Source organism: Lytechinus variegatus, chromosome 16, assembly GCF_018143015.1.
Source record: "Lytechinus variegatus isolate NC3 chromosome 16, Lvar_3.0, whole genome shotgun sequence".
Lineage (NCBI taxonomy): Eukaryota > Metazoa > Echinodermata > Echinoidea > Temnopleuroida > Toxopneustidae > Lytechinus > Lytechinus variegatus.
This window is the reverse complement of record NC_054755.1, coordinates 27,920,375-27,981,322: the sequence shown is the minus strand read 5'-3', so window position 1 is coordinate 27,981,322 and position 60,948 is coordinate 27,920,375. Positions and strand designations below refer to the sequence as shown.

Below are 60,948 nucleotides of genomic sequence, written 5' to 3'. Positions count from 1 at the left end.
ACTCTGGGCGTTGTGGCGTGCTCCTGTAATCCAAGCTGTGGGGAAGTTACAAACTGATGCAGAGGTTCGAGGTTCCAGCCCTGGTCACGTCTTTCGGATGGTGACGTTAAAGGTCGGTCCAGACGTAAATAATCAGATTGATACACGTCTGACAAAACTCAAATACACACACACACTCGGAAAAAGGTGAACAATAAACACCCCCCCCCCTCTATAAATTTGTCACAAATTGACTAGTCCAAATCCAGAGACGAACTCACTCGATAGATGAGTATTCTGAAACTTATTGGTGCCAACTGTCGTATTATTTACATTGTTTTATTATGCATGATTGAAAAAAGAATAAATCAAAATATCATTTTAACAATTTTTACGTTTGTATAAGATGGGCTTGACAGAATTAGCATTTATTTTTGTTGTATGTACATCACTCTTTATCGCAACACCCCTATACAATAATGTAGGAATCAAGTTACCACAACAACAGATTTAGCGTGAACAGGTGCAACGAAGCGTAATACAATGTGCTTTGTCGACGTCTTAGGTCTGCGGTCAAAAGATGGAAATTGTTCAGCTCATTACTTTAGCTTATTTACATTGATCTGAAGGGAAAAATGTCCCCGTCCATCTGATACCCCTCTACTCCATCGTGAGAAAGGAGCAGCTCCTTGGAAGCTAAATAAGTAAATTTTTATGTTATTGCGATTTGCGAGTAAAGTTGAGGGGAGTTGCATTGGCGCTCGGTAACGTAACTTGCATGCCCGTGCATGGGTCTTCATGCTCGCCTGAACTCTGGCTGAGCTGTAACCTCGAAATGCGGTACTGTATAGCAGAGCTGCGTGAGCAGTACGCTGATGAGTGATACTTCACACTACAGTGACTAGTCTGTTAATCACTGTAATGTAATGGATTAGAAAGAGAGATAACATGTTCTAAATGATCTGCTTTGACTTTGAAAACATAGACAGCTAGCACTCTGGCAGCTAGCCGTCTGTTTCGAGGACTTTTTAAACATCTAAATTAAAAAAATATCCTCTTAGTCTTCTCACAGATGTTTCGAGATCGTGCAGCCGCCATTCAATTCAATTAAAAAATGGTATTGATAATCAAACATCTTAACAATCATACATGAAAAAACAGTAAGAGCTGGAAAATCATGCTTACAAGTTTGTTTTGGCACATTATTAAATACATAGTAAAAACCATAGTAAAATGCATTAAAAAAGGTTATTAAATACAAAGCATAAAAGGCAATGAACATGATGAATGAGTGAATGTAATATGGTAATAGCAGACTTGAAGGAGAGGAGACTGACACTTATTTAAATGACAAAAATAATTGTATAGTGGGCACTAGACAGCTGGCAGCCGTCTGTTTCGAGGAGTTTTTTAACATTTTTAAAATTTTATTTCTGCTCGTACACAGACGGCTCGCTATCGTGCAGCCACCATTAGGGGACTTGCAATGCAAATACCCTTGCGGGGCTCTTCAATTTTTGTCTTTAATGAATAAAAATTTTGAAAATTAACGCGACCAAAATGCAAATTATCTTTTGTTGAGTATGTCTACCAAAAAAGGCAATGGACTGTTTTTAAATCTTGTTCTTATTGGAAATTGTTGATAGTTGTTTGTACGACAAAGAGATATGTTCGTATGTTTTTTTCGAGGTAGCCATGTCTTACACAAAGGATGAGTTGAAAGTGATTTTGCAAATTTTTTACTCAGTGTCAGTCTTCTCTCAAGTGTTGATATATTACATACCTAACATGCATTTGTGTATGTGATGTAATTATGTCCTAAGATAATTTTACATACTCTCCGTTGTATTCTTTCAATAGTATCATTTTATTTTGCTGTGAGACTGCTGTGGAAAACTGGGGTTAACAATGCCAAATCCCCCAACGGGGCTCATCGATTTTTGTTTTCATTTCACAAAAATAAATAAAAAGAACTGGACCAAAATAAAGATTATTATTCCGTTTCGACCTGAAATGCACCAAAACGGAAAAAAAAACTAAAAAAGAGGGAAAAAAAACGTGACTTACTTCGGCTGTCGTGCAGCTCCCACTTCCCTGGTTTATCCGAACTAAATTATACATAAACATTTGCCATTTCTTGGACATTTCACGTCATAATTAAGACATGAAAACTAAATATAGATATTTTTAGTAGTTTTTGTAATAAAAAAAAGATACTTGTCTAACCTGAAAACTGGACATATATTTCTAAATATTTTTGTAACCATGAACAGGATGAGTACCTTACTACTTAGCAATAATTGATGCGAGCACAAATGGGGATTATTATTATTTTTTTTTGAGGGGGGGGGGCAAGTGACCCCTGCTTCCACTGCCCCTTATTAGCATGAAAAGAACAGTGAATCTAATTCATTGATCATGATCTAGATGAATGATTTATCAAAAACATATAAAAATAGAGAATTAAGTTGGGTTAATGGCAAATGTGATTGAGGGGGTCATGACTTGGCTATTTATATTCTTTGGCCTACCACCCCTCTTTTCATTTCATTTAATTTCATTTATTCAATACTTTCATAAAAAAACATATAAACAATGTAGATATATATACACACACATGTAAAGGAGTATAAAGAAAACATATAAAAAAACAAACAATACAAATGTACAAATGAAAGTATTAGGAGAGGCAGAAAGGCAAAGCCTTATATAAAAAAACAATCTCCTTTTCATTTACTTTGTAAACCTCATCATTAAGTTACCTCATCATTCTCTTAATATCATCCATCTAGTTTTTCATTTTTTTTTTTTGTAAAACACATCCAAGAGTTAGTCCCTGTTGTAAAACAGGGACTAATTCTACCCTAAGATACCTCATCATTCTCTTTATATCATCATAAAGTTATTAATATTAAATAATATATATGACACCTGGATAGATCCTTGTGATTTGATTGGTTGATTTTGGATCCATACGATTTTGTCCATTGCACTCGCGCACCGAGACTGCAGCTGCAGGCACCCAGCAGTGTGCATGTTGTAATGACGTAACAATCAACAGACCGAACTCACGCTGCATGAACATGTTTTGTGTGGAAATTGATAAATTTCATATGAAAAAACCCAATTTTTAGGCGTCATATAAACCAAATCAATTTTTTCATTCGTGCAATGGACAGAATACTTCATTCGGTGAAAGATGAAATAATGATCCATTCAACTCGGTTACGCCTCGTTGAATGGATTATTTCATCTTTCACCTCATGACGTATTCTGTCCATTGCACTCATAAACATTCATTATTTGTATATTGTGTTTCCTTTTAGCATCATCATCATTCTTGTGTTTCCTTTCTCTATCCTACAGATGAGTGAGCATAGCATGTGAATACCCTCACCAATCATGGTCCTGTTCATCAACATCAACGTGGGTCAAAGGGTAGAGGTCATCTATAAGGGTGAAGTTCTTGAGGGGACGGTGAAGTATAAGGGAGGTCTGACCAATACTACGGGAGACTGGGTCGGAATCGAGCTAGATGAACCGGGTAAGAATCCTGTAGAGGGCTTTTGTCATGGAAAGCAATTGAGTAATTGATGCACTCAGAGAGACAATTGAAGACGTGTAGTGTTTCAATGTCTCACTTATTGATCCATTACTTGAAATTATGCAACTGATTTCCATGGCAAAGGCCGAGAAGGCTGCATACTTATTAGTAATTGGATATTAAGATAGCTATACAGGTCATGTCCCTTTTTCAGCCCATCCCATGCTTGAGGAAGGGTTTTATATTTAATAGCAAGGAAAAATTATGCAAATATTTTGTTTTGGTGTAAAGTCAGCAATTCTATCAAATATTTTGTTAGATATTTTATATCCTTCACACCATAACCCTTCTAGGGCACACACATTTGTATAATCTAGTAATAAATTGGAATAGTGATATGCAGTTTTGGGGTAATTACCAAACTGAAGATAAACTGTAATGTTGTTCCAGCAATAGGATACTCACCTGTGCCATCAAAACGAATGAAGTCAGTAGTGTATGTAGGGTTTTTGAAAGGGGGTTGTTTTCTACTTGAATTAATATTTGACGTGCCCCCCAAAAAATTATGTCTTTTTGTAACAAAAAAATTGAGAGGGGGGGGGGAGGTTGGACCCCTGTAACCCTCTGCTCCCTGCATACGCCCCTAAATGAAGTGTCATTCCTTAAATGTCGGTAAAGTAATCTCGAGAATTTTAATGTGATTGTTTTACAGTTGGTAAACACAATGGTTTATACAAAGGGAGGCAGTACTTCAGCTGCAGAAATAAACATGGCATTTTCATTCATCCATCTAGAATCAGATTCACTTTTACTAAGAGAGGGTAAGTCATTCATTTATCATCGAAAATGAAAATAGCATCAATGAAAATAATAATTTGTAATTATCAATGCAACTGATTTGGTTCTTATTTGAGTATAATGTTATCAGATATTGTAAATAATGGTTATTATTATTGATTATTATGATGATGATGACAACGACTTATATTGTAAATATCTCTCCAAGAATTGTTTGACGATATCACCCTGCTTTCCCTGAACAATGGAATGTGGTATTTCAATGAATTTGTACTGCCTGTTCGAGGAATAGAGAAGCTCTATGGATATATGAAGCATTGGGTCAAAGTTCATTTCACCTCAGAGGATATATTATCAACTACATGTAGGTCATGTCATGCCGTGTGTATGTGTGTATTTTGAGTTTATGACAGACGTGTATCAATCAGGTATGATTATTTACGTCTGGGACAGACCACGAAAGACGTGATCAGGGCTCGAACCTCGAACCTCTGCATCAATTTGTAACTTCCCCACAGCTTGGATTACAGACGCACGCCACAATGATTAATTGTAGTCTGTAATTAGAAAGCTGACTTTTATTGAATTATGAACACAAAATTTTTTTTCACAATGAAATATAATGCAACAAATTGTTGAAAGGCCCAACAGAGATATTGAAACAAATAACAGTACCGGTATATTAATGTTTACAGACAGTATGCTTAATGAATTCTAAATTTTCTGTCACTTATAATTTACTTTCAGTCTATTTGATACTTACAAGTCAGTAAGCCCGGAATCATCAGTTGAAGACACGCTTTTTACAACACAGAGTGAGTAACATTTCTTTACCTTACACATTGGTGTACCTGAAAGGGACACAAAAGTGCATTTGCCCCAGCTCTCCTGACAGAAGTGATGACCATTTTTCATTTCCCTTGCATGATATTTTTTTTTAAACAGGAAAGTGCTTCCAAAGATGTTGGTGACCTAGCTTTGTCTTTGAGGTGTTTTTCATTTGATTTTTGCTGGTCAGAAAATGTTTGTCCGGACACAATTTGCCATTATTCCCCCACTCTCCGTTTTTCCATCTTCTCGCTATCCCTTCTCTTTTCTGAAGAATCTAGCATAATGTGTACTCAGATAAGAAAATGAATTATTTATGACTGGGGGGTATTTTCCCTTCCTTTGTTTATAAGTACCAAATTTTATTGAACCCAGAGCAGCAATTTTGGAGTATTGTTTTGTACATTCTCTGAGGGAATCACTATTTACTGCCTGTGAGCCCATTAACTACAAAAGGTTCACAAACTAAGGAAAACACTACTTACATACACATTTAATGTGATACACTCATTAATAAATACATAAGTAATGGATACACTAATTGATGTATCTACATGTATTCATTAATACACTCAGTATAATTAAATATAATTAGATATTGGTAGATCTGACTGCCGAATATCAAACTGAAATGCTTGGAATCTTGATTGAATATCATTTAAATTCTTTAATCTGCAGAGCCCAAGGTGTTGGATTACTTTGATGGGAGATCCGTGGCTGAATCCTACTTGAATACAGCAAGGAGTGGATTTGAAGGTGAGGTTTTGATTGCCGGGGAGTGTTTCCCAGTTACATCCAAATGAGAGAGTTGATGATGTCACTCACTCACTATTTCTTTTGTTTTTTATTGTTTGAATTATACAATATTTCAATTTTTACGAATTTGACGATTAGGACCTCCTTGCCTGAAGCACAAAATGTTAAAATAATGGAATTCCACGTGTTCAGGGAGGAATGAAACTTCATTTCACATGACATTGACGAGAAAATCAAAATATTTCATATTTCAAACAATAAAAAACAAAAGAAATAGTGAGTGAATTACATTATCGACTCATTTGGATGTAGCTGGCTCGTGCATATAACTGTTTTGGTCATTTTCAAACAAAAGTGGACATGGGGGTGAAAATTAAAACATGCTAGAAATCATTAGGCTTTAATATTTTTTGAAACTAGACATCTTAAAGTATATTTTTCCATTTCAGTTACATGAAATTATCAATTATGTCTTGAGATACAGTGAATTTTATGCAAGGGAAATTAAATGTTAGAAAATGTTGATTTTTGCATTAAAATTCACATAATGCCTATCACAATATGAAATTTGTATTAGAAGCGCATTTGTTGGCAAGATACAAGCTGTGTATTGTATCTAACTCCTAAATAGCAAAAAAAAATCTGTGAAGTGTTTTTCTGAAAAAATAGGGTTTCAAAGTTTTCAAAACTGGTTGTCGTGTCACTCACGTTTTAAATACAAAAAGTTTTCTAGAGCTGTGCATTCTGAAAATTAATTTATCCCAGTACAGGAGCAAATACAGTTTTCCTGTACCTTATTGTATATAAAGTAACTTGGTCCAATGTGTTAAGGTAAAGCTAAAATTAACTGTTAAAGTTGTGTCGTGTCACTCACAATGTCGTGTCACTCACGGTATTATATTGTGTATAAAAAAGGACATCCAGTAATTTTTTAAGCGTTTTACCAGGGATACAGTTAAAATGTTATTCCTGACATCATTTAGGCCTATTTTAGGCTAATAATTTCCTCCATTTTCCAAATTTCACTCCTTTTTATGGAAATATTGCATTTGACATTGAGTTCATCTATTTTCTCTCCTCTCCATGGTTCCTTTGGTTTAAAAAATCCTGACAATTTTCCATTGGTGTGAAGACTCGGATCCTAATTCATATTTTGGTGAATGTACTGTGACTATTTATAACAACATAATCAATCAACACAAAATTATGAATGTATCAAGAGAAAAACCCCTATACTTTAGCAATGGACATATTTACAATGCATAGGGTTGGTGTTGGTGATGGTTAAGTCATACAGTTATGACTTGAACATTCTCTGTCTCCATTTACAGAAATGAGCAGAAACTTCAACTTTCTTTTAAGCAATGTTTCTTTGTTATACTCATTAAGAAAGCTAGAAAAGTCAGGGATCTTATTTTGAAATTTGCAGAAATTTTACTGGTAAAGTAGTGTATGAGATATAAGAGATCTCCATTAACCCCAAACATTTTTTCAAATTCAGATAAGAAAATATTTTTCTTTTCCTTCTAATTGATTAAATCAACCTTTTCTTTTGCCATAAAGCTTGTATTCCAGGACATGAAATAAACAAATTTGCAAGAAAACATAAACATTTCAGGTGAGAATATCTGAGATTTGATAGAAAATTTTTGATATTGCTTGAAGCAGTTACATGCTAAGTTCAAAATCATTATTTGTTTGGCCAACTTTCATACCGTTAGTGATTAACTACATGTAGGGTTTGAACAGCAACCTAACGTAAGCGGGCCGATGTGTGTTCAGAGCAGATTTGCATTTACACATATTCATTACAACAAAATGATGCATGTTCATGTAGGTCCCAAAAAGTCCCAACTGAGACTGCATTTTGATTTGAGTAAGTTTCGATGGGTAGATCAGTTTTTTTTGGGGGGGGGGGTACCCTGATAAGAACAGAGCTGGACCTCAAGGAGAAAAAGCTATTGAGGTATAAAGGGAGCCTGGTTGGGATGCTGAATTGGATTTTAGGGTGACAACCAAGGGCTTAGAAAAGGAAAGGCTAATGACTTGTAGTTGTACATGTAGGTAATAGTAGCAGACTGCAAGAATCAGGTACTGACTGCGTCTTTCACCTTGTGGCTTTCCCTGGATTCCTGTATGAAAAGCTGCTTGCAAGATTCCTGCTAAAAGCACAACTCTGAATTTTGGTATAGTGCCTACTACCTTGGGAGGGTCCACATACAAGCAGTGTTCAGGAGAAAACCTATGCTTGATGAGTTGAACTTGATCCCCAAGTTTCTCAAGGATTTGCTGATAGTCCATCTGAAGTGTGCAGCAACGTGATTGTGGTTTGGTACCAAAAAAAGACATTGAAACTGCCATGTCCTATTTGGACAATGCCTAAAATATTAAAGGAGGATAATATTGTAATCCAATATTTCAAGAAAAAGGAGTCATACATGACATCATTGGCTACCAGACCATGCCAGATGATGTGACTATTGAGAATACCTTTCTTACGTACAAGGAAAAAATATTCCATCCGTTGTGGATGCTGAATTGTAAACCTGTAAACTTTCATATACAGATAGGGAGAAAGAGTTAAAGTTGTGAATGAAATCAGGCCACAAAAAGAATGTTTGAGTTGATGTCAATGCCAAGACCACATAACACCTCCTTCAAGTGCCTCCTCCTCCTCCAAAGAGGAGAGGTAGAAGCCCTAGTGTGACAATAATGTGGTATGGTATAGAGAATGTGAGTTGATGGGCAAATATGACCATAAACCAAGAATAAAACATCAGGATGACATATTATCAACTTTAAAGAAAGCAGTTATTATGTAATTAAGCTTGTTTTTTGGTTAATGGTATTTTACTCTTGTACATCATGTCAAAAATACTTTCATTGTTGAGATAAATGTTGTATTTTTGCACTTGTCGTGTCACTCACGTTTTGGATGTCGTGTCACTCACGGTACATAGGAGGGTACCATTTTCCATAGAGAAGGTATGATTGATTTTGACTATATGTATTAGATAGGTACACTATTTATGTCCATTTACTGGTACTCACAGTACTCCTTGACAACTACTTGGGCACGAATCCAACCATATGTGTTAATGGTCAGAAACCCATGTCCAAAATTTGTCGTGTCACTCACGCACCATTTTTTAATCATATCTACTAAACGAATTGTTGAATTCAAATCAAACTCGGAGTGGCCCATGCCAGTCCTATATTGTATATAATATAGTAGTCATGATTGATTCATAACCTTTAAGTTTGAAGATATGAGCCCTTAAACCTCTCCGATTGTCGTGTCACTCCGGGTAGAAAATAACTCTTTTGTGAAATGAAGCTGGTATAACTACTTTGTTTAAACTGGTCTCCAGTTGATTTTTACTGGTCCAGTTAGAAATCAACTGGTCCAGTAAACATACTGGAAACCAGTAAAAATCTTCTGGAAACCATTTATTGGACCAGTAGCGTCAGTTTGATGAAAAACAATTTAACTGGTATTACTAATTGCTTCAACTGGAATGCAGTTGTTGGAACTGGTCTCCAGTTGATTTTTACTGGACCAGTTAAAAATCAACTTGCCCAGTAAAAATATACTGGAAACTAGTAAGAATCTACTGGAAACCAGTAAAAAAAATTACTGGTCTTAATGGTTTTTCCTTCTGGGTCATGAAACAAAGTAATCAGTGATTGTTATAAGCTACTGAAATCCTTGCATATGATTGGCTCAGATCAAATTGGTCAATGAAAATCACTGTTTGCTTGATGAAACACTCCCTGGGTTGGTGGGTCATTGATCCATGTGGCTGTATTTTCATCTCATTTTCTTTCTCTTTCAATGTCTCTTTTTTAAATTTTTTTTTAGATACTTTTTGTTGATTTCATATTCTTTCCATTTCTGTCTGGCTTTGTCATTTTCTTCCTCTGTCTCATTTTCTTCTGCTAGCACTCCCCTCCTCTCTTTCCTTTTCTCACTGTCTTTGTCTCTTTCTTTGCCTGTCTGTCTTCCCACACCTACCCCCTCTCTTGCTGTCCTAATCCCTCTCTTCCAGTCTTTGCCTTTCCTGGGGGCCGTTTCATGAAGCTGATCGTAAGTTAAGAGCGACCGGTGAACCTTTCTTACACGCGTAACCAATGCCAATGAATATATCATTTACTACAAGAACGGATCTCATTCTTATTTTTGCTTTTAACAGCTTTATGAAACATCCACCAGATCTCTCTCGCTTCTCTATTATTTTATCAGGATGATTGAGGTAGAGGTTAAATTATTGTTTATATATTAGATAGCCAAGACAGATAGCCGAGCGCGATTGGTCCATTACGCGTCACGTGATATGATAAAAATCAATGTATTTTCCCAGCCGGTCCACCTTCGATGAATATATTGACCAACCGGTCCATGAATATATTTTTCTACGTGTATGGCGCCCTCTTGTGGATTAGATGTTACCATGCATTATCGGCCTGCCTTTCGTCCTGGACCTGGTCTGGGCTCGAACTTGGATTTAGATCTAGAGCTAGGCCTAAACAAAGTTGATTTGAATAGAAAAGGATTAGAATAACGTTACTTATAGATCAAGATCTAACGTTAGATCTATACCAGTTCAATCAATCACTGTGAAGGCTTTATCATAACCATGCTGCACGCATCGTTAGGCCTAACTTTATCTTCATCATTAGAGGCTATCTAATATAACAGATATTGACTGATGGGATGTGTAAAAAAAGCATTCTTTGGACCACCTAAAGGATTAATATTTTCCCTCAGCGCTGCGGACTTCGGGAAAATATAACCCCTCGGGAAAATACAAATCCGGCGGTCCAAAGAATGTTTGTATTACACACCCCATCAGTCAATATCTGTATATTGTTAAATAGTAGAATAATGAAAAAAAATCTGAAAGAATGTGAGAGTGAGCTCACAGACCAAATGTCCCTAATTGCTACTATTTTTTCCCCAATTTTTACTGAAAATTTACTGCATGGCACTTCAATTTAACTTGTGCTTAGTTGGGCCAGTATTCTTAAAATATTATTTCTTTTATTTCAATCATCATACGTGTAGCAATTCGAAATAAAAAACTATTCTCATCATTGACTTTCCTTTGCATTTTATCACATCATGTATATGCTAATCCATTATGCAATGGTGAATGATTTTATTTATGTTCCTTGATATTATTTTTTCAAACATAACATAAAATATATGTACCGGTATTATGCAAGCTGTTTCTTTTCATAATTTTTTTTTTGCACATGTATGTCTTCTATAAAGTCATGTTTTTCCCACGTTGAACATTATCCCAATAAAATTGACTGTACTTTAATTTGTTTGTAATTTTTCAGATGATTCAGATATGTGGTTTGCAGGCAAGTCTGCTAGACTCCATTCCAGGAGCTACAGCGAGTCATCCACCCCAACCTATAACCTAGGTCATCCCATCGGAGGCCGTGCGAAGCTCAGGAAAGACACCAACGATGAACGGGACGAGCGTCTAAGGATACGTCCAAAGTCCGCTCTTGGGTCGACGACGCCAAACCTATCGGCAAGAAGCCTGAATTACTCGATGCTTGGCCATACAAGGCCCATGTCCGGGAGACTGAGTGCCTCGTTTGATAAAGAGACTGGAAGGGCTTCTGTTCTTGGGAGGTCCTTCGGTGGTGAGGAGGATGTGCCTTTCATCTCGACGCCGTCCATACCCAAAACCCACATGCCGCACACGGCGCTGAGGAAGCAGGAGGTCGTCGGATGGGGTCTGACGCATAGACCAAGAGAGTGGACATTGTAGTCTGATCTAAGGCCATCTTTTTGTGATGCTGTAACTGCGATGCCCGCATGTCCAATCAGATACAAAACTATGTCCTGGGCCCATAACACTAAAAAATAGCGATTAATCGATAATTTGAAAGAAGAATTTGGATTTGTTCCTCGTCTGTCTGCTGAGCAAAATGCGCATGCAACAAGTCTAGACGGGCCATTTCATTTAGCGATTAGTCTGTAACCTTTGTGTTATGGGGCCCTTGTCGCATTAGCATCACTTCAGAAACTTGTTTACCATAAACATGGATATGCTGTAGCATACACATGAATAGGAAGGAGAGTTTTAGAGATGAACAAGTGTTTATAGGGTGACTTGACATATCTGCCAAGGAGAGGCTGGGACACGGCAGTTTCAGGATCCCCAATAGAGGGCCAAGTATACAAATCTCCAGTTGGAGTGATTATACAGTGTATCTCAGAAAAAGGAAACTGAGATAACAATTTTTTTTTTTAGCATGGAAAAATGAATTGATATACATGATTACAAAATTCAGTTTATTTTGATATATAATTTAAAACATAAAAGCACATTTGGCAAGAAAACTTGTTTAGGCAACAAAAAACTGGTGTAAGAATGGCTCATCAACATCTATTGAACATTATTGTTGTTTTGTAATTCACTAAATGATCTATGAATGAGAGTGGTTGTTCATGAGTTCCACACAGATCGTCTGACAGGCCATGATTTTTTATTGGTTATAATCTCACAATTGAATGAATCGCCATGTATTTTGTGTTTAATCAAAGAGAAGATTTTCATTCTTTTATTAGTGTCAAATTTAAAACAATATATTTCTTGCGCTCGAACTGACTTGACTTGATATTTGATAATTGTGAATGATTGCTTTCCCTTTTTCTCGGACACACTGTATAACTTTGAAATTGAGTGAATCAGACCACTTATACCAGGTGGGTGTTTCATAAAGCTGTTCGTAAGTTAAGAGCGACTTTAAGAACGACTGGTGATCCCTTCATGCGGTAAGTGGTATATTGTATTGGTGATGGTGTAGCGCGTAAGAAAGGTTCACCAGTCGTTCTTAAAGTCGCTCTTATCTTACGAACAGCTTTATGAAACGGCCCCCAGTTTGTCCAATTGCTTATGAAATTGCTTATGAAATTGTCTTTCACTTTTCTACAAAAGATCATTACATCTTCTGTGTTTTTAATATTTAATTGCATGTTGTTAACATTGTAATACTAATTAGTTGAAAATAGGCCTACAGATATTTAATGCTGTAATAGTGGTAATCTTTTAAAGCTTTAATCAAGTGTGGATTACTAATAGCTGACCCCACCTTTTTTTCCTTTGGAAAGAGATATTATTTGGTAGCTTGCTTACCGGGTATAAAGGCAAATTCCACCCCAACAGCAAGTTGATTTGAATAAGAAGAGAAATGAGACACTAAAACATTTCACCCAATTCAAATGTGAAATAGAAGGACCTTGAAAGTTTTGAGCTTTGCTGAATTTAAAGCAGTTTCATAACACATGCTGGTCAGTGTACAAATATGGATTGATGTGCATAAATCACTATTTTGTGCAAATATATTTCAAAATGTCATAAATGCATGTAGAAACTATCATATTGGACATGTACATCCTATTTTAAATTAATTTTCATTGTTGAACTGGAACAATCCCCCCTTTATTTGAATATTTTTTTTCTCAGGGTTGAACATGACTTTTAACAGGTTGGACATATCAATGAATGTGTTTGTATTGTTTACAAATGTAACAATTTTCTAGTCTTTTGTGCATGTGTCCAAGATTGTAAAATTGTTAGAAATATAGATCTATGCATCCATACCCATTCTAGTGGGAACAGAAACTGAAAGTGTGATAGAAACAGACAATCATGATATGTAAACATTTAAATGTTCATATGCATATCTGTTGGATTTGTGAATTAAGTGTAACATATTTATAAAAAACCCTAACAGTAAATTTGATCCACCAGTTAAAAGAACACCTATTTACATGAATCAAAATTATTTCCCCACAATGAAATTGAGGCTGTATTGCTGCATGCCAGCAATCCTCAGGGGAAACATGTAGATTGAAAAGAAAATGTTACAAGAAGTTCACTTTTATCCAATATAATGAAATATGAATTGGAGTGTATGCACCAAGCAACTTAAAACTCATAAAAAGCTTAGGTTTAAAAGTATGTTAGTACCGTGTATTGGACATTGTGTTTTGTCAGATTGTAGTTGAAGAGGTGTGACTTGTTGTATTTTCATTTTACCGTAGCTTTACAATCGGGCCAAATTCACAATGATGTATTTGAATACATAGATTGAAAAAAATGGTTTATGCAAATTTCATCAAATGATTATAAAGCTTTGTAAGTTAAGAGCATCCAATAAGGAATTCAGGCTTTTATCACATGCTAAATTTATAAATGTTTACAGCATTAATGAGTCCATTAATACTAACAGAGGGCCGCTTCATAAAGCCATTCGTAAGTTAAGAGTGTCTTTAAGAATGACTGGTGATCCTTTCTTGTGGTAAATGATATTCACCATTAAATGTTCATTGGTTATTATTTAGCGTGTAAGAAAGGTTCACCAGTCATTCTTAAAGTTGCTCTAAACTTACAAACAGCTTTAATAGTTCACTCACCAACCGAGTGGAAGGGATAAAATTTAGTATGCTGAGATAAAATTGCGCATTTGATGTGCTCTCGATATGCATGCCGAATAAAACATAAATCAGTGCATGAAATCTATATAAACGATTGTAGACCATGGATTCAAATCATTCAGTACTACTTTTGAGAATTTGTTCTGCTAATGTTTTGAAGTGTGTCAATGCTGTTCTACATTCCAACAGGTATAATCATAAAGAGTCTTTAATTTAGCAATAAAAATGATATAAATATTGTATCAATTATTATGTGTGTCAATTCTTAATGACTAGCTCAGTGTGTAGATTCTTTTAAAAAATTTTCTCCATTGACAAGAAATTTACTTGTGCAACATTGAGGAAAGAAGTTAAAGAAGAATGAAACTTGGAACAAGATTGTGCCGGTGAAAACAGAAACATCAAAGAATCTGATCAACGAAAATTTGAGAAAAATCAGACAAATAATGAGAGTTATGAGAATTGGAAAATTGCGATCACTTATGCTATGGAGATCCTCCCATTGGCAATGCGACAAAGATGTGTGATGTCACTTGTAAACAACTCTCCCCATTACATTTATTATATTTAACTTAAACTGCCTCTTATCACATCTATCAGTAGGTCATGTGCACTTTCTCCAGGGGGGCATGTAATACAGATTTTTAAAGAATACAACATGGATGAAGAGTTTGTATCGCCATAAGAAGCAAAAAGAGACATTTTAGGGGTTCTTTATAGTCGATCAGAGGGAAAGTTATTCACAATTGACATCACACATCCTTGTCCAATTACCAATGGGACATTGCCAATGGGAGGATCTCCATAGCATACAGTGATTGCAATATTCAAATGCTCATAACTTTATTATTTGTCTGATTTTTCTCAAACTTTCTTTGTTCTTATTCTTTTATTTTTCTGTTTTGACACAAGACAACTTGTTCCAAAGGTTTCATTTTCCTTTAAATCCATCTCTATAATTTATGAAGGAATAATTTTTGTGTGGATAGATTTCAGGGGAAGGTTTGAAGGGCTCTGAAATTAGATAATGTCCACAGATCTTATTGACGATATTCATAAGAGCCGATAAGAACTAGTAAGTCCCCATACCCAAATGTTTGCTGGTCATAAAATAGAAAGCGGGTCACTTTTCATTATTCACTATGACGGTTATTAATCATAAGGATTGCTATTCATAATCCAAATCAGGGTCCTTCAAAAATATGGAGTGTCACAAGTCGCAAAATGGAAAGTGGATCAGGGACCGATTTCATAAAGAGTTACAACTGTTGTAACTTTGTCGTTATGGCAACAGGGCTCAGCAGCCAATCAAACTCAAGGTTACTGTGGTAGTCGACATAATGGCAAAGTTACAATGTTGTAGCTCTTTATGAAACGGGGCCCCTGGTGGGTGTTTGAGAAACCTGTTCGTAAAGTTACGCACAAGTTTACTGTCGACTTGGAACATGTTCTTCGTAAGGACACGTACATGTATGTCATTTGGAACAAGAAATGGTCATCCAGTCGTTACCTAATAACAGCTTTATGAAACACGTAAACGTATTCATAATTCACTTTGAGGGTCATCAATCATTAGGACTGCTATTCATAATTCAAAATCAAAGTTCATCATGTAACTGAAGGGCAACTAATTGTAACACAAATTGAGGGTCACTAATAAGGACCATCCATATATTCATAATATGGAATGAGGGTCTCTATTCATCAGAGAAAGGGGCCACTACTCATAGAAGAGGTTTGCTAATTTGAGGAGTTATTTTTATAATAGTGACCCTCTTATTTTTTGGTCCATTATAGTGACTCTAATCATGAATATCATACACAGTGGCAGATCCAGGGGGGGGGGCACATTTGGCCTGTGCCTCCCCCCCCCCCCTATTTAGAGTCATAATCAAAATTCGGATGGAAATATGCTGTATTTACACAAGTGTGCCCCCTTTTTAAAGTCAGAACTTATATTTTAATGGGAATATGTCGTTCATACACAAGGACCTTTTTTCTGTGCCCCCCCCCCTTTGGAAAATCCTGGATCCGCCCCCATCCATACATTAAATCTGTTTCCCATAATATGAATTGAGACCCTTATTAATAACAACTCCTCTTGCAAATGATCGCTAACGACCCTTTTCTTTGATTTTGAATAGCAAGCCTCTTCTGGTGGATGGATCCCATATAATCCTTTCCTTATAAACTTTACAGCCCTTACCTCCCAACTTTATCAAAAATCAAAAGAAAATATCAAATTATACAAATTCATATTTAATTGTGGAATGGAGCAACAATTTATTGACAAAAACAAAATGAAGTAACAGTTTCTTGACAAAACAAAGAATATCAATTACAGACTACATAGAAAGAAAATTGCTTTGAATAATTGTACACATTCTGAGCAATGGAAACTCAAGTAAAAGAAGCTAACTAAAACCCATATCAATACCGACCAGAACATACATGTATCCATGGAAATTACAGAATTTGTTCCTGCATTACATTCATATCCTCAAACCATTCCAATCAAATAGCAATTTAACAGTAATTCAACAAATTAATTAATCACCAAGTATTTGTAGTTCTAGTAAAATTGGTATCTTAAAATGAAAAACCTGTATGTGCATTGTGCACACATGTACTTGAGGTGGGAACTCATTAGGCTGCTGGCTCATTTGCCCTTTTAAAAGGCAATAAAAAAAGCATATTCTGGTCTGAAATAATGATTCCAGTTGGGGGATTCTTATTCGTTAGCAGGGTGCTACATAACTTATTAGAAGCGCTTGCCTGGTCGGGCAAGTAAATTTTTAAATAGTTGGAATATACTTGCCCAAAAATCTATTTCACTTGCCCGAAAAAAACCTTTGAAAAGAAAAGTTTGACCTCTTCAAAAGAAAGTTTTGTTGTTTTATAAACCATTGTTCTTATTCGCTCTTTTGACACGAACTGATATACGTTGTTATTGCATTTCTTTTTCCAAAGTGATTTTATCTTGCCTGCCATGACCAAAATTAGGGTCAATATCATATCGACCCTAATTTTGGTCATTCTACTGTGAGAATTTTGCTTTCTACTGTGTGAATTTGGCTTGCCCAATTCGGGCAAGTAGTTTTGGTCTTTACTTCAAAACACTTACCCGACTCTAACTTTTACTTTCCCCGGGAAATCGGGCAAGTGCTAAAGTAGCACCTTAGTCGGGAAGTACACGTTATGCATAGTCTACCGTACAAATACATGTACATTTACAACGTACTATATGCTTCAGCTGACACTGCATGAACTTAATACACAACATATTGAGATCATACATCTGAAATATGTTATCTTGATTCTGTGGAAATGATGTTTGATACCAATAAATGCAATTAGTTACCAATAAATGCAATCAGTGGAAACACACAAGGCACTCTAATGGTGTGTTGCAAGAAACTTGCAACTTGATTGCAAGTCTATTTCACATCCTCAAATCAAGTGAAAGTCATGCATTCCATTGCAAGTTTACAACTGGTCTGCTTCTCACATCAACAAATATAAAGTGATTTACTTCAGTTAAAATTGATATACCATTTGTTAATCTGCATCTGAAATTTGCAATCGATTGCAAATATGTCCTTGCAACACCCCTAAGTGCTTCAGATGTACAGTATTACATATAAATAAATAGTTGAACTTGATGATACTACTGGCAAAGAAAAAATGTGAAATAAACATGATGCCAATGAGAACTATCCAGCAAATCATATTTCACTTTCAAAGAAAGCCAAAGATTGCTGACTGTAAAACAGGAATGACTCATTCTCTGAAGTAAAGGCAAATAGTGTTATTCCGATAATCAAACCTAGGTTCAACCCTAGAATAAACAAGAAGTATAGTCCATGTTTCTAAGGAATGCTAGGTTTTAACTTACTCCTTCAATAATCATGATAAAGATAAGGTAACTTTTGCAAGTAATTGCATTCTGATATTATAACATATTCGTCTCATTTCACAATGCAATTCTTTTTGGGGACTGCTTTTTGCTGTAGGCTAATAACAACTTTTACTTAATAGTGAATTGGTTGACAACTAGCACTCCATAAATCTGTAGTCAAATTTAACCTAGGATTATTAAAAAACCGTGGCTATGAGTATACCACCTAACAAATGAAATGTGGGGGGGGGGGCACTACTTGTCTTTCTTCTCCGCCAACAAACTATTGTGCAGCTTACATACATCACTTTGGAAACGGTCATGGAGAAGCAGACCACTCTCATCAAACCAGGCGCCGACCGATTTTGTGATGCTGCTCTCTCTCTTCTCCTTTGTTTTCCCGTCCTCGAACTGAAGGACGAGATTGTACTCATCGTCAAACCTGCAAGGAATACATTAAAAAAATGAGAAGAGGCTTTCAGATAATATTGACTGGAATGGGGGAGGGGTTTTCAAAAGGTGGTTCATTGAACCATGCAAAATGGTTGAGGACGCAAAGGTCACGGTTTAAAATGAATTCACACAATGTCGACTGGAACATGGGAATGGGCAGTGGGGAGGGGTCTCCAAAAGAAAGGTGCACTTGAATGTGTGACACAGATGAGGAGAAATACATGTAGTTCCTGGTTTCAACTGAATTTAGACATTGTCGAACAAAGGGGGGGGGGATGAGAAGGCATTGTTCATGGTTAAAAATGATTGCTGAAATAATTACCTTTATTCAAAAGAGAATATATTTAATAGCAGAAAATCATTGGCCTAAATTTCCAAAGTACTTGTCTTGTGTACCAAGCAATAATTCACACTTGAAGATTGCGACCAATTTTGGCATTAGATGTACCTCTTCATTGAGGAAGCACGGTACATGTATATAAGGCATTGCTGAGGTCAAAATGGCTTTGATAAAACTAAAGTACATTTAGTTATTAAAACATGGGTATGCTATCCCTTTTTAATACTAGGTATCATTAGGGTAAATGCCTTGTGGGATAATGTCATACAACTATATGAGCATGGATATACTGTACATGTAGGAATTACAGCACTGAGCATCATTGGCAACACAAGTGGTACAACATAAATACAACTACTGGTAAGTGATGATTACCTCTTCATATAGGTATTACAGCACTGGCTAATATTTGCAATACCAGTGAGACCTACTACTTGAGAACTTGTATCACTAGGGTAAATATCTCTCTCTCTTTTATAGCAATCCTCTGAATAGAGTATGATGACTGCTTGTATGATTAGTGAGTCTTGAAATGGCAGTAAAGGCCAATCCTAGATTTACATTTTCTCAGGCAGGTGGGGCAGATGAAATTATCTGTCAGGTCAATAGTATTGATCTGTTGACAGAGTTTTCTAGCTGCCCGCATATCATCAGAATGTTTCTTTCGTTGGGTTTGGAATCATTTTACACCATGAACGTACAGCTGATCTCCATTTCTTTCTGTCACTGGCACACTCTTCCCATGACTCAAGAATAAATACCTGTGGGACCATATACATACAATGTGGTAATTGAGCAGGGGTAAGTAAGTGATAATTACCTCTTCATATAGGAGTCACAACACCAGGTATCACTCGGGTCAAGACCCGCGGGGTCCTTCTGATTCGTCACCAAAAAATGGTTCTTCTCTATCATGGTCGTATACAGGGTCAACAATGACATCATGGCAAAATAAGTAAAATGTTTGTCAAGGAATAAAATTTATATAATTTGATATAAACTTAATGCAATCAAAAATCTACTTATCTTAGAATGAACCTACTTTATTTCGCTTAACCCTAAATAGACTGGGCTATTTCGAAGCCTAAGAAGATGGGGGGGGGGCTCATTCAGCCCCCCGTATGATCTTGGCCTTCGATCGCAACGAAAATTGGCACACGCATCACCCATGGCATTATCTACAAAACTATAATACAAAATTCTGCGAAAAATCTTATTGCTAATTAATTATGCTAATTTATGCGTAAAATCATAAGTTTGCTCTAATTAATAAAATAATGCCCCTAAAATGCTAACTTTTGTTTCATATACTCTATATAGGCATCTGATTAAATTCATTAAAAAAATTCAACATCACATTTATTTTCTTATGTATTCTATTGTTTTCTAAATTTCTTATGTATTTCTTTTTTTCTACTTTTTGTTTTTTATTATTTTTCCAATGGAAATTGTCGGTGGACTTTATTTTGACCATAAAAAAGACATAATTAAATTATTTTAAGCAGTGAAAGGAAAAATAATGATACATCTATGAATTTTGGCTAAAAACACTATTTGCATTGGATTTGTACACAAATTCAAGTTTTTGAGTAATTTTGGGTCTGCATGCACTTACGAAATATTGCGTAATTTCAGAGCCGCGTACCCGGGGGTCACAATTTTGGTCTCAAAAGTTGCGCGAGACTTAAAGGTAAAAAGTCAGAGAGCGACGCAGTCAAAGAATTTCAAGCGGCGGATTTATCGCAAAAAATGTTGAGGGGGGGGGGCTAAATCAGCCCCCCAGTCTTTTTAGGGTTAACCCTAAATAGACTGGGCTATTTCGACACCTAAGAAGACTGGGGGGGGGGCTGATTCAGCCCCCCCTTATGATCTCGGCCGTCGATTGCGCGATCGCGACGAAAATTGGCACATGCGTTACCCATGGCATTATCTACAAAACTATAACATCAAATTCTGCAAAAAATCTCATGTCTCATTAATTATGCTAATTTATGCGTAAAATCATAAGTTTGCTCTAATTAATAAAATAATGCCCTTGAAATGCTAATCTTTGTTTCATGTACTCTAGATAGGCATCTGATCAAATTGATTTAAATAAAAAATCAAAATCACATTTATTTTCTTATGTATTCTATTGTTTTCTAAATTTCTTATGTATTTCTTTGTTTTTCGACTTTTTGTTTTTTATTGTTTTTTCAATAGAAATTGTCGGGGACTTTATTTTGACCATAAACAAGATAAAATTAATTGATTTTAAGCAGTAAAAGGAAAAATAATGATACATTTATGAATTTTGGCTAAGAACACTATTTGCATTGGATATGTACACAAATTCACGTTTTTGAGTAATTTTGGGTTTGCATGCACTTACAAAATGTTGCGTAATTTTGGAACCGCGTACCTGGGGGTCACAATTGTGGTCTCAAAAGTTGCGCGAGACTTGAAAAAAGGCCATGAGCGACGCGGTCAAAAAATTTTGCGCGGCAGATTTATCGCGAAAAATGTCGAGGGGGGGCTGAATCAGCCCCCCCCCCCGTCTTTTTAGGGTTAAGTTCTCCTCAGATTCCTCACACCACACAACTAGATTTTTTGTTTCAAAATCTCTAAGAGATAGGAGAAAACCACTCATGAAATTAACTTGCAGTCTTATCTGTGAAAAGAATGAGAACTTAACGAATGAAATTGACTGACAGTTGAAAAATAAATACATGAATCATTATTCCCAAACTGAAATTTTTCATACCTATAAGCTTTGAGTTTGGAGTAAAAGCAATATAGTTAAAACACAGCATTATGCGCCATCTATATAGTAAACTATTCTGAGGGGCAGAGGGATTGAGGGATTACGGGAAAAAAATGTTTGCTTGTGTGGGTGTATGGTCGGATCAAATTACATTCAATATTTAACAACAGTAAGAAGGACACAGAAAGGATTCATCAGCTTCAAAAGTTTTATGAACAGCTGTGATTAAATTCGTTGAAAATTAATTCATTTTTTAAAGACAGAATTACTCTACCTCATAAAAGAATAATATTGGGAGGGGGGGGGGGGGGGGGGGGGGTGATATATCACCTATTCAGGATGTTTCAGTTGCATGTTTTTTATACTAAGAGGCGACATCCCAAGTTGACGTTAAAAGACAAGTCCACCCCAACAAAAAGTTGATTTGAATAAAAAGAGAAAAATCCAACTAGCATAATACTGAAACTTTCATCAAAATTGGATGTAAAATAAGAAAGTTATGACATTTCTAACTTTTGTTTAATTTCATATAATTATATGCACATCCTGGTCGGTATGCAAATGAGAAAACTGATGACATCACTCACTCACTCACTCACTCACTTTTTCTTTTGTATTCTATAATTTGATATATCATATGAAATATTCGAATTTTCTCCTCATTGTCCTGTGAAACAAAATTTTATTTCTCACTGAAGTGACTGAACATGTGGAGGTACCATTGCTTATTATATGGTTCAGTCAAGTTGGTCGTTATTGTAAAATCTGTAAAAATTGAAATATTGTATAATTCAAACAATAAAAGACAAAAGAAATAGTGAGGGACATCATCCATTCTCTCAAATGCATGTGACTAAATTTTGTATATAACTATTTTGTGAAAAATAAGCGAAATTTCAAAATGCCATAACTTTCTTGTTTTACATCTGATTTTGATGAAGTTTTCAGTGTTATTCATGTTTTTTTCTCTCTCCATTTAAATCAACTTTTTTTCTGGGGTGGACTTGACCTTTAATAAGAGGTTTGTAAAGGATATGCTAGCACACAGAAGGCAAGGACAGATCTTGATTCAGGAAACGGATTGAGGTAGTCGTAGATGAGAGCTACGATGGCAAACATGCAGGCTACGCTGCAGAGGACAAGACGATTATCGATCAAAGAATGGTTCTCTTCGTATTCAAACACTTTGGTGAATATCTGTGTAGAAATCAAAATATTGAAAACATATTTTAGAAAAGTGCAAAAATATATTTTATTTCAATTATAGTTTTATACATGTACTTGTGTCAAACTATGTTTAACAAAATTTATAATATGAAGTTTAAATATGAAATAACAGTATGTAAAAATTCCAACACATACACAAACAAGTGACAACTGGTGTTCAGCGTCTTGAATCAGTACTTACATGTGCAATGAAAGAAGAAGAAGAATATTTTGCAAGGAGTACTTAGAAATATTTGAGAGTGGGTAAACATCCTATAATTGTTAAATTTCAAATGAGTTATCAATAGAAAAAAAAATATCTAAAGTAAAGGAATCAAACTAATAGTAGATCAAATAGGGTTTGACTGAAGCTAATGCAAGGACTTGCAAGTTATGCAACTTTTACACTACCAATAATTAGATAACCAATCAATGGTGTTTATTAGTAGAAATGGGAGCCATACTATGGGACATTTAATTTGCTTATATCTATTAAACAAGGCAAAAGCAATTTTGTGTCTCGCCCACATATGAAAATAACCAGAAATATCATGATTTGTGAGGGCCTGCAACAGAATTGTATCAAAACTTCATTGTGAAATGACTGAGATGGACTCATAAGAGCCTTGCACGTCAACTTTAATGATGACCTGAAAATGACCTTTGACCTTACCATGTGACCTCCCACTGCAGCAAAAGATGCAGGTCGCCTAAGTACATCTATCATTCAAGTTTGGTTGAAAAGTGACTTGCGGAGTTAGGTGTCATAAGAGATTCTTGCATGTAAACTTTAACGTTGACCTGTAAATAACCTTTGACCTTACCATGTGACCTCCGACTGCAGCATAACATGCAGGTACCCCAAATCCATCAACCATCTAAGTTTGGTTGAAAAGTGACTTACGGTTGCAGAGTTAGGTGTCATAAGAGATTCTTGCATGTAAACTTTAACGTTGACCTGAAAATAACCTTTGACCTTACCATGTGACCTCCGACTGCAGCATAACATGCAGGTACCCCAAATCCATCAACCATCCAAGTTTGGTTGAAAAGTGACTTACGGTTGCAGAGTTAGGTGTCTTAAGAGAGTCTAGCATGTAAACTTTAATGTTGACCTGAAAATGACCTTTGACCTTACCATGTGACCTCTGACTGCAGCATAACATGCAGGTTCCCCAAGTCCATCTATTATCCAAGTTTGGTTGAAAAGTGACTTACGGTTGCAGAGTTAGGTGTCTTAAGAGAGTCTAGCATGTAAACTTTAATGTTGACCTGAAAATGACCTTTGACCTGAACATGTGACCTCCGCCCACACCAAAATCGATAGGCTTCTTCGCTATACCATACTCAACCTTCATGCCAAATTTGAAGACGATCGGAGAAGAAATGCAGCTGATAGAGCGCTCACAAGGAAACTTTTGTGGCGGACAACGGCGGCGCAACTATCGAGGCCAAATCCACAGTATCCTCCGAACTCTGTTCGAGGGATACAAAAATCCGCTTTTATACATCAGAACGATATGTCATACCGATTGTCTAGACAATGATGCCTGCATTTACATCATATCATTGCCTTCCAGCACAAAGGCTGTTAGCGCGCACTGCATGTCGCCTTCCCGCAAAAAAGCTGTTATCGTGCAGTGAACAATAACAGCCTTTTTGTGGGAAGGTGACATGCAGTCCACATCAGTGGCCCTTTCGCGGGAAGGCGACCGCTAACGGCTTTTGTGCGGGAAGGAGACGATATCTAGAAAACAGTTTGAATCGACATCTATGTAGTATGTAATGTTGCTGACTTTCCACTGTTGTGCTTGATTGAATCATGAGAATCTTACCCTCCGGATATCATCATCCAAGGCGTTCTTGACCGCAGTCCCGTTCCACTTATCCACTTTGCACGGCTCCTCCTCCATCTGAAAAAAAAGAGAAGAGATCAATATACAAAATAAAAATATGTCAAGGACAGTCTTCAAATTAGAATTTCGAACATTGATGAAAAAGGGCCAAAACACAGTCTTATTTTCTCAGAACTATAAATATGGTCAAAATAGGTGATCAGTGATCATTCCCGCAGAAAAACATTCAGGTGGGTGTTTCATAAAGCTGTTCGTAAAGTTACAAACAACTTTACGCACGACTGGAACATGTTCTTACATGTAGGTCATGACTCAATTATACAGGGGTATCACATAGCACAAGAAAGGATCACCAGTTGTGCGTAAAGTCATTCGTATCTTACCAACAGCTTTATGCCGTGCTGACATATACCCCCGGCATATACCACCTTTCAAAAATTTTTGTCGTCATTTGATTGCACTCTGCACTGATGAATTTTATGTGGGATGGCGCTAGGATATTTTTGATGGGGGCTAGCTGTCATTGATTTGTGTGTGTTGAGTTTTGTCAGACGTGTATCAATCAGAAATTATTATTTACATCTGGGAACGACCTTTAACGTCACCATCCAAAAGACGTGACCAGGGCTCGAACCTCTGCATCAATTTGTAACTTCCCCACAGCTGGGATTACATGTGCACGCCACAACACCAGAATAAGATGCCATTTTATCACGGCAAAAAAAATGCCATTTTATTAACTTCTCCGGGGTAATCTAGGCCCAAATAATTTTTTATTTTTTTTATTTTCTCCCTCTTATCAGTTTTTTTTCAACCAAAGTCCACCATCTAGATCTATGCCCAGGTCCTTCATCGTGTCAACACGCTCTAGATTAACATTACCCTTCTTTAGATGATACGACCTTGGAGGGCAATTTGACACCTTCTTAACACTCAATAACAGGACCGAAAGTTAAAACTTTGCACTTTTCAGGATGGAAGTTTAAGAGCCACTTATCAGCACTCCTAGTACCAATGAGGTCCAAACATTACATGCTTATCAGACCAACACTATAATACGGTACATGAAGATTGTCTTGTAACTGAGAAGAATCACGATCGCAAAAGTAATCTCACTAAGACGTAAGAATCTTAGTAACTTCTTCTGCAAAAAGGTACACATCACTAAATGATTTTTACTCTCTAGTCTCTAGTGCTAGCCTAGGTCGAGGAGCCTCCTGCGAGTCCTGGCAGAGTCTCCATGGATAAAAAATTAATGGCAAAGTTAACAATTTTTATTTCAACTTCAATTCAACTCAGTCATCATAACATTTATTAGGCCCTAGGTTTGATTGAAAATATGAAAATGAATAATTTTTACATCTTGACTTGTGTCACTGTCATGTGTGTGTCAAGAAGCTTAAGAAAAGCTAAATTTCTATTCTTACATGTCTTACCAATGTATCTCCACGTTCACTTGACATAATATGAACTCTTTTTTCCACTGTAAATCCTTTATTTTCGTAATTAAATTGCCCTAGGCAGTAGGCACGGGTAAAATTGCACCAGTTTTATTCGGTTGATAGAATTGTGTACTAAAACATATGGCCAATATCGCTCCATTCACTTTACACAGGCAGTCCGGATTACATTGAGCTAAGGACACGTCGACTAAATCCCCCATGGCCCTCCACGTAAAAACCGCTTAGAAGAGTAAAAATTGAATACTTTTTAAGCTATCCCATGATCCTCTAGGTCACTGAGCGACGAAATAGTTTGACTGACGCTCTTCTTCGCGAATAGCCGGGGCTTGAATAGGAGGGAAAAGGCAAAATATATTTAGTCTGTTTTCTCAACAAATGTAAAGAGTAAGTATTTGAAATCTCTATATTCCCAATACCAGCTTTATTTGATTTTCATGATCATCATCACTTTATTAATGTAAAAGGTACATCCTTTTTAAAGCAGGTCAATCTGGCTGGGCCTGGGGTTTGGACACCGTGCCGTGCAGCGCCGACTCAGGCTAACCCGACCGGGCCGAGCCGGCCGGCGTAACGCCGTGAATACGATATACGTAGATGTGTCGGAGCCTGCTGCCAGTGCAGTGCTGAGTTGTGGATATGGATGGCTGAGCCTGAGGCCCAGGGCCATGGTGACCAAATTTTACAAAATGAAATACTAGACAATCGACAAACATGACAAAAAAGATCACCAAAGAAGGCTACACAGTGTTACACCTGTGATTGTGAAAAATTATAAAGAATTTGAAGCAGGGATTGATCGAGGGTGAACGAAACTCGAAAGAATGAAGGAGAAAAAGAAAAGACGAAAGAAAAGAGATGAATTGAGAAGAAAGAAAGGAAAATTAAAGGGAAAATCAAGGAAAAAAAAAGAATAAAAGAAAGTTAGAATAAAAGGATGAAAGAAAGAATAACAGAGAAAAATGGCGCAAATATTCACTACTGAATGACACGCGCCGTATACTATAAGCTAAAACAGCAACAACAGTTTCCACCTTTCTTTGAATTTAATAAAAAAAGAAAGGAATGGAAGAAGAATTACATGTGTGAAAGACAAAATAAAGGAGAGAAAGAAAAAAAGTAATAAAAATGAGGAGGAAAGAAAGAATGAAGGAAAGAAAAATGTTTCCTTCATTCTTTGAAAGAAACAAAGAAAGAAGGCAAACAGTAGGGAGGAGGAAAGGAATGAAAAAATTAAGGGAGGGAGGGAGAGAAAGGGTAAGGGAAAGAATAAGAAGGAAAGAGGGAGGAAAAATGAAGTGAGCTGAGGGAGTAAAAACATAATGCATGGAAGAAGAGAAAGAATTAAAAGAAAAAGGAGAGGAAGGGAGGGGGGAGAAAAAAAAGTTTAAAGAAAGAAAGAATGAAGGAAATAAAACAAGGAAATTTGATGAAGACGGGTAATAAAAGCAGGAAAGAAAGAAAAATGAACACAGAGAAAGGATCAGGAAAGACAAAAAATAGGAAATAAAGATAGATGGAACAAAAACGGGCTAGCAGGAAGGATAGAAGAATGAAGAAAGAAGGATAGAAAAGAAAGAAAGAGGAAAAAATTTCAAACTTCAAGCAAACAAAAAAAATCCAATCATCTAACGAAAATCATATTTGGTGTTTTTCAAATATATTTTTAAAACAAAAGTAAAATGTTTGTGAAATAAATAAAATTTCAAAGTGATTTTTTTTACCAAAGAATTAGATGAAACATCGCGGCATCATATACAACAAGACTCAAAATGAAAGCTGAAACAACTAGGTCTACTTATGAAAACTCAATAACTTGTTCCTCCGATTACATCTCCAAATCAGTAATCTGAGAACCCATAATATAATTATACAAATTTCCCGCCGATTTTGTGATTATTTTGGCATGTTTGGTGGAGAGAATCTGCTCCGATCCTACATGCCTAGCTAGTACTAGCTTGCCACACAGTGGCAGGAGGCCAGTTCGTTTGCGATGTATTTATTGGGTTAGCAAGAAAATAACCGCAGAACTTGCAAAAGTTTATTTCGATTTTATTGTTGTCTCTGCTTCGTCATCTGTTGGTTATTTTGATGAAAATTCGTCACTTTTAAATACATTTTGTTCAATATTCTGAAATATGGGACAGTTAGGCGTCCCGGGAAGGGTTTGTCGGGACGCCGGGACAAAGAAGCAAAATACGGGACAATCCCAGGAAATACGGGACGTCTGGTCACCCTGCTGAGGCCTGACTGAGCTGAGGCGGAGTCTGCAGACTGACAGGCTGGGACATGGGTCAGAGAGCTGGCCGGGTGTTTTTCAATCCATTTACATGTAGGCATGATGTAATAATATTTATCTGTTCCACCATGTACTTGTCATGCTTGTTGTAGATTTCGTTTCTTTGAAATCTTAGTTCTTATAGTATACAACTTCATATCCGACTTTCTACACATTGTTTATTGAGTTCATTTTTATGTTTTTAATCAAGAATTCATTAAACAATGGAGAAAATTATCATGAAAAGATGGGGGAAACTTGCTGCGATGTTTACGTCGCCATCTTGTTTTTTTGTTTTTCTTTGTTTCGCCAAGCTACAAGTACAAGAAACGCAAATGGAGTTCCTCGATATGGAGCTCGTCACTACTTTTTTTGTTTTTAGCCATGCAAATAACATAAAATTTTATACACATTGATTCTCTACTCAACCATCTCACATTAAATGTGGGATTCCAAGTTCTTTTCCAGGGAAAAAAGGAAACAGAATCGGCATCTAGCCTGTCCAATGCGAAAATTAAATTGAAATTGAATATGGGAGAGAGTGTTGATGTATAAAGAGAGCATGCAGGCACAAGACACGAGGCAATGCTTTTTAAAATGCTGTTGAGATGGTGGAATCCCTGCGCTTCTCATTTTTTAAGCAGCCATAACATTCTAATTTCATGCCTGAAATCTTTCAAGGGTTAACTGCCCTGTTTTTATTATTTTTTTCATTTTTATACAAGTCATTGTGTAGTTCAGATTCCTCAATATATACATGTACACACTTCATGTTTTGGTCTGAGTTGTTAGGAGATTACTGTGTATGGAATAATACTTGTACCTCTTTCTGTTTCTTCCCCACCAGGAAAGCATGTGAACATTCTCTACTGGCCATTCTCCTGGAACGACAATAACCTTCAAGAGATTCAAGATGAGCACCCAGCTCAAGTATGTGGTTGAGCAACTCAACAAAGATCCTTTTCGGAGGAACTATAACCTGATCAGCTTCGATGCCTTAGAGCCCCTTCAGCTATTGCAGGTGCTCAATGATGTCTTGTCTGAAATCAACCCCCAGGTAAGATTTCACTGGACTTTTGAGTGCCAGTTTGTTCTGTTTGCGACTTTTACAAGTTTACTCGGCTACAATTCTGCAGTGGAGTTAACAAAAAGTCGCAAGTAGACAAAACAACATGGTTGTGCCCAGGCAAGGGGACTATAAGGTTATAGGCCGATAAACTTAAGTTAGAAAATTGGGAAATCTTGCTCAGTATGATTATTTTCCTTGCTCTACTGAAGGTTGGATAGTATTGTGTGAACGTGTCATATTTCTTCATTTTCTTCTCCATAATCATTGCTAACAATGTATTTTGCAAGCATAGCCTGTTATTGTGCCTGATTTTTCACTGCAAAACACAATCTTACAATCTTGAATGTGGAAGTTTGTTCACAGTTGATTCGTGCGAAGATTGCTTGCACCCATTGTGGCAAAGGAAGGTGTGTTAATTGTGACCTCAATCTATGGGAGACATTCTAAAATTTGAATTTGTAATTTGAATTTGAATTTCGATTCAAATTTGAAATGAAAATTGACCAAAAAAAAATCACTTTTCATATGAATGAATCTCTTTCCTTATCAGCACAAGTTTGATATCAAGGGGAAATACTGCACTACCAAGACAGCAATATAAGCTGAATTTGAATTTTGAAATTTAATTTAAAATTTATTTGATTTGAAATTTGGAATTGGAATGGACATTGAAAGTGGATTTAACTTTGAATTTGCTATTGGTATTGAATTACCCTTTACCCTCTCCAGCACAAGCTTGACATCAGAGAGGAAACACCAGATGCTACAGCAATGAGAATGTTGGCTGAACTCAAAGTCCTCAAATACAAGCCTTCGGTGGAGCCGTAAGTGTCGATTTCACTCTTTCCTCAGAAATATTGTGTAATCCCATTAGAAACCATATACATGTACAGCATTCTTGCCTGTAAAAGGGTGTTATGTCCGTGTTAATATGTTGGTGCTTTAGCATGAATTTTAGTGAGACTTAATTGTGAAATAACCCTCAGGCTGTAAACAAAACAAGTTGGACCATGTAGGGGTGATTAACTGTTGAATTAGACCTAGTGTTTGTAGCAGGGGTGTGAGAGTTCAGATTTTTAGCTGATTTCAGATTTTTTGTTTTGATTTTCAGCTTAATTTCAGCTTATTTTTGGCTTTCCTCTGTACAAAAACTATGGGAGCTCTTTCTATTTAAGACTCTTTCACACTCTTCACCATTTTTTCAGATCTTTTTATTTGTGTCCACTCGCACCCCAGTTTTAGACTTAAAATGATTTTGTATAATATCACTTATAAGAGGGATATCGCAATTTGTTACAGTGCAACTGTTTGTGACCATTTGATTCAAACATATTGTTAACATGATACCAGCAGTTGCAAAAATGCCGCACAACCATCTGTGAAATGCCCTTTATTGATCCAAATTATCAGTTTGTCGTTCTGGGTATTATATACCCATTTTATTATTTGTTTTATTAGGGCTACCTTTCGGCAGGGCCTTGTAGCTGGAAACAAGCCTGTGGTCTATTCAATATTGGAATGGTTATTCCAAAAGATGCCCGAGCTGAAGAAGAGGGCGTATCTAGCCAGGTTTCTTGTGAAGATTGAAGTACCTGGTGAAATTCTACAAGAGGAAGCTGTAATGGATACATACACACAGGTATAAATGGACATCACATCCAAGCTAGTCACATCTTCTAGGAGATTTTTATTTATCTAAATGTCATCTGTTATATATTTGATTGTCTGTTTGCCAAGGAAATTAATTGCAAGTAAAGAAACTCATTTATTATCATTATTGCCATTATATTTATTTCATTTGGCAAATGAAATTACAGTCAAAATCAAACAACATATCTCACTGCAACAATAGCAAGTGCATCTGGCGACGCAGCTCTTGTATGGAAAAGGTCAACTAATTAAATATGGTCAATAGACCTTGGGAAACTTGGCTTGCTCATCGACCCTGTTAAAATTTTGCTCTTCTTTCAGGGACAAAGTTCAGCAATATTCTTAATGATTTCCAATTATAATAAGAGAATTGCCTCGCTTAAATGTATATTGATATCGTTCATTTGGCTAATGACAACATGGAAAAAACATTGTTTATGTGCTGACATTTGACAAGTCTGCAGTGTTTTTGTTTTATCCAGGTGACACAACAAATATCTCCGGCTACTTTCAAATTTATGTCATCCCGTGTTGTGTTATTCCATTAATTTTCTTCATAAATATAGTGTTGAGCTTTGTTGCTGTATGCTTGAACAAGCCTCTTCCTTTGTTACCTTTCCTTCTTTTGATGCACCTACACGTAGATTCAACTAGTTTTTCTATACAAACCTTTCTAACATGCAAAGCTAATCATCAAGTACCTTTGTTTTCTTTCTAGTATGAGGCGCTGGTCGATGGCTTCATGGAGCTTCACAGGACTTCAGAAACACTGAAGACATCGGGTTTCTCTACGACGGAGATCAAGAAAGATATATCACAGATGGAAGATGAGAAAGATCAACTCACAAAGAGGATTGAAAGGCTCAAGAAAAAGGTGAGAGACAGGAGTACTGGTTGTAAAAGAAGGAGAATTGATACAAGTATGAATCATGGAATAGGTAGACTGTAGTAGCAGCAGTAGTAGAAAAAGTATATTCATTAGATTCATATTGTCAGTTTGCTAAACAGTGATATTGAGTTAGAAAGAGGCAGATGAGGAGGAGGATGATGATGATAATGTTGAGGTTGATGTTGTTGATGATGATGATGATGGTGATGATGGTGACGTCCGGTTATGGTGATGATGATGATGATGATGATGATGATGGCAGTGATAATGAAATTAACTATTTTGTAAACAAGGAGAACATATCATAAAGATAATGATCATGATGACCATGAAAATATATGATTCTTAACATATCCTTGCAAAAAACATATATATGATTGATTCATCAATATTCATTATTAATATCTAAGGTGGGCTCATCAATCAACCAGCTGGCTGATATTTTAAAGTAACTGATAAATCATTTCTTGGAGCGTAATCTTTAATTTCAGTTTGGCAATCTTTGTTTTATAGGTGGAGACAGTTCCTAATTATGAGCATATGATGTCTATAGCAAGGAATTTCAGGAAGGAGCAAGAGAGAGAAGCCTCACTGGCACAGCAAAGGCAAGAGCAGAAGAACCAGGTAAGCATCAAGTCAATAAAAGAAAATACCAATCATCAAGTAGTCTAACTATTGGGCAATTCCATTAAAATAGGTTTGTCTGATCCCCTCTATGTGGGACCTCTATGAAATTTTCAGTCTCTGATTTCTTGTCCGTATCACAGTCTGTAATGCTCTCAAAGGACCATGACTTGGGCAGTTTATGAAGTGAAGTTAAACTTGAGAAAATGGGGGTCGGATGTACAAAAAGGTTGATTATTTTTGGGGAATTGCCCTATTTAGTAGAATGCCTAAATGTTGTAGTTTCTACCTAAAATCTTGCACTTTGTGAAATAAATATATATTTTGGATCATGAACAGTTAAATATGATCATGTAAACTGTAAAGTTGTGTTAGTCCAAAAGTAAATATGAGATTAAAATATTGTCCTCCTGGAAATTTGACCAAATGGCATATGGACTAAATAGCAATTAGACCAAATGGCTAGTAGGCAAACTAGTTTTTGACCAACTAATTGTAGACTATCAAGGATTGGACCATGTGGGATGATACCAAATCTCTTTCATTGAAAAAAAGAAGAAGTTCTCACCTGTGTATAAACGACACGTTCCCATCGAAAACATAAGCTGTGACTTTCAAAAGGGGAGGGGGCACACTTGGGCAGGAACGGCATGTTTACATTGCAAATTTTTTATTATGGCTCTCAAAATGGGGAGGTGGCACGGGCCGGATGTGCCCCCACCCTTGAATCAGGCTGGACCGTATGAATAGAATAGTCAAAGACATATTTTCTCGTTTTCACAGCTTCACCATGCCGAGCAGAGACTGCAGCGCATGAAGCAACAGCTCAAAGATTTAAAGCAGTCTACAGTAGGAGTTTCCGCTGAGGGTATTTATGTTTTTTCTTCTTCATTCAGGACATAACCTTACTGTTACATGGAACATGTTGAATAATATGTAATATATGATCAGGCAGTGTGTGATATTGTTGTTTCGCTTATGCATATATTGCTGTGTCGTGCATATAACTGTTTTGTAAAAAATAAGCAAAACTTTAAAGTGCCATAACTTCCCCTGTGATTTTGATGAAATTTTCAGCATTATTTTTGTTTTACTTTCCTCTCATTATTCCTATCAACTGTTTGATAGGGTGGACTTTCCTTTAAGGAAGGAGCAATTGTAAAAAGAAAAAAAGATGACAGTCACTGAATCTGTGCAGGGTGCCACATAACTTTTTAGAAGCTTTTTCTCGGTTGGGCAAGTAAATTTTTAAATAGTTAGAATGTACTTGCCCAAAAATCTGTTTTACTTGCCCCAAAAAATTCTTGAAAAAAAGTTTTACCCTTTCAAAGAAAGTATCGTGGTTTGAACTTCTTTTCTCTCTTTTGACATGACCTGATTTACCTTGTTATTGCATGTCTTTTTCCAAAGTGATTTTATCTTGCCGCCATGACCAAAATTAGGGTCGATATCATATAAAAAATATCGACCCTAATTTTGGTCATTCCACTGTGAGAATTTGCTTGCCCAATTTGGGCAAGTAATTTTGGTCTTTACTTCAAAGCACTTGTCCGACTCTAACTTTTACTTGCCCCGGGCAATGGGGCAAGTGCTTATGTAACACCCTTCTGTGGCATCATCAGCTTACTCATCTACATCTTCATACTATCGCTAATACCATGCATGTACATCTTTTCAATAGACCTGGTGAAGAAACTTGACGAGGAGAACAAGGTGAATGCTTACATGTGTGAGGAGAAGCTTCCCAAGGACCTGGAGAACTTGAGGAAAGCCTGTCAAGACCTGGAGAGGGTCGTCAACGAGCCGGCCATGGGACAAGGAGACCTTGAAGAGATCCAGAATCAGGTAGGATTGACATGTGGCATATGCGGGGGGCGTCGTGTTCTAGTGGTTATGACTCTTGTCTTTCAATCTGAGGGACGTGGTTTCGTTTACTGCCCATGGTGTGCTTCCTTCAGCAAGAAGTTAACCCACATTGTGCTGCAGCCAACCAAGGTGAAGTGAATGGGTACCTGGTAGAAAAATTCCTCAAATGCTTGAGTGCCTAGGTGGCTGAGATAAAGCTGGGCTAGTAATAAGAGTGGGGCCCGCAGAGAAAACAGTTATCGGAACTGAAGTTGCTACCCTGGGTAAAATCTTGAAAAATAACAAAGTTTGCATTTAATTACTTGTTAGTATTAGATCAAAGCAGTCAATTTTGAAGTTAACAGGCTGATCAAGAAGTGAATGATTTTTGCCACCGAACAGATCAACGCCAAAGTCAATGGCCTGATCAAGAAGCAAATGATGTTAATTGAAAACTTCTTTCCCCTTGTTACCATAGTTGGTTTTGCAGTAACTAATCAAAATTTTTTGTTCTGTTACCTAACAGATCAAAGCTGTCAACTCCGAAGTCAATGGCTTGATCGAGAAGCGAATGATGAGCAACGACCCCAAGGATGACAAGCTCTCCCTCTTCCGCCAACAAGCCTCCATCATCGCCAGAAAGAAGGAAGGTCGAGCGGATGCCCTGCGAGAGGCCAAGGAAGAGCTCATACAAGCCAAGCAGGAGCTCACAGAGAAGAGGGAGTCGGCGAAAAATCTGGAAGGGGAGGAGGTCTTGAAAGGAGATGAAGTGAGTGGAAAAAGTTTCATAAAGTATTTTTTCAGTGAATCAGTGTATATTATGATTCATCCAGTAAACTTGAAATATTATTCAGTTATAAATCATGTACTGAAAATTATGAAAAATTTCTAAGTAGAAACTTACAAGTCACGATGATTGACCAACCACTGTGGGCTTCATCATTAATATTTTATTTATATTTGTTGAAAGCTAATGAAATCCTTGCATCCCATTGGCTAAGAGCCAATGTGTCTGTGAATAATCATTGCCAAGATTATTCATGAGTGCACTCCAATGGTCCAAAATGAAAACTTACGATGATAATGTGTAAAAGTATGTGAAATGCAGACTGTTTAACTTAAATTTGAAGAGATTAATAATTTTGAAACAATTTGGTTCCCAGGATAAATTGTTATGAGATAATACTGTATATGTTGTATATTTGGGTCACATCAAATATATCAGGGTAGATTCTATATACACCTAACCTTCCCCCTTTTCTTTGGAAAAGAAAAATAAGAGCCTTCCACATATTTATGAAATATATAATTACGTTAGTCCCAATCAAGATTGGAGTCAAATCTACACCCCTCACTGATCCCCTCATATGATTGATGAGTTCTAAAAATTACTGGAAAGCCAGGAAAGGGAGGGAATATGAATAAATACAGGTTTATTAATCCTGTCCTAAATCTTCTTTTCTTTCCATGTCTTCTAGTTCAAGCGATATGTCAACAAGCTGCGTGGCAAGAGTACAGACTACAAGAGGAAACGCCAAGAGTTGGCGGAGCTGCGTGCCGAGCTTGGTGTCCTCTCTCGGACAGAGGAAATCCTCAAGCAACGTGATGAACAGATTCAGCACCGCCTGGTGAGTTTGTCTGATCTGATAGTGTGATGACGATGATGATGGTGGTAGTGATGATGATGGTGATTTGATGTTGATGATAGTGATGCACTCGACCCATGTGAGTTAAATGGATACCTGACAGGATTAAATCCTTAAACACGCTGAGCGCTGATGATGGAGTGGCAGCTTGAATGTAAGCCAGTGTTATGATAGTAGTGATTTGTATCCTTTATTAATCTTTTATTTTTATTACAGTGTTGAGAATACCAGTGAACTCACAAATCATTGAGCACCTTGTGTTTACCGGGGCCCTATAACAAAAGGATTAATCGCTAAAGGCCAGTGACCAATCAAGATTGTCGTTGCATGTACACTTGGTTCAAAACACTGTCCAGGAACCAATCAGAGTGGTTTTGCCATGTTTGCAAATCATCGCAATCATCACTACTGGGCACAGATGGTCATTTATTATATTTTGGGGTTTACATGATATTGTTGTTTGCTGCTTTTAGGTACATGGTATTGTTCGGTGTAGAAGGTCATTGTTTTCCAGGTATTTTTTTAGCTGTAATTGGTGTTTAATGTGTTTTTTCAACAGTCCAAATTGGAAGCAAAGAAGGGCGTGGCTGGTTACCATGACACCCAAGAGGAGTTAGAGAAAGTATCTACAATCAAGAGTGAATTAGATGATGTTAAAGGTCGCACACTGGAAGACATGTCACAACTGGTAAGATTTATGTCAATAAGTAATATTTTGCTATTTGGTATTTTGTTTACATTGCTGTGTATCGCATAAAAACAGTTCTGTAAAATCAAATCCATACAGAATTATGTTTTTTGTCTCTTAAATGTTTCTAGCCTAGTCCGTATGAATTAAAAATGTGACTTTTTAGTAAGGAATGTTTTTGCATGGAACAATCTTCTTTTACATGAAGTAAAAGCTAGGTTTATAATATCCGGAGTCCCCTGAAAACGCAGAGAGACCACTTTTGTATGTGCTATAAGAGTATGGTTTATTATTGCTATCATTAACAGAAATATGGCGAGTATTTCAACATTACCATTGTTTCATTTGGACAAAATGTTTTAATTTGAATGGAATGTTAACACGAGAATACAAGCCCTGTGTTTTAATAGCTGTAGTTGTAGTGGAATGATTTTTTTTTTCCATCTGTCTAAATCTAATACAATTACCATACAGGTACAAAAGTTGAATACGAGCATAGCTTCCAAGAAGGCGAACCTGGCACCCATTATAAAGGAACTGCGCCCTCTACGTCAGCAGGCACAGGAGATGCAGGTGGTTTATGACGACAAGAAGACGGCATATGACACCAAGGCAGCTGGGCTGGAAAGCAATCGTTCAAAGCTTGAACAGGTTAGTGAACATTGCTTGTGTATTTACTTTAGTAATAAATTAATTAATTAATTAATTTATTTATTCATTCATCCATCCATCCATCCATTTTATTTATTTGTTTATTCATTTATTTATTTATTATTCATTTATTTTGTGTCTGTCTGTTTATTTATGTATTTAGCTATGTGTTTATTTGTTAATTTACTCAGTATTTATTTCTTCTTTTGTTTAAATTCATGTGTATTTATTTGTCTGTTACAAATATGTATTGTGATATGTAGTACTTAATTCTCCTGTATACTGAAATGGTCAATATTTTCTACTATTTTCCCCTGTTTAGGAGGTGAGAGCTTATCGTGAGGAGTGCAGTCAGGAGGAGAGCCGGTATCACTACCTTCATTGCATGCTGCAGATTGTCGAGATGCAGAACCAGCGGGTCGCCAGCGAGATGAAGGCGTACACCTCGGCCGATCAGATGGAGAAGAAGAAAGCTTTCAGGGATCAGTACACACGCAAGCTACAAGAGCAAGAAAATCTGGGCAAGGTAGGTTTTAATTTATTTTGCTAAGAAACATTCAATATACAAATAATGAATGTTTATGAGTGCAATGGACAGAATACTTCATGAGGTGAAAGATGAAATGATCCATTCAATGAGGCGTAGCCGAGTTGAGTGGATCATTATTTCATCTTGTACAGAATGGAAAAAAACATCAATTATTTGGTTTATATGACACCTTAATTTTTTTTTCAGATGAAATTGATGAATTTCGATGCAAAACATGCGCACTGCTGGTGCCTGCAGCTGCAGTCTCGGTGCGCGAGTGCAATGGACAAAATCATGTGGATCCAAAATTGCACGGTTGATGACGCCATTGCAAAATGGGCTGAATGAACGATATCAAACAACCAATCGAATCACATGGATCTGTCTCAGTGTCATTTAAATTCAATTATCCCATATTAGGAAATGCTTCAAACAGCGGCCATGATATGATATTCAGTAGGGGGGCTGATGATGTCATGTTCCCACAATCCTTTTTCTGTAGTTATTACATGAAATCGGGTATCGCTTTTTAAAGGACAAGTCCGTCCCAACAAAAACTTGATTTGAATAAAAAGAGAAAAATTCAACAATCATAACACTGAAAATGTCATCGAAATCGGATGTAAAATTCAGAAAGTTGTGGCATTTAAAAGTTTTGCTTTATTTCACAAAACAGTTGTATGCACATCTCGGTCGGTATGCAAATGAGGAACTGATGACATCACTCACTATTTCTTTTGTATTTTATTACATGAAATATGAAATATTTTCATTTTCTTGTCATTTGCATCCAATAAAGATATGCATTAGTTATCAATCAAAACAATGGCATCTTTAAAAAAGCCTCTCACATATGAGTGAGTTCAGCTTCAACAAATCCACAACATTAATTTGACTTCCCTTCGTCACCATTTCAGAGTTTACGTGAGAAGCAGAAGGCGGTCAAGGAGAGCCACGGACCAAGCATGAAACAGATGAAGATGTGGGGCGACTTCCAGCTCCTCATGGAATGCAAGAAGAGATGTTTCCTCAGCCAGAGGCAGGACCAGGACGCCGGGAGGATAGTCAGGGATGAGGCGGCCAACGAGGAGAGGCTCGTTCTCTAGGACATCGTCATCCAAGGGTAACAAATAATGATATTCAGGACCACATTCTGTTTGACCCAATAATCTTTAATAAAGAGTCCCTGAAAGATTTTAAAAATACATTCAATGTAAAGAGAAATAAAATAATAATAATAATATAGGATATTTATCTTGCGCACATATCCACCTTGTTAGGTGCTCAAGGCGCTCCTATATTACCCGGCTACACACTAAGCTACACACTAAGTGGCCATTTACATTGTATGGCAGGAGTATCTTTTATTAAACATATTAGAAAGGTTTGAAGCCAAAAAAAAAAAAAATTAACGCAAATCCCTAAATTGGCAACAAATATCCATTAATGATTTAACCATTTTCATTGCATGAGTATCTCTCTTTAAATGTTTAAAAATTGTTTGTAGAAATAGAAAAATCAGTTCAATCCTAAAATTGGCAACCCTGTGGAATCTTCAATAAAAGTTGCCTCAATTATAGGCAGGACCAGGGTTCCGGGAGGATAGTTCGGGATGAAGCGGCCAACGAATAGAGGCTTGTCTCCAGGACGTTGTCATCTGACGGTAACAAAAAAAATGCTATGCAGGATGAAAGAGTGGTTGAGTTAAACAATGTTTGATGCAGTCCCACAATTGCTAAATCAAAATAAATTAAAACAATGCCAAATCCACTTACAAAGCAGCCATTTCAATTGCATGTATGTCTTTTATCTAATATTCGAATAATAATAATTGAAGAATGGAAGATTTAGAAGACATGTGTTTGCAAAACTGTAGGCATCGAGATATAAAGAAGAAAAGCGGGATTAATACAAAAGTAATTACATTATAAACAAGTCGTGACTCATATACAGTGTACAACACTATTTGATGAAATTGCATAAAAACCTGTAGCTCAATTTCTTTCTTCATATTTCATCTGTTTGTTAGTTCTTATCCTTAGGTTGTGAATGTTTTTTTTAATTGATATCTAATCTGAACTGAATTCTGCACAACTTTCCCTTTTAGTTGCTATGATTGACTGTAACAATTAATGTCTAATCGATGATAAATCTTATGACCAAGATTCAATACAGTTTTACACATGTTTTCCATACACACTAGACCATGCGCTCTGTAGCATAGGGCTAAATTTGTCAAAGCCTAGCCTCATGGGTCACTGTGGGTATAAATAGAATAGATAATATGTTTAAAATTTGTACATTATGTGTACACATGTGTATATATCAACAGGAATCACCTTGATCTGATAAAAAGTTATATACATTCATAGATTGTGATAACATGTAAATACCTCTATAGAAAAAAAAAGAAATTAGCCTCTTTATTACATGTACATGTAACATACACATATGTCAGTTAAAAGTGACTAACTATAAGATTTTATCAGCACAAATACATATGTAAAATGTAAGTACATTGAATTAACATTACTTTTGTTTTTCACAACACTATAAATACGATAGGCTTAGTTTACAACCGTGATGAATGACATTAAATTATTTCCAGTACTTGCATTTGAAAGATGGAATAGATGAAGGCCAGTGCCTAAATTACCGTAACCATGTGTATTGTGAATCAACATTTAAATCACCTATTGCATTTTTTAATTGCTCAGTTGCTCATCTATAATGCTTCACGCAATTACTTGATACATTTTTAATTCTGATTTGGTACATCAAGTCAACTTTTTTTTTTCTGTTAAAATAAAATGGACCTTGTGAACTGTAGAATGTGTGTGCACCTTTGAAAACTTTTCAAATATTTAAAGTTTAAATCCTGTAAATGTGTGAAATTGTATATGTACTACATTTGTATTTAATGTATTTGCAGGAGTAAAATAGATCATTGAAATACAAAAAATAAAACTACAAGCCTCTTTTGTTTTACCTGAAATATTTTGGTAACTTGAAAAGTACAATTTGCTAGTAATCTTTTCTTTTTATAATATCAAGAGATGATATTTAAAATAAGTGTGATTTTTAATACATGAATATTTTAGGCATCAATATTATCTCAAACTACACTTCGGGAATGTTGCAAGAAAAAATTTGCAAATATTGGTCGCAAATTTACAAGTGATTGAATAATTCTAACTAGATCTAAAGCTATTCAAATGTTGTTGACACAAAAAGCAGACCAGCGATCATACAAATGTGCAATTAATCGCAAGACTTGTGATTGATTTCGGGATCTAAAATTGACTTGCAATCGATTGATTACAAGTTTCTTGCAACACTCCATAAAGCTAATATCAGGCCATGACACCCAGACACCCCCCATCCAAATACATGGTTTTAATAGAAAGGGTCTGTTAGTGTTGACCATTACCACCATTTTGTCCGCTCCAATGAAAACAAATTGAATTGTAGGATGTATGGCAGAAGCCATTGTTTCACTTCCTAATGCAACGTCAAAGACAAAGATTCTAATTCTAGACAAAGAACTTAGATGGTTTTGAGAGGGAGGGGGGGAGTCTGTGAGGCAGTTTACGTCACCGCGGAGAGCCCTTCTAAATAATGATAACCCAGGGAAGCAACTTCAGTTCTATCAGCAGGCCCTGCTTGACATGATAATGATATTATTACTGCGGCTTTAGCACGGCTACCTTGATTGGGAGCTCGAGCATTCAAGGAATTTCTTCCTACCGGGTACCCACTTAAAGTGATTGGTTAATATTGGTTCGACTTTTAAAAAACCTGAGCTAGAAGGTCACACTTGTCACCTGTGTCTGTGATATGTTACAAAAATAAAGCCCAGAGAAAATTGCGTTTGAAAATAATTATTTAGTGCTTCAAAAATCGAAATATAAAGTGACCAGAAACACCATCTTAATTTTATCCCATACACTTATGTGTAGGGGAGACCGGGGTTAGTTGGAACATGGGGTGAGTTGAAACATTGTAATTTTCTTTAACGTCTTTAAAGTAAATTTATGCAATACTGCCCTCAATTTATTGCTATTAATAATACAACAGTTGTAGTATCAATAACAATAAATTGAGGGCAGTATTGCATAAATTTACTTTACAGGTGTTAAAGAAAATTACAATGTTTCAACTTACCCCATGTTCCAACTAACCCCGGTCTCCCCTACTATTTAGGTGTCTATAAGACGCCTATTTACAAAATCGAGGTTTGCCCTGTAGTTTTAGCTTTTCATTCTCAATAATGGTGGTTTTCAGGGTTTATTAGTTCTAATACATGCACTTGTACACATGTTTCATCTTGGTTTGAGAATTTTTTAAATCGGCTGCTCACAAAGTTCAACAATACCTTTAATTCACCTGGGTCAACTGCAGCACAGTGTGGATAAATTTCTCTCAACAAAGGAGGAATACAACACAACCTCCTCTCTCGAATATACAATCCAGTAATCCAGAAAATTCTTCGACGTCCCAGAGACCGCTATAAACATCTTCGTAAATGTATTTCAATATTTACACATCTGGTTTATGAGTTTGAGTTTTTGAGGAATCAAATCAATTATTTCTCACCTTTGCAACTTTCTTTTAATTTACTATCACTGCAATTTAGATAACATCAGTTTCCATTGGAAAAAGGGGGAGGGGTGGGCATACCGATACACTTGTAAGCTTAGGTAAAAATGAAAACACACTCACACAGTTTGATTTGTTTCAACAAATTCATCTCATTTATATAAAATTTCTCATTTACAACTTGTCAAATAACAGCATAGTGTGGATTTCATGACATAAATATGATTTTTAAAATTTGGGCCGAGCACATAAAATGATTGGCATTCAAACTCACTTGATCACCATTACGTGTACATTTGGAAGATTTTGTTTTAGGCTTCAAAATACCAGGGCCAGTATTCAATCATAAGTATTAATTTTGTATGTATTTTACTTTATCAAGCCAAATTTAAGCAAAATACTTATAACCGTTGTAACGTCATTAAAAAGTTTGAGCTAAATAATAATGCGCAATAGAAGAATCCATCTGTGTGCTGAATGTATGACTCAGCGTATTATGTTTGTAAACTGCACACGAGCCAGACCTAAGTCTGGCAGGCGGCTGACTTTACACTTTATGCAATCGAATACCAAAGATTGATTAGTATTTTACTTAAGCAAGCAAAATTCTGAGTGAAATTCTAAAAATTGTGATTATTATCGAATTGAATACCAGCCCCGGTAGGTGATTCATATAGCTATTCGTACAGTTATGCACAGCTTTATGCATGACTGGAACATGGTCTTAGGTCCTAACTCAATTACGTGGGGATATATATCACTTGGCCTGAGGAAGGGTTACCAGTCATGAGTAAAGTCATTTGTATCTTACAAAAAGCTTTATGAAACACCCACCAGATAACTATTTTTTTTTTACTTCTTGAACCAGACCCTTAAAGGGGAAGTTCACCCTGAAGAAAAGTTTATTGTAAAAATAGCAGAAAAATTAATAAAAAATATTGGTGAAGGTTTGAGGATAATCCGTCAAAGATTAAGAAAGTTATTAGAATTAAAAGTTTTGGATTTGTGACGTCATATGCGAGCAGCATTCCTACATAGCGAATGGTAAAAAACCAATGAAATGTCATTTTCTCAGAAAATTGAAAATGGTTTTTACAGCGCCTTTTGTATATCAATAGACAAATCATTTCACACCCGATCATAGATAGAAAACAAAATAAAGTCATCAGGAACCATACAAAATTTGAAATTCATTGATTTTTTACCATTCGCTATGTAGGAATGCTGCTCGCATACGACGTCACAAATCCAAAACTTTGAATTCTAATAACTTTCTTAATCTTTAACGGATTTTCCTCAAACCTTCACCAATATTTTTTATTATTTTTTCTGCTATTTTTACAACAAACTTTTCTTCAGGGTGAACTTCCCCTTTAAGGGGATAGTTCTTAGAAGTTGTAAACAAACATGCACAGATTCGTCTTGGGAGCAGACAAAGACTGAGGTTTGTGCAAGGGGGCCCAGAAGAGATGAACAGGGGGGTGTTTCACAAAGCTGTAAGTTAAGAACGACTTTACAAACGACTGGTGATCCTTTCAGAGGTACTTTGCCGATTCGTCTATTGAGAACTCATCACGTGGTCTACCTTCATTTAGTCTAATGCCATTACGTCGATAACATTTCGCCTAACAGCCATTTGGTCCAATCATCACTTCGTCATATCACCAGCTTGTCTATGCCCATTTTGTCTCATAGCCATTTGGTCTAATACCCATTTTCTTTCATTTATTTCGCCCAATTGACACTCAAAAGTCAAATTAGACCAAAGGGTATATGGACTAAATGGCTATTGGACCAACTGGTTATTAGACAGAATGGTGAGTGGACGAAATGGCAGTTAGAATATGTGGATAGTGGACGAACTGATGGTAGACCAAATGAGAGCAGACAAATTTGTAATCGGACAAATTGGCAATTAGACCCGTTGGAAATAAAACCCTATCGGAGAGGAGAGATCTGAGGTTCATAGTAATTCAGTTCGCCTTTAGCCTCCAAGGCACAGGCGACACCAAACAAATAATAATAATAATTATGTGAACCCAATTTTCACTGGTGTTGATTACACTCCAAAGAAAGGATCACAAGTCATTCATAAAGTCCCTCATAACTTACAAACAGCTTTATGAAACAAACCTGGGGCCCATCTTACAAAGAGTTGCGATTGATGCGATCACTCACAACTATGGAAAACCAGCAGAGTCAACATATGAAATGCATGTTTGCTCAACAACTTCTCTACTTATGAATGTATATTCATAAATTCGTTGATTACACACAATTTGGTGTGTTTACAAAGGACATTTTGCAAATTTCCTATAGAAACAAATTATGACACTGATAGATTTCCATAGAGTTATGATTGATTGGATCAATCGTAACTCTTTGTAAGACGGGGCTCAGAACAGAGTATGGAAAAAAAGGGCAGTGCAAATAAGGAGGAAAGAAGAGAGTGAGAAATAAAAGAAGGAAAAGGACATTGCATTCATGAATGAACAGAAATATGTACAGTCATAGCTTATTCTAATCCTATATGTCTGTAAGAATAAGTTTTTTTTTTTAAACAACTCCTGAAAAAAGCTTCATTCTAACTGAGCCATTCCTCTACATACTTGGTAATGATTATATACATACCATGATAATATACAATGAAACATTAAATAATATATGTATGAATAAGTCACATATTACACAGATATAAAAATGAAACTGAAAAATACAGTCTTTTCCATTTGTGAACAAAAATTCTTTGTTAGTGACACGTGATAGACAAAACTATTAAAATCTGCAATATAAGATAATAAAAATGTGTTTAATATAAAATACTAAATTTTTCATTTTACGTGTGGGTATCTAATTCCTCTTCAAAAAATCTTTTCGCTATCGTGATGTGGGTTTGTGACTTTCAAAGGTTTTCCTCAAAGTGCAAAATTTTGATTGATTTGCAGTTTATTGAAAAATAATGGCAAGAAAAATATGTAAATGTACATCTAAACTAACCATCGGTCTAATACACCTAAGAGCGAGTTTTCCTTGAACTTTTGTCTGCATAGTGAAAAACAAAACAAGTGAGGTTCAAATTTTCACAGAGCAATAGACCGTGTTCGTCTGGAGTTCTGCGATTCTTTTCTTGTTTTCCTTATCGCGTTATCGCGGAAAACTGGAAACTCTAACCTATATATTCTCTCCAAAAAAATGTTCAAGCCTTAGCTCCACATTGAACTACAAATGTGGGAAACAATGCGGAAATTTTCAATCAATGATAATAATAAACAGTTCTTGTATAGCACATAATATTGTGCTATACATACATGTACTATTGTGCTATTCTTGTATAGCACATACTATTATGACTACAACGTCTCTATGCGCCTCCAAAGGAAACTGATATTATTACCCCGGTTTCAGCTTGGTGGCCATAATTCTTACAGCGTACACACATTTCAATATCAGAAGCCAAAAATAAAAAAAACCTGCTAAATTGTACTAATACTGTTTTCCCCAGCATGAAGAACACAAACTAATGCAAAGCCACATCACCGTAACCGACTCCAGACCGATCAAGGCATTGTGTCATATGATACATCATCGACCGGTATGGATTCAGATACGCTAGTGTGACGTGTGACTGTCGCATAAGTGAGAAAGACAAACTCAAGAGAACATTCTCTCCTTATGTACAACTGTAGATACTACAGCTCATAATCCAGTAGCATAGACAACATCAAATGACATTCTAAAAATAAAATGGTGTTATAAATATCATAAAACGTCTCAAAGGCAAGAACATATATTTACAAAGTGGACAAAATTGCAGATTTATGTCCAATGAGTGAGGGCAGAACATAGTTCCCAAGTGCAGGCCTGCCAACTTCTCCGGGTTTTCTGGAGTTTCTCCGTTTTTCAGAATTTATAGTGGCCCAAAAGCGGAGAACTCCGTTTTCTTTGTATTTCAGATGATTTTCTTTGGGAAATGACGCACTTTCCGTCTGCCTACGGCTCTCTTTCTCTCTCCCTCTCTGAGTCCTCTCAATGTTACATTTACGTACGTACGCACGTGTGTCGGATCGTAATGGTACCTATATACCGTGCGTAACGTTAATTAAACGCATGCACTACTATGCCATACTTGTACTTACTCAAGAGAGGTAATACATGGTGCCAAAAAAGCCACTTATGAAAGGCTCCAGAGAAAGGACAAGGCATAAAAAGCTCAAGATGGGCTCCAGAAGGCTTGTTTTTAAGGTGAAATTTCCTAAATGTCCTCCAGCTTCAAGGGCCCCTTGACCCCCGCCGTTGGGAGTTCGGCTTTCCGCGCGATTCGTGGACTCCTTTTTTCCATTTTCAAATGTTGGCAGGTCTGCAAGTGCAGTAGGGATCTTATAATCTACTTCTCAGACTGTACTATCCCTGTCACACTTTCCTGTGCAAGCTTTGCATGTGACTTGCGGACGACTACTTTTGCTACCTGCAGGTCGCCCGCATCGACGGTATCTCTCGCGTATCTCGCACGCATGTTGCTTGCAGGAGCGCACGGGAGTCTGATTTGAAAAGTTTTGAACATGCTCAAAACTCTGTTGCAGGGGAGTTGCGGGTGATTGCTTGCCACTCACCCGTGAGGCTTACAAGGAACAGTGCGACAGGGCCTATAAGGTCAAGTCCACTACAGAAAAATGTTGATTTAAAATAAAAAGAGAAAAATCAAACGAGCATAACACTGAAAATTTCATCAAAATCGAATGTAAAATAAGAAATTTATGACATTTTCAAGTTTCGCTTATATTTCACAAAACAGTTATATGCACATGCAAGCGAGAGAGTCGATGATGCCCCTCACTCACTATTTCTTTTGTTTTTTATTGTTTACACATTTCAATTTTTACAGATTTGAAAATAAGGACCCCCTTCTTTGAACCACAAAATGTTAAATCAATGATAATTACACATGTTCAGGGAGAAATAAAACTTTGTTTCACATGATAATGAGGAGAAAATTAGAATATTTCATATTCCATGTAATGAAATACAAAAGAAAAAGGTGAGCTGATGATGTCATCTGTCTCCTCATTGCATATCAACCAGGATGTGTATTTAACTATTTTGTGAAATTAATCAAAACTTTAAAATGTCATAACTTTCTTATTTTACATCGGATTTCGATTAAATTTTCAGTGTTATGCTTGTTTGATTTTTCCCTCTTTATTCAAACCAACTTTTTGTTGGGGTGGACTTGTCCTTTAAGGATAATGCAAAACTTGGCAACTATAACTCTACATGAATGAGGTAGTCCACCCAGAGATCAAGTTGTTTTAAGTAAAACTCAAACAAGCTGGGCTAACGATTTCATTGAAGTCAGATGATAAAATGATATAATGACTGTTACATATTTTTTAGGATAAGTACATAGGCCCATTCGGTTTTGTAACATTGTAACAAAAGCCATACTCAGAATCAGTAGACAAGCTAAGATGAATTGTAATTAATCCATTAGCAAACAGATTCCACACCACTTCTGTGAATTCTGGGGCATTATTCTGAACATTGTCTTTTCTCAGATGTATGATAAAATTGGTATTTTGGCGAATGTTATAACTTTTGTCATAAAAATTTTCATAAATTTTGTTTCTTCTCTTTAGCACGCATAAAAAATAAGCGGTTCTTAAATGTCACATAATACCTAAATACAAGGAAATGTTATGACAAAATTTATGACAGGGTCTAGCAGTCATAAATTTTGTCATATCTTTTTGTACCAAATATCCCATACCCCACCGACTAAGTGTCAAGCATACTTTATTATTTAGATTAGATTGTGGTATTAGCTTCACTCATCATCCATGACTATTTCAAAGAATTTTTTTTTTCATTCTACAAGTACATGTAGTTAGGCCCTGTTACAACCGATAATGTCGCACCAATGCATGTCGCAGGAACGCATAATGTCGCAATCTGTATGCGTTGCGACATGTGACATTATGCGTTGACGATTTGCTGCGACATTATGCATTGCGACATGTGACATTATGCGTTAGAAAAACTATGACATTATGCGTTGACTGCGACATTATGCGTCGGACGCTCTTGGCATAATGTCGCAGATTGCGACATTATGCGTTGCTGCGACATTATCAGTTGTAACAGGCCCTTCATATTAATTCCTCCTTTTTTCTCTGTTTTCCTTTTTTTCTATCTCTCTTCTAAATATTCTTCACAGCTCACCGTCTCTCTTTGAAATTAATTGAGTCGATATACGTGCAGTTGTGCAATGCCAGCTACTGTATTGAGGATACGCCCCGCGTGCCACTGGGCCATCCTATTGATTAGAAGGGCTCCCATTGGGACTTACAAGCGATTTTGATTGGTTTGCCTCCAGAAAGATGGGTGTAAACTTGGAGAGATTTGACAGGGAAAAGACAAAATTTATGACAAAAGTTATCACAGTCTTCCAGAACAACACCCTGGGCTTATAATAACATTTTTATTTTCTGATTTCCTCTGAAATTTTCATTGCTCTGTTTGATCAATTTCACTCTATTCAGATCTCTGGTGGAGAACCCATACAATAATGCATGCACCCAATACTGCCTTAAAACAGATAAATAGCACCTCTTGGATTTTCTGTAAATGACCAATTTTTTCTCATAATGTGTGATTGAAACACCACCATAACATCATACTCCAAGTTACAAGCAGCTGGCAAGGAAAGGGTCATTCCTGAAAATAAATACAAGTTGTAACTGTAGGGGAAGGCGGGGTAAGTTGAGCATAGGGGCAAGTTGAGCCACCAGCCCCAGGCCAATAATGAATGAGTCAGACATTGTGGTGGTGTCATGTATTGATGACCCATAGCATAACCCCTAACCCCACCACATTGTTTCCAACTTTGAAACAAAAAGTAGTTTTTAAGAGGGAAAAATATGAATTTCAGCCAAAAAAGTAAAAAAGAGTGTGAAATAGATAAGTGCTTTATAAACACACACGTCTTTAAATATAATAAAGACATGATAATAACATTATTAGTCCAGGTATGGATCTTCATTCTTGTCATAGTCTTTTATATGATGGATGCATAATAAATGTGTGGATACAAAATTATCGCACTAAGTTCAGACTGGGGTAAGTTGAGCCAAACAGCATGGGGCAAGTTGAGCCATGGTAATTCATATGGTAATGTATCTCAAAAAACAAACAAACCATAAAAATCGATTGAAATGCAGGCTGAAAGGAGCAAATTTACATGACTGCTCTTTTCCTTTTACAGGATGTTAGTATTTATAGAGAATTAGCAAGTGAAAAGACTTTTTGACATGCTGGTTCTCCCCCATACATTTTGTACATAGTTTTTGTGGCTCAACTTACCCCAGAAGGTGGCTCAAACTTACCCCATATATGGGGCAAGTTGAGCCATTTGACATCGTTTTTTTCAAAGGTCACGGTGACTTTCAGTGTGGGGATAGAAAGTTATATATAGGTGGAAAATATTTCAGAAGAATTAAATTTCAAGGCAAGGTACTTATTTCGACAAGATTATTAATCACATCAATTCTAACATGCAAAAAGCAAAAACTGTCACATCTTACCCCGCCTTCCCCTATATGTATTCATACAAAACACCAATCAATCATCATGTTGTTACACAACTGATTGACTCAACGGCAAATAGTCAGAAATGACTTGCATAGGAATTTTTGCACACGATCCCCGATCTGAAGTTCTTGAAACTAGTAAGTCGTAACTGCGGTCTGAAAGATTCAAGGCACGGACTCCTCGCTGCTGCCAGGCCCCCTGTTGTCCCATAAATACCGCTCATCACCCAGCATTCGTGCGAGTTCACGATTAAAAGGAGCGTAAAATTCATCCAGTAATTGTTGCGTCTCGGGAAGCATGGGACCGAGACTTAGTTTGTCTGGTGAACGAGTGTTTTCCGCATCGTCCTGACATATCTTGATTAATGCTGGAATTCGAAGCGGCTCTGTAACAATAAACAAAATAGTATGAATATGATTATAATGTTAGAAAAATAGAATTTGAAATAAAAACTTTTGGGGAAAATGACATTTTAGCCATAATATGTATTGGAGTACATGGAAGAGTAGTCCTTGCCTTACATCACTATGACATCCCATGTGCGGCCAATTTGAAGTCTCCATGGGTATAGTGATTACCAATATTTACAACTTTTAAAAATTCATAACTTTCTTGTTGTTTGTCCAATATTGTTCAAACTTTCACCTATCAACTTGTCTGATTTTTCTTTTCCTTATAAAAACAAGTTTTTATTTGGGTTGGATTCCCCTTTAAATACAAAAAACATAATTATACTGGCTTATATAGTGCATCATTATCATCATTCCTCCTTGTCCTCCTAAGTATTATAGTTTTATTCTGAAAGCATATCTTGAACTCAACTTACCGAAATCCAGATAAAAATTCTCATTATCCAAAGAATAAGATAAAATTTTCAAAATCGTTCCAAATGTCATATCCTTCCCCTCCAGTGATTTTATAAAACAGCCCAAACAATTGTATTCACATTGTAGCATTTCCCTGAATTAAGAAAATGTTGCATGTTACAAAACAAGAATTTTTGCTTTAAATTCTCATAAATAATTGCTGTGATTCCCTTCAAAGCACAAAGGAGAGTTATTATCGCAAAAGCTTCTTTTGGAGACCAGCTCAGGTCAAGAACTCTGTAAATTCAAGTGACGATAAAATGGGAGCCAAGACTCACCTATCGCTAAGAATTCATAAAGTTCTCTCAGTGTTTTAGCGCACTGCTGATGCCATTCTTCGATCCGGATTACTTTTAATCTCTTCCTTGGGAAGAATGATAACCAGTCTCGAAAGTAGACACTGTATAGACCGACTTCTAATCTCTGTAATAAAAAACGAAAACAGAAGAGAAAAGTTTTCAGAAATAAAAATGTCAACACAAGATAAAAGTTTTCATAGAATTATATTTTTTCTTTCATAAATATGCTATCTATGATATATATAATTTCCGTACATGTACCAACTAAGGGAAATGGTACTTCGAAAAAACACGTAATTTGTGATTATTGTGTGCATAATGGTACAGAATTGTCCTTGCTACTTGTCCTAAGTTGCCAATTTGATATGAACATATTCTTAGTGATCTCATATTAAAAAAGGCCATAACTTTGTCCAGTTGTCATGTATAGTCTAATGCCAGATGGTTTGATTCTACTTTAATTGCAGTAACTATTTTGCTCTTTGTCAAAAGAAATGAAAATTTAGTTTATAAACGGTTCATCTAAGCATATAGACTAAGTGGTGCTAGACCAAGCAGATATTACACAAACTGGGAATAGCCATACTGGATATTGACAATATGGTAAATGGGCTACCTGGCAATTAGACCAAATGGTTAGTAGACGAACTGGAATACTGGATGAAGACAAAGTAAGATTAAACCATGTAAGCTGAGATCAGTGTAATAGCTACAGTGGATGGCAGTCGGTGGTGCCCAACTGATAGAAGATTTCTGGCCACCACTCATGAAAATTACTGCTTCCATCCACCACTAATTTCGAATGAAAAGTGCTTCAAAGCTAACTCCTTCAAAAGAGGAATCACATTTATATTCATTTCTATCTTTAATCTTGTTATAATTGCATAATTTATATCAAATGTTCTTATATTTGATTTACATAGGTTATTTGCAAGATTTGCTAATATCAGATTGTTGATGTCCCTTCGCTTTTGGCTTTATTTTGAGACCACTGATTCAGCCTGAAAACTTTGTAATGCCATGAAATAGCGACCACCACTAATATGGGTCTAGTTAGAACACTGACTGAGACCAAATGGAAAGTAGGCCTAGACCAAAGGGGTGTGGACCAAATTACAATCAACCATATGAGTGTTCAGGGGACTTACCACAAAGTTCTTTATATTACTGGTATCGTACGTGCACGTACGGACATCTAATCTCTTTATACATTCATGGAACTTCTCTATACTTGTTTGTACTCTTTCATGGAAGTGTTGAGGTGTTAGCGTACTTGCAGGGGTGAAATAGAGGTAGTCGGAGTATAACCTGCAGGAAAATATAGACAGAAAGTGAACAAAAATAAAGACACATGTTTTGACGACAATATAGACAAGTGTATTTTAATTGAAGGAACCCATCAACTTAAAAAAATATATTTAACGCCAAAATAAACATACTCATAATCATTCCAATCACTACCAAAATCATTACCAACACAACCCCATCATCTCAATCACCACCATCAAAATTTTACACTATCACTACCACAATTTTCACCATCAATACGCAATTGTTATCATGATCATGCATTCACATCACCATCATCATCATTGTCATCATCATTGTCAGCATCATCATCAGCATCATCTTCAGCATTATCACCATCATCATCACCATTATCATTATCGTCATTACAATCGCTATCATTACCAATTCATCGTCATCAAGATCATTATCAGATGTCTCCATCATTATCACTGCATCATCATCATTACCATCATCATCATCACCATCATCATCACCATCCTCATCACCATCATCAACATCATCATCACCATCTTCATCATCGTCATCGCCATCACCATCATCACCATCATCATCTGCTAGAAGTTTACCTGTCTGAGGGGTTTCTCAGGATAGCTATCGCCCTTGCATCTGGTTGGATCGTTATAATCAACTCCCCGTTGACATGGGCGGGGCCATGGGTAGCGTTAGGATAAAATTGCCTCCACAGTCGGTTATCCCACATGGTAGACGCAGACCCATCACCTTGACACCAAGATAAAAACACATTTCATAGATGATGCATATTTCATGGATAATTTATATTTCTTAAACAAGTGTGTGTTGTTTGTGGGTTGACACATAAGATTCCATTCAGTCAATTATATGTTCGAATAGTTTATCAACTTTGAAATCTCATATTTTTAGACAAATTTTTACGCCTTTAAAGTATCAGCTACGCAGAGAGATATAGATTCCCATAGTATTCTGTTCTTTCAGACCCATCTTATTTACCAACCACTTACAAGAACAAATTACTGCTGTGAATTCTTTTGTGATAGTTTGTACAAAAGAATGGAATAAGTTACCACAAAGCTTGAGACCCAGTCCAACACTGCCCATATTTAAAAATTCATGTCGAAAATATTTATTTGAAAGATCACAAAAATATCTTTAATTGATTCTTGATAAACCTTATGTTTATGTGTGTGTGTGTGTATATTTTACTCTCTGGATCATCATTGAAAATATTTTTTTCATCTCGTTTATGTTGTAATGCACTTTATAAGGGGCCCCTCTCACAAGCTCTGCTTCTATGGGGTCACCAAAGCTATCATGTATTTTCATTTTTTGTTAAATTGTGTAATGTCTCTTGTTTTGATTGGTTTAAATAAATTTGAACTTGACTTGACAATATCGTTACATAAAGATTTTATTCTCACCCGCAATAACCTTGCTTATGTTGCGATCATACACCTTTGTGTAGTTGACAAGTAATCTGGCAAATCGAGTGTAGTATGAGATAGGATTGGAGTTTAACCTTGTGTGGTTCACATTGCCTCGACCTATACAAAGAAGATAATTAATGATCGTATTAATAATGATGATGATAATAATAATAGGAAGAAGAAGTTATAATAATAATATGAGTAGCAGTAGTAGTAGTAGTAGTAGCAGCAGCAGCAGCTGCTGCAGTAGTGGTGGTTGTGGTGGTGTAGTAGTAGTAGTGGTAGTAGTGGTAGTAGTAGTAGTAGTAGTAGTGGTAGTAGTAGTAGTAGTAGTAGTAGTAGTAGTAGTAGTAGTAGTAGTAGTAGTAGTAGTAGTAGTAGTAGTAGTAGCAGCAGCAGCAGCTGTAGTAGTGGTGGTGGTGTAGTAGTAGAAGTAGTGGTATTAGTAGTCATAGTAGTAGTAGCAGCAGCAGCAGCAGTAGTAGTAGTAAAAATAATCATGATAATAATAGTTACATATAATAATAAAAGAATGATCACAATAATGATAATATTGGGTCACAAATCTGGTGCTGAGATTGTATCAAAATTTAACTTTGTGTGGTTCACATTGCCTAAACCTACAAAAGGAGGATAATTTATGATCATAGTAAGAATAATGATGAGAATAATAATAGCGAAATTATAATAATTGGAATAATGACAATAATGATAATATAATAATAATAACAGTATATATCAACAAATGTTATGAGTGTAGCTTTGCAAGTGGTTTGCATTGCCTCAACCTAAGATTATTAATAATACACTGATGATAATGATAATAATAGTAATAATGATATCATAATAATAATGATAATAATAATAATCATAATAAGAACAATAATAATAACTTACATAATAAGAACAATAATAATAACTTACATAATTACATAATTATATCTGGTCGCATTTCATAAGTTGGGTATGCAAAAAGGGTGGCGTATGAACAATTTTCCACACAGTTCCATGGATAAATTGTTGCTACATCACAGCATCTTGACCAAATTTATTGAGTAATATCTCATTTTGAAGCTAGAACTATAGGCTAAATATATTACTATGAATTAAATCAATACAATATCAGGAACAAAAACTATAGCACATTAAGTTTGAAGTAACAGGGGTGGCGGAGCCGGTGGATGCGGAGCCGGTGGATGTGGTAAATGATAAAATATTAATTAATCCTAATTAACAACTTACTATAATATGTAATATGACTGTTATCCTCATATTTCTGGGTGTTTTACAGCAGGGAACAACTAAATGTCATAAAAATTTGACAATTTTGAAAATATGCAGCAATGGAATACATGTGTATGTCAGCTCTGATCTGCAACCTAATCAATTAGTAAACCGGAGAGATTTGGTTAATTATCTAATTTGTAATCTTAGTTTTTAGTACAAATGTTGTGTATCATTGCAACAAACATTTCTACCCATGATATTGTCATTTTCCCAAGCATATAAATACAGTGACAGGTATTTTTGGGGCAAAAATGTGAAAGTAAATACTGTTAATTAATTAGTATAATTAATATGCATACAATAATAGATAATTATTTAATTTTTGGTACAGATTTAATTATTGATGTTTAAAGATTATAACTGCAAAATACTAGGGTGATCCAACGTTGCATTAACTTTTGACACCATTTTATGTGCAGCAGGTCCAATTTGAGAAAAACACATTTCAAAATTCACATTTACATTGACGTCTATGTAATAATTAGCTGTTAATTAGTCATTTTAAGGAAAATAAAGGTATTCGAGACTTAAAACTTTTTCATTATTTAGAGATTGGTAATAGCTATAACATATCAAAAAATAAAATTTTTGACAATTTTTACCATGTTCGCGAAATTGGACCACCTTATGACATGCGACCACATTACAAATTTAGTAATTGAATATCCAGGGGCAGTGCCATAATATTTAGATAAACATACCAAAGTGACATCATATTTTGTTTCAATTAAATAATAAGAGTATTATAGAGTTACACAGACCAGGGTCCTGTAACACGAAGGTTAGCGATTAATCATAGAAGAAGGATCTACACTGTAAAAACTGCGGTGTTAAAACTGACACCAATTGGTGTTAATAGAGAACCACACCCTGAGGTGTTAAAATTACAACCTAGAGATTGAACATAACGCCAAAGAGTGTAAATGTAACAAAAGGTGTTGTAATAAACACCTATAGGTGTAAAACTAACACCACCAATTTAACACCGGTGTAAAATAACTGGTGTGGTCCTCTATGTACACCGGTTAACACCACAGTTTTTGCTGTAAACGGTCATTGCTTACCGTTGTGTTACGGGCCCCTGACCTGTCCTTTTCAAAGTCTTCTTTCTCCTTTTCTTCCATCCCCCCACTTTTTCCAACATTTGTATTTTTATTGCTTTGAACCAAAATACGAACCCATCCTTATCCTACTCCACCAATGTGGTTCCTTCTTGGTGTCAGCGATGTAAGGATGACGGATTAATTTATTCCACAGATCCGTGGTGCCGCACTTGGGCATCCCGATGAGATAGAAATAAGGTAGACACTGCCTCGGTTTCTTGCGGACGTCCCAACATGGATTCCTAAACTTGGGGGAAAACGGCTGCGGAAGGGCCTTAAAAAGCTGCAACAAAAAGAAATGAATTATTTTACTAAAAATTAAACCATTTGGGCCATCGGCACATGCATTTATTCTACAAAAGAGTTGAATACACTTTTAGGAAAAAAAAGTTCTTGGAGGGTTCTATGCTTGTCCCGTATTTGCAACCTTGTTCCTTAAAAAGGTTCTAAATTACCTTAAACAGCCACTTAGGAATATCCTTAGGTTCTTTGTTAAACCATTTAAGGTTCTTGAGCACATAAAGAACCTTTTTTGGAAACCCTTTTTCTTGAGTGTTCCAATTCGCACTTTTTTTTCTAAGAGTGTATATTTTCTGTTACATGGGAAACAACTAAAATTGGAAATAGGCATCTAGAAATAGGTGTAATAGGGCAGTATTGGTTATTCTAAAAACATCAGTCTCGAAATAAAATATAAATAAAAACATGATTAAACAATTTTCTCACTTCTTTTTATCAGAATTTAAAGATTCATACATAAAATAAGGAATCTGAGTTGTATCTGTAATTTTCCCCTCAAAGCAAGTTAATTTTACTGTCAGAAACCCATATCTGTAAATGCAAGGCAACATTAATGCCTTGTAGAAACAATCTATATATGAATATTATGAAAGGAGGCAACTTTCTCACCCCCCTCCTTGGAGGGCCTTTTGGCACATATTTCAACGTTGAACACAGAAACCCTTTAGACCTGAAAAATCAAGTTTTCGAATACATTGTGACATATGCGTCCAGGATCATATATCTTACATTTATGTATATTTATGTACTTACATGTGTCATAAAAATATATCGCGAAGTTATAGAAATACTTCGATACAATTATCTGAGATCGGGATGGAGCTAAGATGATTTGATGGGGGGGGGGGGGCAAAACGACTTTCATCAATTCATGAGATTCGGATTTTTCTCTTTTTTATAGTTCATGTGTTTTCTTCTTTCCTTTTATCACTTTTCTAAGTCTTTTTCCCCCTATTTTCATTATCTAAAAAATCAAATGGGTGGTCAACCCTGCCCCCCCCCCATAGCACCACCCGGCTGCGAGATATTATGGCGAGTGATGAGAATGAAAGCGACGGTGCACGTTTCAGGGGGTTTTGCTTTCGTCGTCGTCAGCGATCAAAATTGTCTGCCAGTCGCGATTTGTCAGGGATCGGCAGCAATTTCCGTGTGATCTCACTGGATCTCGATCTCGCCGGTTTCGCTGTCAAAAACGTAATCTTCAGGACCAAAGGTTCCGACCTAAATTTTCCGGAGATTGTCCTTGATTTAGGAATGATTTCCTTTTAGTAGTCCAGGTGCCTGGCTGCAGAGAGAGTTGAAATCGAACGTAACTCCCCCTAAATCAAACACAACTTGCGTTTTCGATTGATAACTCTTTTTTTCAGAGGCTTTTAAATGTAACCCTTAATCGCATGCAGTTGCAGAATGGATTGCAGGAGGTCTTCTTAATAATAGTGCTTAACAGGGGGGGGGTTGTGAAGGAGAAGAATAGAAAGAGATGGAAATGAGAAAAAATGTAACGATGAACGGGCAAATGAATTAAAACAATGAACGAACGAATGAATGAATGAACGAATAAACGAATGAATGAATGTAGATTGAACCAAGGAGTGAAAATAACATGGATGAATGGATGGACAGAATTGATATTAAATGAAAAAGAAGAACTAACGAATGAATTGATGGGTGTTTGAAGGGATAAAATTATTATGAATGTATGAAAGAATTGAACAATGAATAGATGGATGTAGAAATGAAATAGTGAATGGATATAGTATTGATGGGTGAATAAATTCATAAAAGAATATATCAGGCGGAGGTGCATGAGGGGAACACGGAAGCAGACCAATCGGAAAAGAAAGAGGGAAATGAGAATGGAGGCGCAGGAAGCTGCAAGAAAATACAGACTGTATCTGCATCTCAAATCAACAGCTAATCATGTTGTCATAGAACGTGTGTAAAAGTGGAAGGTCATTTATCAAGCCATGCAAAATTAAATGCCCAGACTAGAATTTCCTCTTGCATTACATGCAGATTGGAAGGTTTCAGATTGGTGTCCTGTTATACTTAACATTTGAACCTTTCGGTTCCCTATTTTGTCACATATAAGTTCGTGACCTGTGAGAATGTGTAACACCTTATCCCGATCCATCTGCCAGGTGTCACACTTTTTCAAAAGCAGATATTAATTTAAGGCGGCCTGTCTCATCGGGAGTTCGTCTATGAAAAAAAAAATATATAGGGCCTACTTTAAAAAAAAAAAGAATTAGGGGATCCGATCCGGTTCTTTGTAGAATGTAGATACATGTATACGAATAATGAAATAATCTGAATTTTATTGAATTTAACTTGAAAGATGTAATGAAATTATGAGGAGGAAATAAAAAAAATGTCAATGTTTAAAATGGAAGAAGAAGATGGAGAAGAAGAAGTAGAAGAAGAAGAAAAAGAAGGAGAATAAGAAGATGGAGAAGAAAAAAAATAGAAGAAAGAGAAGTTGGAAAACGAAGGAGAATTAGAATAAGAAAGAGAAAGAGAAGAAGAAAAAAAGAAAGAGAATGAGAAGAGAGACAAGGAGAAGAATAAGAAGGAGGTGAAGAAGTAAAAGAAGGAGGAGGAGGAGAAGAAAAAGACAAGAAGAAGAAGAAAGAGGAGGAGAAGGAGTAAACATCGCACGTATTTAGGTTATTTTCAACTTCTCTTTCCTTTTCTATCAGAAGAGAAGAAGGTGGAGGAGAAAAGGTTTATACAATCACCTGAGGTGCAAGATTTTTCAAACTGTTTTCCGGCGCATCCCTCAGTTTCTCAGCGTCATAACTCCACGACGACGCCGAAGCCTTGTCTAAGGTTTGTCTTATCCTTATCTCGTTCACCGCTTGGTAGTCGTCGACCTCGGTACGGGCGAAAAAGTCCTGAAAGACGGAGCGATTGTAGAAGCCGAAATAGAACAGTGTACTGCACAAGGAGACGAAGGTCAGAGCATGTGTCCTCTACAAAACAATGATAAAAGAAATTATTGTTACTATGAATATTTAGTGAGATTTTGATCAATGTGTAGTGCGGCCGGAACCTTCCTACTTCAAAAGTTGAAGATAGCCCAACGTTCAGTTGATCTCTCTTATTTTAAGAAATAATAGCGGTATATCGTATTACCTCGAGGTGCCGTGGCCGAGTGGTCTAAGGCGCCTGGCTATACATGGAAAGTCCGGGGTTCGAAAAAAAAACAAGCAATGATTAAGAGAGATTTAAAGGGGTATTCCAGGCTGAAAATATCTATATATCTAAATACGTAGAGTAAACTTCATTAAGCAAAATTCTGAAAATTTCATCAAAATATGAAAACAAATGACGAAATTATTGAATTATATGATTTAGCAATATGTGCACGTCGTCATGAATATTCATGAGGTATGCTGACATGGCTGATGATGTCACATCCATACTTTTCGTTTTCTTATGTTATTACATGAAATCCTTGTTTTCATAAAAGTGCGAATTGTAATGCCCCCCTTACGATGAAATAAGTTGCAGTTACGAGTATCCAATGCATTAAATCAGCTGTCAATCTAACTGTTTTAGTTCTTGGGGAAACTTTCATGGAAAGAAATACAAAAAGAACAAGCGGGGATGTGACATCATCAGCTTGCTCAATGATTATTCATGACGACAAGCAGAGATATTTCACCGAAATAATGCAGATAAAAAAATGTTATAACTTTGTTATTCCTTATCCGATTTTGATCAAATTTCCAGTTTTTGTCTGATTTTTCGTTATCTGTTCCAATCATATTATTTTATCAGCCTGAAGTATCACTTCAATTAAAAGTCAGCACGGAAATGACATGGAGCTATTACAGAGATAATCGGAAAGTTCGGAAACTATTGATCCCATTGTCGGGACTTCCCTTATAGTAAGCTTATGCAACAAAGTTTAACAAAAGTATTAACAGCGGAGGGCAAGGAAACCTCAAATTAACAATTTTGCGGTCATTACCGCGAATAACTTCCCAATAGAGCCGC

General features: G+C 36.2%; 4 protein-coding genes across 7 annotated transcripts in view; 2 read left to right on the top strand and 2 right to left on the bottom strand.

Annotated features, from left to right (window-relative positions):
* The first annotated feature begins 528 nt into the window (after positions 1-528).
* On the top strand, positions 529-13,699 carry LOC121429746 (dynactin, 150 kDa isoform-like). Of its 3 annotated transcripts, none has more exons than XM_041626947.1 (7): positions 529-649; positions 3,346-3,523; positions 4,236-4,344; positions 5,069-5,136; positions 5,828-5,905; positions 11,252-12,635; positions 12,811-13,699. In XM_041626947.1, the coding sequence occupies exons 2-6, from the start codon at positions 3,382-3,384 to the stop codon at positions 11,692-11,694; spliced, it is 840 nt and encodes a 279-aa protein (XP_041482881.1). In that variant the 5' UTR covers positions 529-649; positions 3,346-3,381; the 3' UTR covers positions 11,695-12,635; positions 12,811-13,699. The 3 variants fall into 3 exon arrangements, with proteins under 3 accessions (XP_041482881.1, XP_041482878.1, XP_041482880.1); XM_041626944.1 differs by having other exon boundaries at positions 529-683; XM_041626946.1 differs by lacking the exon at positions 529-649 and adding an exon at positions 721-854.
* A 4,815-nt stretch (positions 13,700-18,514) lies between these two features.
* LOC121429814 (probable signal peptidase complex subunit 2) lies at positions 18,515-26,540 on the bottom strand. 2 transcript variants are annotated; one of them, XM_041627052.1, is made up of 5 exons: positions 26,293-26,540; positions 24,845-24,922; positions 22,840-23,000; positions 19,881-20,015; positions 18,515-18,709 (listed from the first exon to the last, which is right to left on the bottom strand). In XM_041627052.1, exons 1-5 carry the CDS (start codon positions 26,326-26,328, stop codon positions 18,523-18,525), a joined length of 597 nt encoding a protein of 198 aa, XP_041482986.1. In that variant the 5' UTR covers positions 26,329-26,540; the 3' UTR covers positions 18,515-18,522. The 2 variants fall into 2 exon arrangements, with proteins under 2 accessions (XP_041482986.1, XP_041482987.1); XM_041627053.1 differs by having other exon boundaries at positions 26,302-26,539.
* Positions 26,541-29,455: 2,915 nt separating this feature from the next.
* LOC121429720 (intraflagellar transport protein 81 homolog) lies at positions 29,456-40,638 on the top strand. Its single transcript, XM_041626910.1, has 13 exons — positions 29,456-29,660; positions 30,402-30,496; positions 31,131-31,311; positions 32,041-32,196; positions 32,725-32,835; positions 33,619-33,703; positions 34,517-34,680; positions 35,207-35,449; positions 36,159-36,308; positions 36,886-37,014; positions 37,489-37,665; positions 37,988-38,191; positions 39,112-40,638. Exons 1-13 carry the CDS (start codon positions 29,517-29,519, stop codon positions 39,298-39,300), a joined length of 2,028 nt encoding a protein of 675 aa, XP_041482844.1. The 5' UTR covers positions 29,456-29,516; the 3' UTR covers positions 39,301-40,638.
* A 9,690-nt stretch (positions 40,639-50,328) lies between these two features.
* LOC121430090 (carbohydrate sulfotransferase 15-like) overlaps positions 50,329-60,948 on the bottom strand; it is a 17,260-nt gene continuing 6,640 nt past the window's right edge. The window contains exons 2-8 of the mRNA XM_041627363.1: positions 59,685-59,918; positions 56,722-56,929; positions 54,251-54,373; positions 53,420-53,573; positions 52,691-52,850; positions 51,522-51,666; positions 50,329-50,762 (exon numbers count right to left, since the gene is read on the bottom strand). Of these exons, the coding sequence (XP_041483297.1) occupies positions 50,542-50,762; positions 51,522-51,666; positions 52,691-52,850; positions 53,420-53,573; positions 54,251-54,373; positions 56,722-56,929; positions 59,685-59,918 (1,245 nt within the window). The 3' untranslated portion in view covers positions 50,329-50,541. The remainder of the gene's footprint in view (positions 50,763-51,521; positions 51,667-52,690; positions 52,851-53,419; positions 53,574-54,250; positions 54,374-56,721; positions 56,930-59,684; positions 59,919-60,948) is intronic.

Excerpts from the sequence above, each read along its gene's own strand:
- LOC121429746 (XM_041626947.1), top strand. The coding sequence starts at position 3,382 with ATGGTCCTGTTCATCAACATCAACGTGGGTCAAAGGGTAGAGGTCATC. Across the intron at positions 4,345-5,068 it reads TTCACTTTTACTAAGAGAGG|TCTATTTGATACTTACAAGT; the intron begins GTAAGTCATTCA and ends ATTTACTTTCAG. Across the intron at positions 5,137-5,827 it reads CACGCTTTTTACAACACAGA|AGCCCAAGGTGTTGGATTAC; the intron begins GTGAGTAACATT and ends TTTAATCTGCAG.
- LOC121429814 (XM_041627052.1), bottom strand. The coding sequence starts at position 26,328 with ATGTCAAGTGAACGTGGAGATACATTGGTAAGACAT. Across the intron at positions 23,001-24,844 it reads TGGATGATGATATCCGGAGG|ATATTCACCAAAGTGTTTGA; the intron begins GTAAGATTCTCA and ends ATTTCTACACAG. Across the intron at positions 20,016-22,839 it reads CTTGCCTTCTGTGTGCTAGC|TTATTTTGCCATGATGTCAT; the intron begins ATATCCTTTACA and ends CAAACATTTTAC.
- LOC121429720 (XM_041626910.1), top strand. The coding sequence starts at position 29,517 with ATGAGCACCCAGCTCAAGTATGTGGTTGAGCAACTCAACAAAGATCCT. Across the intron at positions 32,836-33,618 it reads GGCAAGAGCAGAAGAACCAG|CTTCACCATGCCGAGCAGAG; the intron begins GTAAGCATCAAG and ends TCGTTTTCACAG. Across the intron at positions 37,015-37,488 it reads TGGAAGACATGTCACAACTG|GTACAAAAGTTGAATACGAG; the intron begins GTAAGATTTATG and ends ATTACCATACAG.